The sequence below is a fragment of the Rattus rattus genome, chromosome 15 (genome assembly GCF_011064425.1).
Source record: "Rattus rattus isolate New Zealand chromosome 15, Rrattus_CSIRO_v1, whole genome shotgun sequence".
In the NCBI taxonomy this organism is placed as follows: Eukaryota; Metazoa; Chordata; class Mammalia; order Rodentia; family Muridae; genus Rattus; species Rattus rattus.
In genome coordinates, this window is record NC_046168.1 from 71096999 (window position 1) to 71166379 (window position 69381).

A 69381-nucleotide genomic window follows, 5' to 3' on the forward strand; every position below is an offset into this window, starting at 1 on the left:
GTACCCTGTGCCTGCCCTGTTCTGCACACAGCACTTTCTGAGTCAATCGTCAGCGATAGCAATCAGACCAAGTGTGACCCGTGCCCATCTCTTCTGGCCTTGGAGCACTTCCCAGCATTCCACATTACTGAACCTCTGCACTCGGCTCCCTCACATGAGCCCCCTCTGGCTTTGTTCTTTTGCTTCAGCAGGCTTGTCTTTTGAACAGCCTTACCTGTGGACGTGCCAGAAAAACCTCTTGTACCACCACCTTTCTCTCTGTGTGTACTTGGTGGGCATGGTGTCTACATCCAGAGTCCCAAAGAACCTCATTCCATTGACAAATTTCTATCTTTTCTCTGGTCCAGACCTCTAATTTGTGCCCAAACCAGGTTTCCAAGTACCTACTAGGGATGTAGCTCAGTGGGGAGTTCTTGTTTACCATTCACAAGGCTCTGGACTCCCACCCCAGCTCCCCATCCTGAGCAGCACACATAATACACAGAGGAAAACAAACACCTATTTGCCCTGTGTCCTTTCTAGCCACAGGCTAGGGCGGATTCTGCTTCTCCTCTGCCGCTGCCTTCCTCAGCCCTTCCCCAAGCCCACTTCCTGCTACCTCATCTAAAAGGTTCTGCCTACCTGTTATGCACAAACACCCCAGAGGACACACCCTGAGCTGTTCCTTGCTCACCATCTCCTTCCAGCAGGGGTCAGTGGTGGCTGTGACCAGCTCTAGGGACCTCTGTAGGTAGCCTGCCAAAGTCCTGTGCCCTGCCAGCAAGGCCTTCGCTTGTCTCTCCCCTTGGTTGTATTCTTTCCCAGGGCAGAACAAGGTTGAGACGGAGTGTCACTGTACAGGGAGCCACGGGTGTCTTGAACTTAATGTAAACCAGACTGGCCTCCAACTCAGGGCAAGCCACTGGTCTCTGACCCTGGAGTTCTAGGATTTCAGGCATAGACACCACTCAACGGCTTCAGCCATACCCTTCTGCCTCAAGATCTTCTAACAGGTGCCCCGCTGACAGGATTCTGCTAATCCAGACTCCCTCATACCTAGCCCAGGTTTCTTCATAGACATCACTTCCTCTGGGGATCCTTCTAGTTCCCCTAAGAAGAGAGAGATTCCTCCTTCCTGTGATTTTTTTTTTTTTTTTTTTACAATAATTGCTAAGGTACTCAGTTCTATTGCTAAGGAGCTTTCTAAACATTTCTGCTTATAACTCTCTGCCCCCTCATGACAACCCTCGGAGGTAGAAAATGGTAATTATCTCCACTTCTCAGATAAACCAAGGCACAGAGAATGTCTAGAACTTGCCAGGTTCACTTAACAAGAAACAAAGCCAAAATTTAAATCTAGATAGTGTGACTTCAGTGTACTTTTCAAACACCATGCCGTTCCACAGGAAAAGGTTATTCCATCCTTTGATGTATGCCACGGCTGTTCATTTAACACGCGGCCCTCTCGTTAGCCTGGGAAGCGCTGCGGGCGTACAGACCGTGTGGTCTCCAGTAGTAGGCATTCGATATAAATCGGCCTGATGTCTGAATGTAGATTAGTCTCCCGTGTCCTCACACAGCACATGCCACCTGCTCCTGTCACCTGGTCCTGTGTGCTTCTCCCTAGAATGTGAATGTCACTTTTCTTGTCCCTGTGGCCAGATATCACAAGAAGCAACTTACATTAGAAAGGTTAACTATGTCTCACAGTTCACAGGCCATGACAGAAGGAAAGATAGGCTGGCAGGAATATTGGTTACGCATCAGCAGGCCAGGAAACAGTGAAAGAAGAATGCCGGCACGCCCTACCCAGACACACCCACAGGAGTAGCTCTTAGGTAATTCTAAAGTCCAGTCACCACTAAGGATTTAATTATCATATGTGCTTATGTGGGTCCTAAACTTCAGTGGACATGTGTGTTGACCCAAATTCGTAGTGAAAGCTGTCAGCATATTCCCAACCAGTCCTTGAGGAACAGGTGCCTCAAATAGTCCCAGGCCACTCCCATTCTCTCCTGGTCACTGTCCCCCTCAATAAACACAGCAGCCTACATCGGGATTTTTTTTTTTTTTCTATATTTTGGACTTTCATCTTTCCAACTCTACAGCCTAGCAGTCCAGGGTTGTTTGGGGTTCCCTTACCAAATACCAAAGTAGTTTTCACATTCTGACTCATAGAGCACCTCCAGCCTGGCCTCTCCACAGTGCTTAAACGTCTCTGCTGTCTTTGAGGCTAATTTTAAATGTCTCTTGGGGGATAGGTGCCCTTCCTCCATGCTTCCCTGAGCTCTGTCTTCTCTCAACAAAGTGCACCAGACATCTGAACTGTAACTGCTAGGTTGTCTGCTGTGTCTCCCACCTGGGTGATTTTTGAGTCAACTGCTTGCTTTGTTTCTCTTTATATGCCCCAAGCCTAGCTAGGCGCTGTCCTAGCTCAGGTAAGGGTTTGTTTAGAGATTCAATACACCAGTGACAACTCAAGCCTTATTCGTGGGACCTAAGCACTGTGAAATAAGTAATCGGAAGCAGGGGCCAGGAATCAGGAAGTTCAAAAATGAATAAAGGCGCCACAGGCATCAAATCTTTTCAAAGTGTAAATCAGAATTTAGATGCAGGAGACCTTTTTTTCTTTTTTTTAAATCATGGCCGCCCAGAGGGCGGATCCAGATCAGGACACGCCTTCGAGCCAATGGTAGAGCTGGTTAACCTCCATGGCTCAGCCCTCTTGGACCGGATAGCCCATTCCAGCGGCAAGACTACACTTCCCAGCGCGCCGCGCGGCCCGGTGACGCGAAGCCGGAAGTGAGGGACATGAGGTTCTAGGGCGCGAGGGAAGCGGCTAGCGGGGGCGAGGGGGCGTGCACGTGAATAGCCTGGCCGGATCTCTGGCATGGCCGAGGCCAGGAAGCGGCGGGAGCTGCTTCCCTTTATTTACCATCATCTGTTGCAAGCAGGCTACGTCCGCGCGGCGCGGGAAGTTAAGGAGCAGAGCGGCCAGGTAAGCGTCAGACGGCCCAGTGCAAGATCAAGGGAGCCAGTAGCCCGCGCCCCTCCCGGGAAACCCGACCAGCGCGAGTCAGAGATGCGGGCCAGGGAGCAGGAGGAACATTAAACTCTGCTCTACTCCGTGCGACTTACAGCCACCTCCCAGGCTCAGTTTCCCCATGGGTGCAGTGGGCGGGCCGGAAACTGATCCGACTAGCGCAGCTTTGTAATTCCCGCCCGGGTTCCCGGTAGCGGCAGGTTTACGTTTCCCTAGGATCTGGCCACGTGGCTCTATGTAGTTTCCCTGGGACATCACCTGGAAGTCCAGCTGGAGCGGATTGTCACCACTGTTGTTGGGAACACCGAGACGAAGGTCCCCTTAGTTGATGATCTAGAATGCAGGGCGTGCAGGCCCTTGGCTGTCTTCGGTTATGACAAGACTCGAACCCGTGGTGCACTAACTTCAAAGTTCATTCATTTGGCAACTTTTATTTGGCGCTGAAGTGCAGATGATGAAATGGGGCTCCTCTGCCCGCCTCACAGCCTAGTAGATAGTACAAAAGAAACACGAAAGTGACTGTATAGTTAACTTTGTATTAAGCTGTAGAACAAGAGATTCGAGGTGCGGAAACGTGGGTGGAAGAACCTGGGCGGGGAATATTCAGGACTGCTTCCCTGAGGATGTAGTAGTTGATCTGAGATCTAGAGGGAGATGGGTATTTAGATGCCAGGTTGGAGTGGGACTTCCAAGTGTCCTAGCCTCCAGAAAGTCTGCTGAGCCTGAAGTTTGAAATGCTTGACTATGGAGTCTCCCAAAAAGATAGAGGCAAAGCCGATAGGCAGGAATGGCCTATGGGTTGTCTTCCCAGAAGAACTGTGGTAACTGGTGAACTGGATATTGACCTGGAGGACCCCAGGTGTGGTGGCGTCTGCCTTTAAAATCCCATCACTCCAGAGATTGAGGCAGGCAGATCTCTTGAATTCAGAGATAGCCTGGTCTACAAAGTGAGTTCAAGACCAGCCAAGGGCTGCATGGTGAGATCCTGTCTCAGAGAGAGACAGAGAGACAAAGAGAGCTTAAGCTGGAGTGGGGTGGGAGGGGTGGGGCACCCTGGTTTGACCTGTGCCTTTAATCCCGACACTCTGGAGGTCAAGGAGGGTTGGTTTCTGTGAGTTCAAGGCCAGCCTAATAAGTTCCAGGAGAGCCCAGGCTACACAGAGAACCTCTGTTTTGAAAAACAAAACAAAACAAAACAAACAAACAAACAAAAAAAACGAACTTAAAGCCCAAAGGTTGCTGGGCCCTTAAGATGCTACCTATTGCTTTTTTTTTTTTTTTTTTTTTTTTTCGGAGCTGGGGACCCGAACCCAGGGCCTTGTGCTTCCTAGGCAAGCACTCTACCGCTGAGCTAAATCCCCAACCCCTACCTATTGCTTTCTTAACCTTCCTGGAACTCCATGTCCATCCATACTCAAAGTATATAACAGGAGTTTATGGCTAGCATGTTGTGGCAGGTGCTGACCATTATGAGGCTAACAAGTGGGATTCAGAGTATCAGCCTCCAGTTATAGCTAAGATGGTCAGAGAAGCTTTAATGGGGACCATGACCTTGGAGTAGAGACTGGAAGGAAATGAGAATAGGCTGTGTGGTTGGCAAGAGAGAGAAAGTTTCAGGGGCAAGAATGGCAAAGCCCTATTAGGAGCCAGTGGCCCGACTTACTTTGTTAGGACACTCGGGTAGGGGCAGAATGAGGCTGACTGACTGGACTGTGCCCTTCAGACATGACAAGATTTCTCTGTGTAGCCTTGGCTGTCCTGGAACTCTCTATAGACTAGGCTGACCTTGAACTCAGAGATCTGCCCGCCTCCATCTCCTGGAGTAAAGGAGAAACTCTGCATTTCCCTCTCACATTTATTGTTCTGTGAAGAAGGATCCTGAAGTTTGCAGAGAGAGAAGATGAACTGTCATGGAATAGGTGCTCTCCTTGATTCGTGTTTAGGGGCTAGTACTTTCTTCCTTTGCACGTAGCTCTTTGGAGTCCATTGGAGCTGTTCGGTCTTATTCACATAGAGTGCGTCCTCAGCTTAGGCATGGATTCTACCTGTTTCCCTCTGTTTTAACTGCAACCGTAGCACCCTTTAGGCTCAGTCTCTTTCCAGACGTCCAGTGGATTCCACTGTGTCATGTGGAAGTTTTCGGGGTTTGGGCTATCTTATGTTTTAGGGTAGATTGACTAGCCAGGCCTTTGAAAACCATCCAGGGAGGTTAGGAAAGGAAAGCTCTGTCGTATGGCTTCCATCCCTGGACTGAGGTAGGGATGCTGGGTACTGCTAGTTCAGTGCCTACTTCTCAAAGGTGCTTCTTACTGATATATCATGTTGAAAAGTTTGTAGCTGTTTGTAGAGCAAACAGTTCCAGCTCTGGAAGGTCGTAAATGGTTCCTGTAAAGCTGAGTAGACCTGTAAGAGCAAGCAGCGTTTTCCGAAACACTTGTTGCAGGCCCTGATGTTGGGGAGGATTGGGCCCAGGGGGGATGCCTATTGGGCTGGGTATTTTTTGAAACTCCGTTTCTCTCTATTTCTCTACAGAAGAATTTCCTGACTCAGCCCGTCACCCTTCTGGACATCTATACACACTGGCAACAGTAAGTCTGGTGGAACGGAAGGGATGGACGAGGGATACCCTAAGGAGTCATCTTTGCATTAAGCTAGTGTGTGAATGTGTTCTAATAGCCCACTGTGAGCATACTTGTCACCTTCGTTAGGACGGTTACATCACATGTATGATTCTCTCTCTCTCTCTCTCTCTCTCTCTCTCTCTCTCTCTCTCTCTCTCATGTGTGTGTGTGTTCTCTGTGTGCGTGTGCGCGCGCGTGCACGCGGGTACAATCGCGTGCCCACGCTCACTCGCCCTTCACTCCACACTTAATACTCCTCTGCTGCCTGGGAGGCTCAGAGCACAGGGCGCCTCTTGCCCAGGTGTGTGGGTGTTACTTACTGTACTTCCTTCCTCAGCAAACTCTGTCTGAACTGTGCTACACGCTGTTTCCTGCCTCTGCCCCCTCTGTGGGTGAGGGGTACAGAGTGGACCAAAGATCTCACCCACCGAGCCAGTCTAGAGCAGCGATCACCGATCGAGTCAAACCCAGAAGCTAGCTACATGACCTTGAACAACTTTTATGACCTCCCAGAATAACATCATTTGCAAAGTGAACACTATTACCCTGTTGCAATGCGAAGCTCAAAACGGAGTGATCTATTTAATACAGTCCTAAAACTGGCCGGTGAAATCTGTCCTGGTACTATCCTCAGATACTATGTTTGATGTAACAGACAACAACCAAGAAGGGAAAAACCCTGTCCTTGTGAAATTCACATTCTGTTGGGAGGAGAGGGGTGGAGCAAACCGATACATGTAGTAAAGCCACTTCTAACAGCTTCCTGACAGGTGGCCTTCCTAGGAAGAAGGGACCTGGGCAACGCATCCCAAACCGTTGACAGCAGTGTCAAACCCAGCTAGGAAGAATGGGGCTTAATGACTTCTTGCAGGTGGGAGAGTGGGGTCAAAGTTCAACAGACGAAGCTGTCTGAAGACTTACACCTTATACACACATGCCCACGCTCCCCACTCTGTTTTCCTCCCAGACTCCGGGCCAATTCAGTAGTAGATCCTTTCTCTGGGTATGTGCCAGATCCTGGGGGGCTGTTGTGAGCTGCTGTCCTCCTCTCTGGGGGCCCGTTTGTATAGTGGACTCCTCCAGAAATCAGCCAGTGAAGATAGAGAAGGAAATGAAACTGAATGGCAGGGCAGAGAGTGCTGTGGGGGAGGGGAGTCCGCAAAGATGCTCTGCACCAAACTCAAGAGTTCAAAAAGGGAAGAACAAGGACTCAGCTGTCTTAGCTAGGGTTTCTACTGCTGTGACGAAATACCATGGCAAGAGAGCAGATTGAGGAGGAGAGGATTTACACGGCCGATCCTTCCATACTGAAGGTAGTAAGGTCAGGATCCTAGAGGCAGGAGCCAGTGCAGGGGCCATAGAGGATGCTGCTCACTGGCTTGTTCAGCCTGCTTTCTTATAGAACCCAGGGCCACCAGCCCAGGGATGGCACCGTACAAGGGGCTGGGCCCTCCCCTATCAAAAGAAAAGGATCAGCTTAAACAGCTGGATCCTGGCTGGAGAGATGGCTCAGTGATTAAGAGCACTGACTGCTCTTCCAGAGGTCCTGAGTTCAATTCCCAGCAACCACATGGTGGCTCACAACCATCTCTAACGGGATCCGATGCCTTCTTCTGGTGTGTCTGAAGACAGCTGCAATATACTCATATAAAATAAATAAATATTTAAAAAAAACAAATCAGCTGGATCTATGGAAGCACTTTCTCAACAGAGGGTCCTTTCTCTTTGATGACTCTCGCTTGTGTCAAGTTAACACACAAACTAGACAGTACACCAGCACAAGAGAAGGACACGATTCTAGGGTCAGGAGAACCTGGATGGTTCTGTGCAGCCTATGGGCTGTGGCCAGTCCCCTGATGGCTGTTGGCTGCTGCTGTTCTGTCACATCGTTGGCTGCTTGTAACCCTGAGAACAGTTAAGGTGCATTAGGAAGTGGGTGAAGATGCAGATAATTTCTGCACTGTGTTAGCACCACTGTTTAAACTCTCTGTGTACCCATTGCCTTTGAGGACCGGATTAGGCATCTTCCCAAATCTCATGGATATATCCTGTCTCCCTGTCCTGCAGGACCTCAGAGCTCGGCCTGAAGCAGAAGGCAGAGAATGATGAGACACTGCAAGCCAAGAAGTCTCGAGTGTCAGACCCTATTAGCAGCTCAGAGAGCTCGGAGGAGGAGGAAGAGGAGGCAGAAACGGAAACTGCCAAAGCCAGTAAGAACCCTTCTTGCCGGGTGCTTTGTGAGGTTGTGGCCTACCTTGGCAGTTGTGGGGTCCTAGTCTGCTCTTCAGCAGTGTCTGCCTCTGAACCATTCTTTAGTGTAAAACCAGAAAAGGTGGGGCTTCTCGGAGGGAGCTTGGAGAGTACCAAGGAGCCCTTCCTTTGTGGCGGGCATTGTGACCCCAAGCTCTGAGGAGCGAAGGGTGAATCCTACGATCCCAGAAGGCTGGGTGTAGTGGTGCACACCTTTAAGCTCAGCACAGAGACAAGCAAATCCGAGAATTCGAGGCCAATCTGGTCTACATAGTACTTTCCAGACCAGCAAGGACTACACAGTGAGACCCTGTCTCCCCTCTCCACCCCCCTTCCCCAAAAAAGGATGGCCCACACAGTCGTTCAGTTCACTTCATGAGGGCTGTTCCCACAGCTTCTGGATGCCACTGCTAGAGATGGGGGGAGACCACATGCACAAGTGTTGAGTCCATTTAGAAGGTTGACGGATCTGACTTCTGAGTGGCCATGGGGCTGCTTCCAGAGTTGCTGGTTGCTTTAGTCACTCTTCTATTGCTGTGAAGAGACACCATGAGTGAGACAACTTATATAAAAGGAAGCATTTAATTGAGGGGCTGGCTTACAGTTTCAGGGGTGTTCGTCCATGATCATCATGGCAGCAGGCAGGCAGGCATGGCACTGGAGCAGTACCCATGAGCTTACATCACTTCAGGCATTGGGCAAAGAGCTGGAGACTGGGCTTGGTTTGGGTTTTAGAAACCTCAAAGCGCACCCCAGTGACACACCATTAAGGCCACACCTCCTTGTCCTTTCTAAACAGCCCACCAACTGGGAACCAAACATTCAAATATCTTCTCTTTCTAACCACCATGCTGATCCTTCCCCTTATTCTGGCCGTACGTGGTAGGTCTGATAGCAGAGTGGCCTCCTGCAGGCTCTTCAGCCCCTTCCCTTCTCACAGCAGCAGCCGTGACGCTGCACCCAGCAATTGGCTGTCTCCAGGCCTCGCAGACACAGTGTTGCTTACACAGAAGTCAGTTTCTTGATTTTTTTTTTTTTTTTTGGAGCTGGGGACCGAACCCAGAGCCTTGCGTTTGCTAGGCAAGCGCTCTACCACTGAGCTAAATCCCCAACCCCTTCGTGTTTGGTTTTTATTGCTGCAATCAACCTACTGGATCCAGTTAGCCCTGCCTGCCAGGGTGTTGACTGGTCCTGTGTAGGTCACGGTAGCTGCATTGAGTTCATGAGCATGACCTTTTCGTGACCATAAGACAGCATTTCAACTCTTGCATTAATACCTGCTATTCTAGAATGCTCCCTGAGTCCCTCGGGGATGCAGGCATGGGAAGCATGCTGATGCAGCACAGAGTTCTTCCTCATGGTTCTGGGCTAGGCCTCAGATCCTCATACTAGCACCAAGCAGTCAGTACCTAGGACCGTAAGGTGGCGTAAACGCTGCCCATCTTAGATGAGAAGAGCCCACCCTGCTCACAGCGTTTGTGTCTTGCAGCCCCAAGACCGACACCTATCAATTCCGTAGCTGCAGCTTTGCCATCAAACATGAAACAAAAGGTGAGTTACTTCTAAGTTATTTACTACCTGTGGGAGCCATATCCAGTGGAGCACAGCCTGCTGTCAGGATACGGTCGTGAGGTTCAACTTGTGTCTCCAGGTGCCTGTCTTCATCTAGCTGGGCCCTGGGTGCCTTTTCTGTAAGACAGAAGTGGTGCTTCAAGCCACACAGCACGTGGGCAGGGCCCTTCCTCTCTCCTCCCTGTACCCACCGGTTCAATGAGAACTCTCCAGTCCCTGCTGTGCTGCTAGGCGGTCAGTGCCATCAGAAGGAAGACTTCTGTGTTTGCACTCGACACATTTTCTAGATCAGAAAGTACTTTTAAAATGTCATTTGCCAGTCATCCGTCAACACTGTTGCAGACACATAAATGATTGTGTCACCCGAACCAGGAGACGGCAATAATATGTAAGAGTAATGATGAAATAATGATAGTATCACAGTGAATTACAGCTTAATGCAAAGTGGGAATGGCTGCGGCCCAGGAGCGGTAATGCGCTCTTCATGCCTGTGTGAAAGGCATCTTCGTCTTCCTGTAGAGATGACTGTTACAGGCTGAAGCTGACCGACCGCCCTTCAGCTACGGGGGAAGGTGGGACATTCACAGAGCTCAGAAGTGGCCTTGAAGGACCCACAGGTCCAGCCTATACATTTCACATGTCCTGTCATGACAGAGAACTCATCCCTCCCATACCCTGTAGGCAAAGACCAAGACAGCCAACAAGACGGTGAACTCCGTGCTGCCCCCTGCGTCCGGAAAGACGGCGGTCCAGCTGCTGTCTGGGAAGTCACCCAAGAAGTCAGCAGAGCCCTTGGCAAGCATTGTCTTGGCCTCAGAAACTGAGGAGGAGGGCAGTGCCCAAGTCCTGGGACCCACTGCCAAGCCTGGTGAGAGACCCCCAGAGCTTGGGGCAAGGGGACAGGACTAAACACCGCAGTGCTATACTTACTCTGAGACATTTCTGAATGTGGGTTTGTCTCTGAGATAGCCAGGCCCTACAACAGCCATTTCCCCCCTTTTCTGACCTAGATCAGTTCACTTTTATGTGCATTGTTTTTTTGTTTTTGTTTTTTTGTTTGTTTGTTTGTTTGTTTTGCCTGCATGTATGTCTATGTGAGGTATCAGATCTTGGAGTTACCAGAGACAGTTGTGAGCTGCCACGTGGGTGCTAGGAATTGAACTTAGGTCCTCTGGAAGAGTGCTCTTAACCACCAAGCCATCTCTCCAACCCTCTATATGGGTTTTTCAGAGGATGGCGTTTTCTGGCTTCTCTCTCTGGTGGGTTACAGGGACCACTGTGGTCACTTGGAAACTAAATGAAATGGCACAGGTCTCTCTCCCTTATGTAAACAAAATAGGCCTTTGCCCAGCCTGTCCCCCATTCCCCAACTTGATAGCAAATAGTGACTTGATTAACCATCGGGTGCTTCTAGCCTTTCCAAGACTTCAGGGAGGTCTGCAAAAGTGGATAGTGAGGGTCCCCACTCCAGCTGGGGGACTTTGAGTCAGGGCAGATACCTAACCCTGTACAGGTGAGAAGCAAGTGCTCCCTAAGTTTGACTAGCAACCAGCATGGAGGCTCTGGAAAGGGAGGTGAGTATGGAAAGGTTCCTCAGTCCCCTGTGTCCACCCTCAGGAACGGTGTCAGCGGGCCAAGCCAGCAGTTCCAGCGAGGATACCTCCAGCTCAAGCGATGAGACAGATGTGGAGGTAATTGTCACCCATCCCCCAGCGTTGCTCTCTTGCAGCTCTGATCCTCCCATGCCTTGCTAGTGTTCAGATCCCAGTGGCCAGTTACCAGCCCAGCAGCTGTGTCGACAGCTGGAGGGTTACAGGCAAGGCTAGGTAGTTGAGGAACGAGGACCACAGTACTGCTCAGGATATGCTGGGCGTGAGGTCCAAGGCTGGGAAAGAACCCTGAATAGGAGTAACTGTGATGTGTGGTCAGGCGTAATGCTGTCTAAAGGATTCTGTGCCCAATGGTCAATGTGGGTTTGGGGCTAGAATTCGATGGGGACCCTTGGTTTGCAGCTTTGTCTCTTTGATCTTGAGAATACAGAGTGAGCCACGTAGGCAGCATGCCTGTCTTCATGGGGACCTTGGATATTTAACTGCAGTGGGGAAGGAAAACAGAAAGCCATACAGGTCAGCCTGACACCTGGTGAGCAGGTGTGGGAGGAGGGAGCTTGTGTTTCTTTCTTTTTTTTTTTTTTTTTTTTTTTTCTTTTTTTGGGAGCTGGGGACTGAACTCAGGGCCTTGAGCTTGCTAGGCAAGCGCTCTACCACTGAGCTAAATCCCCAACCCTTGTGTTTCTTTCTAAAGCAATTTCTTGCACAATGTACAAGACGAGGTTAGTCCTCGCAGGGCCTCAATCCTCTGTCTGAACTGGCAGGTCAGTGTTAGGTGTGAAGGTTATTGTAGGTCACTGAGGGGTCGTCACGGGGTTATAAGCACTGAAGTGAGGTGCCCTGGCTTGGATTTCAAAAAGATTGCTGCTGTGGCCTGGACTGGAGGAAGATTTAGAGTAAAATTGGCGAGGCCCACTGGCAGACTGTCAGGTAACAGCGACGATGTGCTGGTGGCAGGAACCAGTATGTCCCATATGTATGACACACGTTATTTGTCTTAATAGCCAGCCTGTACCCCAATACAAAGAAAGACACAAGCTTATAAAAATAAAAGACACAAGGGTGCTTATATTCCAGTTGCTGGATCTTGGGCATGAACTTTGCAAATTACAGTGTTGTATCACAATTTCCAAAGGTTGGACACTTCAGAGGGAGGGCTAGCAGGAGCCAGGGATAGACTGCCTGTGGTGCTGCCCCACCAGACCCAGTGGCCCTGTGTAACCCGAGCCATCTCTTTTATTCAAGGCTTGGCTACAGCTGTTCCTCACCTTCCCTCTCTGTGGGTCCTAAGTATAATGAGGCTCTAGGGATTCTTCTGGATCCCTTTACTCCAGGCTGTGCTCCTGCAAATCCAGCACCTAAGTATACAGCACCAGAAACCGGAAACCAGTGCAGAGCTGCTCCAGCAAACAGGAGGGCGGTGCCATAGGCTCGCGTGGGGCCTGAGGTACAGCAGTGAAACTGGTGCCAACTGGCCTACTGGCTACCTCAGGCCTGTCGGGATTTTGGAACACTAAGGAAATCCCAGGAAGAAGTTCAAACCGGTGCAGATGCCAGCCAGTCTCCTCTCTGAGGACAGTACCTCAGTCAGATGCGTTTTAATTTTTTTTTTAAAGATTTATTCATTTATTATATTTAAGTACACTGTAGCTGTCTTCAGATACACCAGAAGAGGGCATTGGATCCCATTACAGATGGTTGTGAGCCACCATGTGGTTGCTGGGAATTTAACTCAGGACCTCTGGAAGAGCAGTCAGGTGCTCTTAACCGCTGAGCCGTCTCTCCAGCCCAGATGCGTTTTAATTTAAGTGGCCCCTCGGGATGGACCCTCTTGTAAAGCTATCAGTGAGTAGGCAGGCATGGTGGCTGAGTTCTGCCCCAGAGGTAGTTAGGGGTCCCCTAAGCCTTTGTGCTGCCCTTAAATGATCTGTGTCTTCTTAGGAAAGGGTGTAAGGTTCTGTCTGCCTCTGGGAAATGGAAAGGAATATGCTTTTAAGAAGGGGCTCGTATTACTTTTCTGTTGCTAAGAATGGCCCCCATAGGCTCATATATCTAAATGCTTGGTCACTGGGGAGTAGACCTGTTTGAAAGGATTATAACGGTTCGGAGGTGTGGCCTTATTGGAGAAACCATGTCACCCCTGCAGTTGGGCTTTGAGGTCTCAAAAGTTCCCTAAGTCCTTGTCAAACCTAGTCTCTGTCTAGCCGTGGGTCAGGTTGCAGTTCCAGGCTCCTCCAGTACCGTGTCTTTCTCTTAAATGACCACCTTGGTTGTGGTGTCTCTTCATAGCAGTAGAGCAGTGACTAAGACACCGAAGCAAGTTTCTTTAAAAAAAAAAAAAAAAAAGGGTTTAATCGAACTTACGGTTTCAAAACCGTAGAGCAAAGGCCTAACAGCGGGAACAGCTCGGAACTCAAACCCCAATTCACAAGCTGGGGGCTTAAGTCTGTAAGCCTAGCCCAGTGACACACCTCCTCCAGCAAGGTTCCAGTTGGGAACCAAGTATTCAAACTGGAGCCTATGGGGCCATTCTCATTTAAATTGCCACGGAGCTTGACTGTAATTGGGTTTCTGTTCCCTGCTTCTAGGTGAAACCCTCAGCAAAACCACCACAGGCCAAAGCTCCAGTAACTCCTGCCAAGGATCCTCCAGCAAGAACAGCCTCAGGCCCTACCAAGCTAGGGAACGTGACACCCGCATCAGCAAGGGCCGCAGCCACTAAAGCGGCAGAGTCTGAGAGCAGTGAGGAGGACTCAGAGAGTGAGGACGAGGCCCCTGCTGGCCTGCCTAGCCAGGTGAGCCACTGCCTGTGGCCCCTGATTGGGCCCAAAGCCACTGTGTCATAGAGTACTCCTGCTGAAGAGGACCCATTCTAGAGTTTATGGGGAGGGAGAAGAGTGGGGACAAGTTGAAAAACAGCAGCAACTGGCCAGGGGTCTTTGGTCCCTATGGAAACCGTCCACTGGGCCCTCACTGCAGCCAGAATGGCTGATGCCTTTGGGGGGATCAGGGGTTGTCTGATGACTGTGTTACTAGCCTTGGTTTCCGTAGGAGGCCACTGTACCAATGTCCTCTAACTCATGTACTTCCTGCCTTGGCATCCCAAATTCAGGGGTTACAGGCATGTGCTATCATGCCGTCTCAAGTTTTCTGTCGCTTCATAAAAGAGAGAATTCAAATGGTTGCTTACAAGTCCATGACCATCATGACTGAGAACATGGGCGGCAGTCAGGCATGGGGCTAGAGCAGTAGCTAAAAGCCTAAAACTGGTCCACAAGTAGAGAGAAAGCTAACTTGAAAGCCAGTAGTGCACCTTCTCTAACAAAGCCAAGTCTTCTAATCCTTCCAAATGCTTCCATCAACGGAAGGGGGAAGGGAGACACACCAAGTATTCAGATACTCCATGTACACCAGTGAGTCCTGGGAACCTTTAAGGGTTCTGTCTTCAGCTTTTCTAGCCAAACCAGACCCTGAGCGGCAACCAATAGAGAGAATCTATTTTGTTCCTCTTTTGGGGCCTTTCCCATGGAGTGTGATTCAGATAGCAATCTCATGGTCCTGCACGCATGCCGCCGGGGCAAGCAGGAAGGACTAGGAAGTCTTTAGAGTTGGAACAAGAAGGAATAAGTGAAGGGAGTCCGTATTCATGACGGGGTGGGGGGTGTGATACGGTATAACATGGCGATTAAAATGTTAAATACGAGTTGTTTGACAACACAAAGAGGCCAAGGAAGGACCCAGAGATGTGACCTCAGACCTGAGGTTGAAGGGTGCAGAGAACATAGTTGGGTGCTGAAGCTCTGAGGCTAGTTACAGGGTGGGCAGACCCAGCCTACTTGGGGCTGCACTGTGAGTGTTGGTTCGTGTCTGAAGAGAGGAGCTGAATGCAGCTTGTGTGCAGTAACTCCACACAGGGGTCTTAAAAGGGCCAAAGCCATTTATTTTCTAGGAAATTGAGGGCCAAGTGGACAAGACCTGTGGCCACCCTATCAAACACAGGAGGCAGTGGTGAGCCTTTGACTGAGAACAGTGAGGGGAGTGGATAAAAAGGAGGGGACTGGATCTAGAACAGTAGTTCTCAACCTCCATAAAATCATCTCATTGCTACTTCATAACTGTAATTTTGCTACTGCTATGAATCAAAATGTAAATATCTGATATGCAGGACATCTGATGTGTGACCCCAAAAAGGGTCATGACCCACAGGATGGTAGCTGCTGATCTAGGAGTCCTGTTTGTTTAGCACAGAAAACCGTGGGAAGTTTGAGGTTTCTTCCATGTTTGGAAGAACTTTACATACCCCTTCTCTGCCCTGAGCTTTGCCGGCTACTTAATGAGCTGGCCAGACTCAGGCCAGTGTCTGTACCCTCAGAGCAGACTTTTCCAGCTAAGGATTTAACCATTTATGTGCTAGGACTGTCCAGGGCAGGATAAAAGTCACTATACTGGGTGTCACTGGGTGCTGAGGAGGTCTTCGGTGCTCTGGTACTGGAAGGGTAAGGAACTGATTAGTGCCAAGGAACCAGAGGGTCCAGGGTAGCTAGGGCACCAATGAAGAAAAAGGAAATTGGTATCTGCAGAACCTCTGGGCTTTTTCCTGTTGGCATCCTCAGAGGACTGGAGAAGGAACTATTCTTTTCCCTTCACCAGGTAACAACCCCTGGAAAAGGTCTTCCTGTCAGAGCTGCCTCAGTTTCTGCCAAGGGGATGTCTAGGAAAGGGCCCATCTCAGCAACCCCAGAGAAGACTGGGCCCATAACCACCCAAGCCAAGACAGGAAGGCCAGAGAAGGATATGGAAACCAGCAGTGAGGACGATTCTGACAGTGAGGATGAGATGCCAGTCACTGTGACCACTCCTCAGGTGAACCTGGGGGATGGAACATCATAGCCTAGACCTGAAGGCTACTAACCTGTCTCCTTAGCTGGTCCCAGCCCCTGTCCCTTCTCAGCTGGTCCCAGCCCCTGTCCCTTCTCCTCAGCTGGTCCCAGCCCCTGTCCCTTCTCCTTGGCTGGTCCCAGCCCCTGTCCCTTCTCAGCTGGTCCCAGCCCCTGTCCCTTCTTACTGATAAGGCTCCCTGCTTCTATCAGGTCTCTGCACACATCTGCCTTCTGATTCACTCCTCAATTCTCAAACCAGGCAAGGCCTTCCGGGAAGAGCCCTCAGGTCAGAGGTACCTCTGCCCCTGCCAAGGAGTCATCCCAGAAAGGGGCTCCTGCAGTCACCCCTGGGAAGACAAGACCTGTGGCAGCCCAGGCCCAGGCAGGGAAGCCAGAGACCAGGAGCAGTGAGGAGTCAGAGAGCGACAGTGGAGAGACACCAGCAGCTGGGACTCTAACTACAAGTCCTGCCAAGGTGAGGCCAGGGATGCCAGGTGCTCTGCCTAGAAAGGCTTCATTCTTCAAAACCACAGCGTCTTCCCCTGAGCTTACCCTCTGTCACTCACAGGTGAAACCTTTGGGGAAAAGCCCCCAGGTCAGACCTGCCTCCACTGCAAACCTGGGGTCATCTAGAAAAGGAGCCAACCCACCCTGCCCTGGGAAGGCGGGGTCAGCAGCTCTCAAGGTCCAAACGGGAAAGGAAGAAGAGGACTCAGAGAGCAGCAGCGAGGAGTCGGACAGTGACGGGGCTGTGAACGCAGCCAAGGTAAGTCCTTGCAAAGGTCTCTCACCCTCAGTTTTGTCATCCAGGTCTCTAGTTGCTGCCTGTCTCCTACCTGAGGCTCCCACTGATCTCATTCCAGGCAAAGCCCCCAGGGAGAAAAGCCACCCCAGCACTCCCTCGGAAGACGGGGCCTGTGGCTACCCAGGTCAAGACTGACAAGGGCAAAGACCACGCAGAGAGCAGCGAGGAGTCAACGGACAGCGAGGAGGAGGCAGCACCAGCAGCTTCTGCTGCTCAGGTGGGAACCAGGGAAGAAAGGCAGCCTGACTTGCCCTGACCTGCCCCAGTCGGAAACCCCTCCTCTCAGAATTGTATGGGTTCTGGTTGGTAGAGAGGCCAGGAGGCACTGCTTCTCAGAACAAATGAGTCCAGGAGTCTCCTCCAACCTTCATCTGTGCTTTCTCCACAGGCTAAACCAGCTCCGATAAAGCAGATGAAAGCGTCCCCTAGGAAAGGCACGGCTGCATCCACCATAGGGGCAAGCACCTCATCCCCTCGTAAGGCAGGAACAAAGACCTCTTCAGCCAGCCTATCATCCCTGGCCCTGCCCAAGGGCACCCAGAAGCCAGATGTGGACTCCTCTAGCGAGTGGGAGTCAGAAGGGGCTGCTCCTGGCACCACCGGGGTACAGGTAAGGGCTGCATTTGCCCAGATGGGCTCCTAGCCCCCAGAGAGCTTTTCAGGCCCTCGAGAAGCCCTTTCTTCCTCTTGTCATTCTAGGGAAAGTCTGGGGGAAAGGGCCTCCAAGGGAGAGCTGCCTCGGGACAAGGGGTGGCCCCACTGCACGCTCAGAAGACAGGGCCTTCAGGTGCCCAGGTCAAAGCCACAGCTCAGGAAGACTCAGAGAGCAGCGAAGAGGAATCCAGCAGTGAGGAAGAAGATGAGACCCCAGCACAGGTGAGGTAGGGAGGAACCAGCCTGAACCACGACTGAGGATGAACTCGCCTGAGGCTGCCCTTGGTCCTGAGAGCACAGAATCCTGGGGCTCAGACTCAACGAGTTCTCAAGTTCCCCTGCTCTGTTTCCTGAGCCCCCGGTTCTAGGTTCCCACACGTCTGGGTATACCCCACACACTGCCCACTGCCACTCTAGGCAGAAGTCTATGGCATTGGCCTTCAGGACGGTGCCACCTGGAGCAGTTGTGCAGTACACAGCATTGCAGCAGGATAGGTGTGCTGTTTTGGGGTGTGCAGTGAGGCTAGCCAAGCGTGGTACCTCAGATATTTTAAGAGGAATGTCGTATCGATGAGGAACTGAAAGTCATCTGGTGAGGTAGAGGGGAGATATTTCAGGCAAAGAAACAGTCTGTACAAAAGCCAAGAAAGTTGGCTTGGGTAGCACCACAAGCAGGATTAAGTAACAGAGGCCAAGAGCCAGGTTACCAGTGCTATTCCTGAGGCCTTGGCTACACTCCAGTCTTGTCAGAAATCCACCCTTGTGGGGATGAGTAGTGGTTAGGCCGCTGGTGGCAGAATTGAGAGGCACGCCACCTGGCCCCCGAGAGCAGGAAATGAAAAGGAGCCTGTCACTGCGCTGTGGGGACCGTCCTTTAGTCCTAACTGCCGTGCACATGAGAGGAACTGGGAGATGAAGCTACCTTGAAACTGACAGTGACAATGTCTGGATGAGCCAGGGCCTGAAATGTCACTGGACGCCTTTCTGGTTCACACTGGCGGGATTGCCCCAGTCTATTGAGTGTCCGTCTTACCCCGGCTGAGGCCATGGCGCGGTGGTATAGTGTTTGCCTACCATGCGCAAGGCCCTGGCTTCTATCTAAGCTGGGCGCCCTGACAGGCATTTTGGGGGTTGGGGAGGAGGGGGAGATTAAGCAGAAAAAAACATCCTGAAACAATCTTTCGATCTTGTTCTGTTAACCCGGTCAGTTCCTAGTTCGTGGATTGAGATGGATGTTTGGGCTCCAGCCCCCTCAGCATCCCAGGGAAAAGAAAGGCACAAGTTTACGGTTTTCTGTGGTATTCGACTCCCATCCTGTAGAGCAGCATTAATGACGTGGAGCCTAGCTGGAAGGGAGCCTCAGACTCAGTTGTGTTTGGGTAGGGATCATACGTAAGCTTCACAGTGCCGAGTGTGTGCTACTGCCCGTTAGAGCACTTAAACAGTCTGTCTAACCTTTGCAGAAATCTCGTAGGTGCGCTGTATTTTTACACTCCTTTTATACACATGGCAGTGGGGTCCGGTAAGATAAGTGGCTCCTTCGTTTTGTTTTGTTTTTGGAATCAGGTCTCGCTCCGCAGCTCTGGCTGTCTTGGAACTTGCTCTGTAGACCAGGCTGTCCTTAGGCTCGGTGATAGGCCCACCTCTGCCTCCCGAGTGCCGGGTAGAGAAAGACATGCGCCACCACACCTGGCATAAGTGACTTCTTAAGCTCACATTGCTGTTAGTTGGAAGGAGGAGCCAGCACCAGCTCAGTGCCTGCAGCATTAGTGTTCTTTGATTATTGCTCTGTTGCCCTTTGACCTTCCTAACTCCTTCCTTTCCTTCCAGGTCGCGGCCTTGGGGAGACTTCCTCCAGCCAAAGCCAATCCACCTCCCACTAAGACACCTCTGGCGTCTGCATCTGGAAAAGCAGCCGCAGTAGTTCCTCCACCCAAGGCAAGTGGGACCAGACACCACAAAACAAGTTAGAATAAAGTCTAAAAAGGGAGTCCCTGGGTGATCCAGCATAGACCCACTCCGTCGCACTCTCTGTGAAGTTACAGTAGCCACACACTAGTAGGTTGACTACTTCCCTTTCCTCTTCCAATTCTGTTGCCGCCTCTCAATTCAGGGAAAACCACCTGCGAGTACTGTTCAGAACAGCACCATCTCTGCCAGGGGCCAGCGGGCTGTGCCGGCCACGGGAAAAGCAGGGGCCCCAGCAACCCAAGCACAGAAGGGGCCCATGGCTGGCACAGGGGAGGACTCAGAGAGCAGCAGTGAAGAAGAGTCTGACAGTGAAGAAGAGACTCCAGCCCAGGTACCCGAGTGGACCCAGGGTTACAGCACCGGGTGTTTCAGCCCAGACCTATGGCTTCGCATGACTCTCCCCTTGCTGTTTTTCCAGGTCAAGCCTGTGGGGAAGACCTCTCAGGTCAGAGCTGCCTCGGCCCCTGTCAAGGAGTCCCCTAACAAAGGAGCTTATTCAGGAACCTCCAGGAAGACAGGGCCTCCAGCTACCCAAGCCCAGACAGGGAAGACAGAGGACTCAGAGAGCAGTAGTGAGGAATCTGACAGTGACAGAGAGATACCACCAGCCATCACCCCAGCCCAGGTGAGATCTGCCAGGCCTGAGAGCCACCATCACCAACCCTTTACTCATAAAACAGATCTTGCCCTGATGGGAAGAAAGAACAGGTAGAAGTCCTAACTCCGGGATCCTTGCTTCCGGGTGCCCCCATGTCCCTGGATAAAATGTGCCATAAGTCCCAAGCCAAGGACATCCTAGTATAGGACGTGCTAGATACACTACGGCTCCCAGGGTCTTGACAGCACTGGCACAGCAGTCCCATGCAAGCTGGGCCAGGTTCTGCTGAGGTATCTGAAGCCATCCTGCAAAGGTACCCCTATCAGAGCCACAAGGAAACCTGGGCTATGGTGTAAGTCTCTGTCTAAGGAGGGCCTGTCGAGCTCAGTGAAGCCTGGGCAGAGGAATGGAAAAGAAAGAGAAGCTCTCTTACCCAAACCATTGCCCAGTTCTCGTTCTGGTTGCAGAGAGCAGTGGGACTGGCTCTATTCAGGGTGGCAGATTCTAGTCTGAGCTCAGGCAGCCTGGTAGAATTGACGTGTGATGGCCTCTGACGTTGCACCTTAGGGAGGTGACAGCAAGATAAAAAAAAAAAAAAATAGTCCTTGTCAGTTTCAGCCAACCATGACCTTATAGAAATGGAGGAACTGTCCCATACAAGTTGAGATATTATAGCTTCTCTTGAGAAACCAGGTCCTACTTGTGAGTGAGCACAGGCCACCCATGCTGGGAGACATAGAGCCCTCCCTGGGCCTCCCCTGAGTTGGCATCACCACCAGCTCTTCCTCACTGATTGACAAGTTCCGTGGCTTTGGACCACCTGGCCTGTGAAAAGGCTTATGCAGAAGGCCACACTGTCCTTGGAGAACCAGCCCAAGAAGTGCCACTTGAAGCCACATTTCCCCCTTACCTGGGAGGCCCTGTCATGTGCTTATTCAAGTCTTGTCCCCTCCAAAGGATGGTATCTCCCAATCTACCAGAAGCAAACTCTCAGGTCTGGCACCCCCAGAGAAGAGCACAGAAGAGTCCTCAGAGAGCAGTGATGAGGATCTGCCATCTGGCCAGGTAGGCTCCCCTGGCTGGGCCAGGCTGGTGCTCTTTGCTAAGAGCATCTTCCCCTCAGGGACGGTCTCACCACGTGCAGGCAGCACCTCACAGCTCTTACCTGTCTTCTGAAACAGTCCTGGTGCGGTGGGGCACAGGCTTCACATCCCCAGCTGGAGCTGGGGATCCATGCTGGCCAGGATCCGTTTAGGACTCAGATGTTTTGTGTAAAATAGAGTTGGTCATGGTCCCTGGTCCTCTGCCTGAGCACTGTTAGGAGGGCACATTGTCCTGGCTGCCTGCTTGGCAGGCCAAGGATTGAGGAACCCAGAGCACTGCTGCCCAAGCCTCGTTGGTCCCCATGGACTGTTGGGGACCTAGATCCTCCCTTGCGACCTTTGTTGGAATCTGGGCCTCACCCCAGGTCAGGCCTGAGAAACTTGAGATGCCTTCTCATTGATTGTTGGTCCCTGCTCCTGCCTGGCCTTGTTCTCAAGGGTGAGGTCCAGGATACCTTCTCTGGCATCCGGCCTAACACAGCGACCAAGATGATACAAGCTCCCTGTGAACCCAGGCCCTTGTAGAGACAGCACCGCCCTCTTTCTGAGAAAGCAGGGTATTTTCATTTGAAGGAGAGGAGCCTGTACCTCTGAGAGCTCAGGAAACTTTTAAATGCTGACAGTCTGCACCTCCTCCTACCCAGCTGTCCCTGTAGCCCACTTCCTGGATGGGTTTTTGCCCTCTGGCTCTGCTGTCTTTCTGAGGCATCTCCCTCACTTCTAATGGACAGACTCTGCTGGGAGGGAAGGCTGCCTAGTGGGCTCGCACAATTAAAGTGAGCATTATCCTAAAAGTGAACTGTTAAAGTGGTCCTTTAGTCTTGAAGATCTAGAATCTTATTTTGGAAAAACAATGCCGGTAGTTATCCAGGTTCCCAGAAGGAATTCAGGGAAATGGGCGCAGCGCAGGGCACTCTCCTTTCCCTTTGGGAGAGTCCTGGCCTACTCACGATTGCATCATTATTGGGCGTTTATGGAGCACTTCTCTATTGGCACCTGGGGGTGCTCCTTCCTTGGATCCCTGATCTGGTTGGTTGTTTTTAATTAGCCTGTCAGTGGGAGAAAGGGCCACAGTTGCCCAGCCCTAGGCCAGCTCTGATCCCTGGTTCCATCCTGAAGCTCAGCCATGTCGTGTGGAGTGTAGGCCTCCAGCTGAGGCTGGCTGGGACATGGGGTGGGTACAAGTTAGAGAGAAATGGGTATGTGAGGTCATACAGACATGAATAGCATGGCTGATCCGTTCTGCGATATCGCCATGTAGCATACCACCTCATGCACCATGGGCCCTGTCGCTATTGAGTCAGAATGGGGAACCTGTAAAAATCTAAATTTTAGTATTTAGTCAAACCTTACATGGTTAAGTCTAAAAGAAACTCCTGCCTGGTCCCCAGAGAGCTCCCTTCCAGTCCCGTGTCTTAAACCAGTGTGCTGGCCTTCCTGGATGAGGTGCTTCTCTGAGAGCATCAAGCTCGGCTCCAAGTGAGACTGGGGTTTATAAACCTCAACTCTCCTGGCTGCATCCCCAGAAAGTGTCATTTCTAAATCCCCTGGGGAAGGATCAGCCCAGGGTCTGTGAACCAGCCCCCAGGTAATAATCCTCTTTCTCCTCCATGCGTGTGCATTTTTCTGGGGTGGGTCCCAGTGCTGAGGACACCCCCTCTACTGCATTGCACCTCTAGCTCCACAAGGCTGCTTTGAGAGAAGCTCTTGGTGACTGTCCCCTCAGCCGGCACAGCGCCACCTTCTCACTGTGCCCCAGACTAACTGGAATAAGAGCACAGCAGATAGGAGTCCAGCTAAGACAGAAGGCAGTGGGCACCGCCCAAAACGTCCCAAATCTGCCTCTGTAGCATCATTCCTGCAAGTGGGTAGGGTATCCCCATACCCTAATCTCTGCTCTTAGCACCCACAGGGAAGTGAGGCGAGATGCTCAGGTGGCTGTGGCAGCATTTTCTCTTCCACTGCTTTGCCTCTCCGATCGAAGCACGGCCCACACGTGCTGGGCTTTGTGCTGTCCCCAGGTGATCACACCCTGGTGGGGTTAGTAGCCCTTGCAGCGGCTGGGCGGCTAGGCATGGCCACATGCAGCACTGACCATAGAGCAGGGAACAGAGGTGCTACAGACCTGAACACTGCCCCTGTGCCCAGCCCAACCTCATCAGCCAGGCCGCTGCCTCCTCCGTGCCTGCCCTCCCTGCATCGGGATGGGGTGGTGTGGGCAGGTGGGGCTGGAGGAGGCTGCACAGAGCTGCTTTTAACATTCTAAGACGCTATTGTTTGCCTCAGTGGGTTTGCTGCCTCTCTTGGTCCCCAGCAATCTGTTCTTCTGTCTTCTCACATATATATAGATCCCCTCCCTCCACCGCAAGCCTTCTCCCACTTTCCATCCTTCTCCTTCTCATCACGTGGGAAGGAAGGCTCTGGAAGCGGCAGATCAGAGCAGCCGCGGGGGAGGCTGTTTGGCAGGGTAGGGAGGGCCTGAGCGCAGCCACACTTGGTGGGTACCATAGTGCTAAGCTTGTTGCTTTCTCCCTGTCTCACAGCCCCCGGGGTGCTGGGAGCCTGGTGAGGCACAGCAGGCAGGCAGGGTAGTGGGTCTAACCCTCGCCACCTTCTCACTGTGCCCCAGACTAACTGGAATAAGAGCACAGCAGATAGGAGTCCAGCTAAGACAGAAGGCAGTGGGCACCGCCCAAAACGTCCCAAATCTGCCTCTGTAGCATCATTCCTGCAAGTGGGTAGGGTATCCCCATACCCTAATCTCTGCTCCTGCTGTTAGCCAGGGCACAAAACAGCCTTCAACCAGCTCTTCTGGCATTGGGAGAGTAGAAAGTGGAATTCCAGTTCCCTAACTACTGTCTCTGTGCCTTCATCAGCTGGGACTTTGAAGGGAAATAGATCAGGAGTCCCCTGGTGTGTGGTGACATATTTGGGAATCTGGTTCGCTGCCAAACTGGCCTTCCCAGTACTAGGATGTGCCACTGCTTCTGTGTCTCGGTGAGAATGTAAAGCAGACCCACAGGTGAAGTAATGAATCAGGGCGTGTTAGAACATGTCTGTAATCCCTGCACTCCGGAGACACGGTAAGAATACTGAGAGTCAGAGGCCAACAGGAGACGTTGTCTCCGGATTTAAAAAAAAAAAAAGTAAAACTGAGCCCTACACATTATCCCAACCCTCGGCCATCCCAGGCCTGAGCAGGGAAGAGTCTTCCTGGTCCTTGTAAGCATAACCACAAGACGATATTACAGCTAGAAAGTTGACTGACTAGCAGGCCTTGTGCCTGTTTCTCCAAAGTATCTTATCTGATGAGTGACTTTTTTTATACTTGTCCTGTTTAAGAGTGAATCTAAATAAGGTTAGGGCGTGGTGATGTGTTCCTTTAATTATAGCACGGGAGGCAGAGGCAGGTAGATGTCTTCATTCAAGGACAGACTAGTCTTTATAGCAAAACCTGTCTCGAAGCAAATAAGGCCCACATATACTGTATTTACCATCTTGAGCCCTTAAATCTGTCGGCCCTTGGCTTCCTGCCCCACCCACCCAATTACCCCAGGCAGTTTGTGTACTAAAGAAACTACTTCCAGATAACTGGGGACTGCATGCATCTCAGGGAGGTTGCTATCTGCGTCTCTGGGGGTAGGGACAATAAGACTCCGGGGAAATCATATAGACAGGCTGCTACAGGAAATGCTTTTTAGAATTCCCCACTTAGCAGGTGGCCATCTAATGTCACCTGGAGAAAGAGGCTAAATTGGACATTCCAGTTCTCGCCTTGCTTCCTATGTGGCCGTGTGGCCCAGGAAGTCCTCTTTTCCTCTCTGGACGTAAGGCTTTCCCATTAGGCCAGTGCAGGGGATAGATGCAGCTTACCTTGGGGTCACGGTGAAGGTCAGCTGGGCTCCTCTGGGCTCTGAAGTGCCGTTATGGGGTGGGAGTGGTCTGGGAAGTCCCTGCTCCTTGAAGTTTGCTGTATAAAACCCTCCCTTACCCATTTCCCCTCCCTTTCCCCTGACCAAGCCTTTAATCATAGGGCTCGGTGTTTCTGTTTCTGTTTTTCAAGGCCATTAAATCCCCTCCAATTTCTGTCAACCCTAATCGTGGTCCAGCTGCCCCAATTCCAACCCCAGAACAACACCAGGCTGTGAACACAAGGAAGGCCCAGGCCTCAGGCAGCACTGCCCAGAGCTCCTCCTCCGAGAGTGAGGATGAGGACATGATTCCTGCCACACAACCCCCCACCCATGGTGAGTGTTGCTGCAGGTGCTGTTCAGCTAGGAGGGGGCCCCTGCCACGCATGCCCTCCCCGTTGAGACCAGAAGGGACCAGACACTAACCAGGCGGCCTAGCAGAGAGGCATTGGTGAGAAGGACTAGGGGCTCAGCCTTAGGCCCTGCATTGTTACCCTGAGGAGAGTAGCTCATCTGCCTTGATTTTGAAGGATTTATATTCAAGGCCTCTGTGTGCCGGCTCCAAGTTTGAAAGCTGGAGCATTGTGGTGGCTGGGAGCTCCAGCGACCAGGCTAGTCTAAAACAGAGCTGTGCTATAGCCAACTGGTGGGGTGCACTATTAGTCTGGCAGGGAGCTTCCATCCCCTTAGCATAGAAAAAGAAGATGGGTAACATTTATACTTGTTCTCGTCCCAGAACCTAAGGTGAACGAGTGTATTTGTATGTGGCAAGGCCCTCTGGTAGCGTAAATATCTTCGGTTATATATTAGGACGCTGACATTTCTGTGTTAAGTATGGCCAGCAGGATTCCTACTGTTTATTTGGCTAGTGCATAGTGGGGGCATGAGATCACGTTGGGCTGTGATAAACATCTCCCTCAGCACCCAGCAGCTCTCCCACTGAGTCCTGACTGTAAGCAGTCTCACTGTGGCCCAGCATGTTCCTTAGGAGTAGTAGCCCGCCCAAGAGGAAGAAGCTGAGGATAAGGCTTGGAGTCACTGCCACAGCAGCCATTTGAAGGCCATGAGCCTTATCAAATGACATGGTGACAGCTGCTGCCTGGAAGGTTTGGGGAAGCCAGCCCTCTTATGCTTCATTCCTAAGCTCAGCACAGGGCTACGGGAAGGGGAGTCTGGTAATTCCTTGCTGGGGAATCATTGGACTTCTGTATCCCAACGTGCCCCCTCTCCTACATTTCAGCCATCAGAACCAATGTGACTACGCCCACAGCCCTCTCACAAACAGCCGTCCAACCCAGCAAGAGTGAGCAGTCTAGTCGGATGCCAAAAGGCAAGAAACCAAAGACAGCGTCCGCTCAGGTACTGTCGGGTAAGACAGGGCTGTGGTAGGGACACTCTCTGCTGCCTTGCTGTGTGCCATCAGGTTGCATGCCAGTCAGTGGTTGCTCCCAGCCCCCTGGCACTGTCGTGAAGGCCTGGAGCCAAGCTCCCAAATCCCCATGGTGCTGGCCGGAAGAGCAGGCTGGTAGTCCAAAGGCAGGTGGAATCCCCGTCTTCCCAGCCTGGCGGACTGTGGGTTAGTTCTCGTCCTCCTGGCTTTGAAATGCTGAAACTGTGGCTGTGAGTTGCTTGCCTCTCAGCATTGGAATGGAAGTGACCCTACCATTTCCTCCTAGCCACCACGTTTCAGTGCATTATTAATATCTAGTGTAAGACTAGTGGACAGTGTTTAAATAAATCCCACCTGGGTTGGTCCCGGCCAGAACCTGGGCCCTCCAACTCCAAGTTCATTGCTCTGTAGGCCTAATGGGGTTTGTTAATGTGAGGGAAGAGTCCAATGCTCACCCAACACCCTGAGGGGCAGGAGAACGCTGTGCTGAAGCCCCTCCCAGCTTTGGGAGGCTGCCGTGCCTCCCTGTTCCTGGGTGCTTCACAAACTAGCCTGAAAAGAGCTTCGGGCCGCTGACTGTGTGACCCGGTGGGCAGTGAGAAGGTGCTGAGCATCTGCCCTGCTGGGCACTGAGGCTGCAGCAGGTAGAAGACCCTCAGGGAGCTCCTAAGCCAGCAGAGATACAGCATTAAACAGGGGAAAGCAACAAAAATTAGCTGTCACCAACTGCTGGGTGTCGCAAAGGGAACAGAATAGAACAGAGAATAATAGGTGACCTGCTTTAGAAAAAGGGAACAGGGAAGCTTCTCTGAGAACGTGAGCAGAGCCTGCCCTGCAGGAAGGGAACCCAGAGCTTCTAGAACCATAGGTGATCCACGTAGGGCAGGTAAGATGAAGTAGCAAGGGGGTCAGGCCATACCTGGACTGCTTTGTGTCTGTAGCTATGGGAGGCTTAGCAAAGGCTCATCTATTGTCTATGTGCTCTTCCTGACTGCTAGTGGGATGAGAAGGCCGGCTGCCCTGAGGGGACTGCCTGGCTAGGGACCTGTCTCAGAGGAGACACATCCCAGAGGAGGCAGGCGATGGCCACTGGAGTTGGAGCTCCACTGCCTCCAGAGAACAAAGCAATAGCTCATCACCTGGTACCCATCTTTCCATCTGTGATTGCTCCTCAGTCCTCCACCTCGGCCTCAGGGCCCCTCTTGCTTGAGCCTCCCTGCCCCTTTACTCATGCCAGCTGGCATTTCTGGCTCCGAATGGCACGGGTGCTGTTCTGAGAATCTGTGGGTCTCAGAGCATCCTCGTACTATCCGTGGGTAAGAGAGACTCTGCGTCTCTCCCACTGATGCCGAAAGCTCTTTCTTAAAAAGCCAGTAAGCATGGGGACACGGGGGGTGAAGTTAGCTTAGGAGAGTGGGTAGCTCAGGTGCAAAGCACTTGCTGTGCAAGCATGAGGACCTGAGTTCATTCTCCCGTAACCACAGGGAAAGCCAGGCCCAGTGGCAGGAGTTTATAATCCCAGTACTGGGGCGCATTAACCAGCCAGCCTCGCCTAATTGGTGAGGCCCGGTCACATTAAAAGACAGAAGGCTTCCCGACAACTCCTGAATTTTACTCACAGCTTCAACATGAGCCTGCGTGCTGGCCTGCTGACATATGTGTGTGAGTCCCATCAGCCTTTAGGTGCTTGTGTTTGAGGACCTGTGTGGACCATATTCACCCCACTCTCCTTCCACATTTTGTGGCTGGGTTCTTTCTGCCCAACTCAGTGAAAGGCTAGCATGGTTGTGTGTCCAGCCACAAGCCCTTACTTTACCTCCCTGGGCCTCAGTGGGCTGGTACGTGATGAGGAACTGTGGTTGTAGAACACAATGGGAGAAGTCGTGGGAAGCCATGCGGTGCTTCTCACGTGGAGCCTGGCCTGTCTCGTCCCTCTCACTGTAACTTCGCTTGTACTCTTTCTTTACCAAACTAGATCAGCAGTGCCGTGGAAGCACTCCCCGTGACGCCTCCCCAGAGCACGCCTGCCCAGTCCAAAACCACCCACAAGCTGGGGGAGCCCAAACTTGCTGAGAAGCAGCAGCTTACCCCAGGCTACCCCAAAGCCCCCGGGAGCTCAGAGGACAGCAGTGACACCTCTTCAGAGAGCGAGGAGGATGCCAAGAGACCCCGGATGTCCAAGTCGTCCCAAAGGCTGGGTGAGGACTCCCGAGGAGAGGGCAAGGGATGAGACAGCCTGGTAGAACTGTAGGCTCTGGGCTTGTTTATCCCCTGGTGTGACCACGACATCACGACTTCAAAGACCCGACTGCTGTGTGACAGCTGGCAGCTTCTTAGTATCAAGCTCCCGTTCTTGAAGGCCCCAAGTCCGAGGACTATACAGGGGAAAGCAGAGAAGCGGGAACCTCAGGAACCAGAAGGGGAAGTTATGCCATTCCCGTGTGTCAGGCCAGTGCTTCAGATAGCATGGGTGAACAACAGGAGGCTTCGTGCAGGAGGATGAGGAACATAGAGAGACCCAGGCCTCCAAGGCTTCCTGGGGGACTCTGCCGAGCCTGATTAACCGGGCAGCCAGGGACTCAACACTCAACAGGAAACCTCTGCTTCCACACTAGATCCAGACGCTTCCCAGAAGGAAACTGTGGTAGAGGAGACCCCTACAGAATCCAGCGACGACGAGATGGTGGCCCCCTCACAGGTAACACTTGCCTGAGTGAGGGCTGGAGCTTGGAGCTGCAGCTTTAGGCTTGAGCCACCCCTTGGGTGGAATGTCTAGACTCCCATTGCCAGGGGCCTGGGTAAGGTCCTGCCAGTGGGTTTCCCCTAATCAATCGGATAGAGCCTTGCCCCGTGCTCTGGGGCCCAGGGGAGAGATCCAGATGGATTCTAAGTCATGCCCAGAGAAGGCTACTTCTTAGTCTCTCTTAAGGCTCTTAAGCCTCTGTACAGGACAGGCTAGTGACTTCCTCCTCTGTGGGAAGTGGGCGTGTGGGGGCCAGGTGCATGGGGAGGTCTGTCGGCTCGTGTGCCAAGCGCCTTTGCCCGCTGAGCCATCTTACCAGCCCAAGGTGTTAGTGATTTTCCATGATGGTAATAGTCCATTGGCAATGCAAAAGTCCCCTTTAATGCACCTTAGTGTGCGTTACTCATGTAGTTTGGGAGGCCCACACCGATTTTCCCTGTGGGCTCAGTGTGCCCCTCATATGCTTGACTGGGTCACCGACTGATTTCCCTTGAGCAGGCCTTGCCCCTGGAGTATGGCTAGGGGCGCACTGCGTCTTTCACACTGGACTTCTTCAGTCTCTCCTCTCAGGTTATGTGACTCCCGGCTTAACTGTGGCCAATTCCCAGCCTTCAAAAGCTACTCCTAGGCCAGACGCCAACCCCTTGGTTTCCTCTGCTCCAGCCACCAAAGATAACCCAGATGGCAAGCAGAAATCAAAATCCCAAGACTCCACTGCAGACACCACACTCCCTAAAACCGGTGAGTAGGGGACAGCAGGACATGGAGAGGCAAGGCTGGTCCCTGCTAGCCATCGGCAGCAACAGTGCCACCAACATTTGTCTGTGTCCCATCAGAGTCTCTCACGTTGGAGCCTGTGGGGTCCTCTGAGAGCTGGCGGTACCTCAAATGAGGCTGGCGCCCAGGCCTAGGTGGCCAGCTCTAGGCAGCCTGGGAGCAGGTATACCCACCCATTTGGAGTTACTTCTCTGGGCTTGTGGAGGAGGCCTTGGCCTCTATTTGTCTGTACTGACTTCTCAGTACTGGGTATAGGGACTCAGAATGACTCAGACTAAGCCAGCAGCCTTGTTTAGAGGATTCAGTACATAGAAGAGACCCTAGAGGGGCTGGGGATTTAGCTCAGCGGTAGAGCGCTTACCTAGGAAGCGCAAGGCCCTGGGTTCGGTCCCCAGCTCCGAAAAAAAGAACCAAAAAAAAAAAAAAAGAAGAGACCCTAGATGATGCACTGGCCTCCAGGGGCTGCTCTGACTCGCTCTGCAGCCTTGGCAAGCTCCTGACCACCTAGGCCCCTTTGTCTTAACCACACAAGGCAAGAGTAATGCCACTGTGCACGGTCAAAAGCATAACATAAAGAAAATTGTCACATGACATTTGGAGGGACCCAGGGGAGGGGACTGTCAAGTGCCCACACCCCTGCCTTACATAACACCCCATCCCACTCCCCACCCCACTCTGTCAGTTTCTCCTCCAGGCAAACACTGCTAGGGTTTAACCCCTGAGCCCAACATGTAAGCCTTCTGTGGCCTGGGAGGCTAGAAGGGGTGCCAGGCCAAAGCTCTGGGCCGGTGACTTCAGCGTCCCGGTGCTGGGTCAGGGGCGGAGTTGTTGCTCACTTTCTTCCCCAGTGTTCTTGTCTATGTGAGAGGCGGGTGCAAGCGACAAGGAGACGTTTTCGAGGGGGCTGTGGAAGGTTTTTTTTTACACATGTAGTCAGCACACAATTATCAAAGGCAAGCAGAGGCGTAGAAAATTCTAAACAAAGGCTGCACCAGAAGCCACTCTGGCAGGCAGTAAACCTGCTTAGTCAGCCACCGCATGCATACACAGCACACTCAGAGGTCCCCCAATCTGCCTCTTGCCCCAGCCTTGATGGACTAAGGTCCCACTGTGTCCACAGACGGGAGCTGAGCATTGGTCTATAGGACCTTCTCGCGTATTAGAATCACATAGTTCACCATTGCGTGTCTAGCTTCTTGCTTTACAGTGAGAAACAGCTTGGCTGGTCAAAACCCTACACTAAATTGATAAAGGCAGTCCTAGAACAAGAGTCACTCGTGTCCCACCTGGTGTGTGTGTGTGTGTGTGTGTGTGTGTGTGTGTGTGTGTGTGTGTGTGTGTGTGTGTGTGTGTGTGTGTATGGTCTCATTAGCAGACTTCAGGCCCTCTCTTTAGCACTCTGGGGTCTCTGTTGATCCGCAGATGGAACTTGGGTAGGGTTTTTGCCTAAAGCTAGGCATAGGAGGTAGATGGAGCAGAGTGACCTGAACCTCAGTTTCCGCTTATGCAGTTGTAAAGTGGACACACACACACACACACACACACACACACACACACACACCCTGCCCCCAGTTCTCATATATTGTGCAAGTTTGTCCCTCAGCTTTCCAGACCTGTGACCACTAAGACCTGTGATCCACAGGTAGGAAAGAGGCCTCCTCAGGCTCCACACCTCAGAAGCCCAAGAAGCCCAAGAAGAGCACCTTGAGCTCACCAGCCCCGGCACAGACACTGCCGAACAGCATCACCCAGCGCCTCCTGGAGCAGCCCTGGCCCCTGAGTGAGGCGCAGGTGCAGGCCTCTGTGATGAAGGTCCTGACAGAACTGCTGGAGCAGGAAAGGCAGAAGGCCGCCGAGGCCGTCAAGGAGAGTGGGAGGAAGGGCCGGAAGCGGAAGCTATCAGGGGACCAGGTAGAAGCTGGGGCCCCAAAGAACAAGAAGAAGAAGCAGCAGCTTGCGGCTGGGGCAAGTGCTGGTTCCCCAGAAAAGGCCTCCAGGACTTCCAAGGCAAAATCAAAGCTGAACAAAGGGAGTGCTGGTGGCAAGGGGAAGGGGTCTCCTGTCCCCCAAGGAGCCAAGGAGAAGCCCGAAGGCAAGCTGGGGATAAAGCTTGAGAGTGGAGAGCAGAGTGACCCGAAGAGCAAGAAGGAAAAGAAGAAATCCAGTAAGAGTAAGTGACTGCTTCCGGTGCATGCGCTGTGGCCGTCTCTATCTTATTCCTTCCACAAGGGACAAGCGCCCAGGAAGTGCTTTGTCCAGAGTGGCAGGCATCCGGTGGCAAAGCAAACTATAGAGCTGGCCCTGCTCCCACAGCTCCTCACAGTGCCCAGCACTTAGCCTCAGGCTTTTGGAAAACAAACTCAACCCCAACTCCACAAGATGAGGAACAGGGAGCTCTCTGCTCCGGCCTGTCAGTAGCAGAGTCCACGGCCAGTCCCAGGGGTGTGCACTGTCCCGTGTACTTATCCAGAGCCCATCTTTACTCTAGGATTCAGTTCTTCAGTGAAAACAGCCATTTGTTACCCTTCCTGCCGGAACCTGCACCTAGTGGGGCTTCCGAGTTGCCCTGGCAGAGTTCTGGTTCCATTTTCTAAGTGGAAAACAGGCTCTGAGAAGGAAAGGCCGCCAGTGCTGGGCGGTCCCCTCTTCAGTCTTGGCTTGAGACAGGGCCTCCCTGTGTAGCCTTGACCAGCCTGGAACTTAGAATGTAGAACAGGCTGTCCTCGAACTTACAGAAATCCACCTGCCTCTGCCTCTCGGGTGCTGAGATTAAAAGGGCACACCACCATGCTATATATAGATATGTAGCTCAGTGGTAGAGAACTTGCATAGCTAGTATTGAGGCCAGTCTGTGTAGTCCACAGACAGGAAGAATGGAGCTGGGCACGTGGACGGTATCCTGGCCCCATCAGGGCCTACTTCCCTGTGGTGTAGGAGCTGGGAGCTGTCTTGGGCCTCCTGACAGCTGGCCCATCAGTGTCAAAATCTATTGCTCAGGAGGCTCACTTTCTTCCCTCAGAAAAAAAAGACAAGGAAAAAAAGGAAAAGAAAAAAGGAAAAAAGACCTCAGCCAAGGACTCTGCCTCACCGGTCCAGAAGAAGAAAAAGAAGAAGGTAGATTGCGTACCGGAGGGGTCTGGGTCAGGAATTTAAACTCTTCCCCTTCCAACACCAGGTCCACGCCACCTCTCCAGTCCCAGGTCCTAACGGACCGTGTGAGGAAGAGCAGGGGACGGGTGGTGGGGGAGACCTCTGCAGGCAGCTTTCAGGTGAGAAAGTGCCTGACCTCCATGTCCTGGTCAGTGGGGAGCCCACTGAAGAAACAACTGTCTGCTTCATGGGATCAGAGACTGTTTAGCCAGGGCTGGTAGCAGCAGGTCTAGATCCTTACACTTACAGGGGTGTGGATCCTTAGAGAGCCCATGAGGTACCACCCCTGCCTCCAGGGAGCCCTGTCCTTGGCCTGTGGGACAGCGGTGGTAAGGGGAACCCACAGAACTGATAGCTTATTGTCCTTCTCTCCCCACAGAAGAAGACAGCCGAGCCTGCTGTGTGAGGGCCAGGCAGCGCACAGAACAGGTACTTGACTGCGTCCAACCTTTCTGGGCAGCTGGGTAGGCCCAGTAGGAGGGAGTTGGAGAGAGACTCCCTTCCTCGGGTCTGGGACTGTAGATACCGCAGCAACATGCAAAGGGTCCACCCTGAACGAGTCTGCTGGCTAAGGAGCTGGTGCCCCTCCCTTTTTGTTTTGTTCCCTTTTGTGTAGAAAAATGTCAGGAAAGCTGACCAAAGCCTGGTTTGTTTTCTTCTCCTAGAGTCTTGGCAGAGCGTGACCATCCCCAGGCCTCTGACCTCTGGCCACTGTGAGTTGGGACTGGACTTTTTAATTTGCCCTTCCTCGGCAGAAGGTGATGGCTGGCGTTGCTGCTAGCCAAGCCAGTGAGCCTGCAGGGAAGCCGCAGTTCCAGGAGGAAGTGAGACAAGAACACACCCCCTCTGAGTACTACATGAGATGTGTACAGTATATATATTTTTTTAAGTGACTTGCCTCTCCCCGTTCAAATCAACATGCGCAGAGGCCTCGGGACCTCCCTCCACATTATTCTGCAGACTCAGCAAGGTCCTGTGTGTGGTTCATCCCATACCCTGGATCCCTGACTTATCCTGAGGCCTTGTTGATCAGTTTTTCCAACTGTTTTGTTTTTTTAAAAAAGAACTCAAAATAAAAGACTTTAAATATAAAGGTTTTCATTCCCCGTGCATCTGGGACTTGGACTGTTACTGACCACTTAGGACAGACAATATAGTGACCCTGGACCCACACAGGCCAGCACTCAGGGTTCCTTCCTGACTGCATGCCAAGGCCCTAGGTCCTATGAGTAGGACAGTTTGCTCAGTGAAGCTTCCCAGGGAGGGAGCTGATACAGCGAGAGCTCCCTGAAGGAGATGGCCTCTAAGCAGTAAGAGGAACTGAAGGTGGGTCGGGCACCCGGTGGATGGCACAGGTGAGCAGGGGGCCTTTGGAAACTAGGAGTTACGATGTGGGGTGGCGAACAGTGGTGGTTGGCATGGGAAGCGGGGAAGTCTTCTATCCGGGGGACACAGCAAGTCGCCCTCTATCCGGGGGACAGTTTTGGGCTGGAGATGGCGAGAAGTGAGCAGAGCTGAACTGTGTGTTGGGATAATTCACCTCAACAAGACAGTACAGAGGAGTGGGCTGGATGTCTTGGGGACCCTGTGCTCAGAGCCTTAGGACACACCACACCCAGCACGGACCCATTTACAAGCATGGATCAAAGTGTGGGGTGCAGGTCTAGATCAGAATACAGAGAGCATCTCCTTGGCTCTGCTGACTCACCGAAGTCTTTTAAACTTAAAAATGGAACGACGTCCTTAAGGCTCATTTCGGAGTCCTGGGTGGTAAGGGATCTGCTCCCTTTTCCAGTGACAATGGGCTGGGGCCGAGTAGCCTCGGGGCCTGCACCCAGCTGGTGGCAGCCCCCACTTGTGTCCATTCCTGACACCAGGCCCCTGTGTCCACTGCCATCTGTCATCACACTTACACGTCCTTAGTCCAGAAATGGAATTGGGGACATGAGGAATAGAGGGTGGGATGTGATGAGATGTGCTTTTAAAACTGAGCAAGAATGTTTCTTTCTGAATGTTAAGCAGACACCAAGTGCGTCTGAGGCCCAGCTTCCCAGGCCCCTCAGGCCTGTGTACCTACATGACTGGATTTAAGGTTGGCCTTGGCCTTAGTTGGATCCCAAATGAAGAGACAGAAGCAAGAATCTTCTACCTTCTACCTTTTATTGTCACGTGAACCATGGTCCTACAGGCTGCTGACAAGCTTGGCTGAGCAGGGATCCCAGGGGGGTCGGCAGGACATGAGGAAGGGTTGCTGGGAGGGCTTGGCTTCTTCCTTGAGAAGACAGCAAATGTATCCAGCCTAGATTAAGGGTAGGGCGTCCCCTATCCCTGTCAGTGGGCCTAGATCTCAGAGCCCCACATTAAAGACTGCTAATGGGTCAGAAATGGGGGTCCCTTAGCTGGGGGTAGGCAGCAAGGCCCTCCCTCCAGTGTTCTCATTCTGTTCCGGTTTCATTTGTTGTGTCCAGGGACGGTGAAGCAGATACCAGTCTCAAGCCCCAGGGTTCAGGAAGACGGGAAATGGGGTGTGATGTTAGGGGGTGTAAGAAGGGCTGAGGAGCAGGGGAGCTGCCGCCGTGCAGAGCTGGCTTCTGTCTTCACAAGAACACTGGGAAGAGAAACACAAGTTGATACATCTGGGTTATCAGTTTGTTGTCCCCGCCTCCTCCCAACATCTTAGACCTGTAGAGCAGTCAAGCCCTCCATTGTCCCCCTGCTGGGCTCAGGTACTCTGCTTCCAGTCACCAGCCCATTCTGTTAAAACCACCCCGGTGATAGTGACGAGTAGCCCAGTGTCACACTGCACCACCGGAGTGTGCGCGTGGGTGACCCCCCCTGTGGGCCCGCTTACTTTGGCCCATATCCTGCTTGGTCACTCCCAGGCCAGAAGATGGGTCTTCCATGTCCAGTGGCTCTGCAAAGGAAGCATTAGGTTCATCTGATATCCTTACCCTGACACACACACACACACACACACACCATTGCCATTGTACCTAAAGGCCTCTTTCCCATTCAGGTATGGCCTTGAGCTTGGCAAAGGAGGAGCAGGGTACAGTGAGATGGGTGGGTCTGTGGGACTCCAGTGTAGGACTGCGTGCGGAGAACTCGAGGAGACAGAAGGACACACAGGAGTGCCCGTGTGGAGAAAGGGGCAGATGCATGCGTGCGTGACTGACAGTGGATGTTCCCAGGGCACAACCAACCCATGTCCTGACCCCATGTATACTGGGAGGGACCTTTGGACCCTCAGCCTTCCTAGAGCTTCCTAGTCCTTTAGGTTACTGACATAGTGGCCCCTGCTTACCACTGCAGTTATGGCGCCCGCGGCTCTTGGTGTGAGGGACCTCAGTGCCGTTGGGGAACACACACCAGCAGTAGCCAGTGCTCCCATGGCACTGGAGTGGCATATAGTTACCGTTCTCATCACACTTGGGACGGAACGCACCCGGGTGGACATCAGGGATGTGGCTGACTTCTTCCTGGCACTTGGTCAATACTGAAGGCATGATGAAGACAGTGAGTGAGTGGGCTCTGGGCCAGGATCTCAGCAGAGCAGAGACCCACACATCACTGCCATGGGCTTAACGCCTATCCAAGTTGCTTTCCTTATTCTGCCCATAGCATAGATGAGAAAACTGAGGCCCAAGTCTGAAACTTGTTAGATCCAAAAAGAGGAAAAGCAGAGCTATAGGCGTCTTTTGTCCCAGTGTGTAATTATTCTAGCACCTGGGTTTTGTTACCGCTTACAATTGCACCTGTGATTCTGGTTTTGGAAGGACAGTAATGGGGCCACTTCTGAGAATCTGACCTTTACTGGGATAACCCAAGTAGAAACGGGGGCTGCCATTTGTTGGAGACGCTAGAGAGGGAATTCAAACATTAGTTAGAAATTGAGATCGCATATAAGGTGTGTCTATATATTGGAGAAACTGAGGTCTAGGGCAATATGGACCTCTGCCTTCCATTTGTGGGACACAGAAGCCTGGTGGGACAGGCTTGTCCCACACTGAACAGCAACTTTGAGACAGCACCAAGGTAAAGCCAAGGTATTCCCCAGTGCTTGATGTCTCAAGCCTCCTAAATGCTGGCCTTGCTGGTGAGATGAGAGGCGCCCAGGGCTCTGTCTGGACACGAACTGACACCGTGGCCCTCTGCCTCCTCGTGTTTATGTACTGATGGGGGCATTCCTGCCTGGTCCGTTTTGAGTTGGTTTTTGCTCCAAGACAGAGACTAGAGGCCTCTGTACTCTGGACATGTGTGTGAAAGAACAGACCCACAGACAGGATATAAGGGTTTCCAAACCCTGAAGGAACAGGCAAGAAAAGACAAGAGGCAAGAAAAAGACAAGGAACAGGCAAGAAAAGCGTGAGCTGAGAGAATGGGACACTGCAACAGGCAGGCTGAAGTTCCCATCCTGGTACCTTTAGGTGGAGTCTGGGTAGGCTGCTTCTCCTCCAGGGAGTTTTTGCTCATTTCAAACAACAGCCACTGTTTCATCCAGCTCTCGAAGACCTAAGGAGAAGAGAGGTGGATGGTCAGGGTCAGGAGTCAACAGCCTACCCTTCCGGGCTCTACCCTGATTGCAAACTTGGAGGAGTCCAGCTGCAGCCTCGGTGCCTCTTAAAGACCCCCGGGGTATCATGAATGTTAGAAGGCCCTCTGTAGCTTCCGAGAACAGCTCCTCTGGCCCACCCTCTGCTTCGTTCTAGTCCTGAGGCTACTGTGGGAAGAGGCGATTCCAGCAGAGGCTGTTTACCTTCCAGTCCAGACCATTCATAGAGTTCTTAAGGTGCTTCAGATTCTCCGGGAAGCTCCCCTTCAGCTGTGGGTAGTTCACGGGTCCAGACTTCTGCAGAGTGGCAGGGCAAGGGAGGTTACAAAGAACACAGGATAGGTAAGGGGAAATGTGCACCCCATGTTCCCAGGCCTTCATTCTGAGGCATGGATTTTACCCACACCAAGCCCGGACCCTGGCCTCAGTGTTGGAGAATAGGGGTGAGGGGCACCCAGCTATGGAGCTCCTGTCAGGGTCAGGAGCTGAAGCAGCACCTCCAGCTTTTTCCCTGTGACTGTGTCCTCTGCTGTCCTCACACGGTCAGCTGCCCTTCCCCTTATCACCTGGTCACTCGTCTATTAAAATTGTTCCCTGTTATAGACCAAGAACCACGCACAGTCCTGGCCCAGAGCAGGCATGCGCAGTATTAATTTGGGAAGGAGAACGTGGTATCATGGCTGAGTCACATCCAAGACTTGGACCTTAATTTTAACTCCTCAGAAGTGAGGCGGCTGGAACCTGGCCTAGTAATGCACACCTTTAATCCTAGCACTGGGAGGCAGAGGCAGGCAAATTGAGAGTTCAAGGCCAACCTGCTCCACAGCCAGTTCCAGGACTACACAGACTCTTATCTCAAAGGCGGTAGCAGCTGGACTATATGCAGTGTGAAGGACCACCTTGTATTCCTTGGGCTGAGCATGTGTTGAGTTTACAGGGAGGCTAGCATGTGAGTGAGGGGCGGGGTCCCATGTGAACCAGGAGGCTGCCTGCTGGCCCTGATACTCACCGTAAGCAGGTGCATCACATGGTCCTGGGTCATGTTGCCGTACTTGGTAACATTCTTCACGGGCTGTGGTAAAGGAACGGGGTTACCGGGACTCCAGGGACTGGCAGCTAGAGTCTAGTAAGTGTCGGGTCCTTGCACTCACCAGCTCAGATCTGCCACCTCCTGACAGGGCAGCGCCACCCCTCCTCACGCCCTTCCGGCCTCCATGTCCTCTTGCTTGCATATGTTATATGTTTATGTATATACATATATATGTTTAATAAAACTGTTCAGTCTGCATCATACTACCTTGTGTATTTCTAGGGCTGAGCATTTGGCACTGTCCAATTGATGTGCTCTTCCCTGGATAGCGTACCATTAGGTAATTTTATGAGTAACAGCGTTATTGTTACCAAAGGCTTGGAGGAGGTGAGGGTCTATAGGACGCTAAGGAAGGTGAAGCACTTTGCAAGCTGTGGGATTTGCCCTCTCCCAACCAGGGTAGCCCCTAAGAGCTCTGGCCTCCATCACCTTTGGTAAGTCTCTCTGAGGTGTTCCTCCCCAGCAGTTAGGACCTGGATTCCTTTACACTGTTCCTTTGGCCCCTTCCCTTTAGCCCCTGCCCTTGGCCCACACCAGATATTATTTCCTTCCTGCCGCCTTCCTTACCGCTTGGAGCATGTTATCCATGGACAGTGGGCGCATCAGCAAGGGAGTAGCCATGCGCATCGGGCTCACAGGTTTGGCAGCTGTGGGGCAAAGAGGACAGCATGAATCCAGGTCCCAGGGAGTAGGGCACCCAGGGGTTAAGCTCTGAAACCCGGGGGGAGGGGAGGAGAGGTTGGGGGTATCGGGAGGGACTAAATAGAGAAATGAGGTCTGTGACAGCGAAGTGGTCAGGGCAGGTGGAGCACGCACATTTCGGAAGCTTCATGCGAAGGTTCTCCAGTTGCAGGTTCTGGGAGGTGACGGTCAGCTTGTCCAGGCGGCCCTGCTGCTGGTACAGGAAGTAAGCAGTGGTGGCCTGCCCAGCCAAGAGCAGAGCCACCAGGACAGAGACACTGGTGTACAGGACTCCACGATTGCAATTGCTGTGGGGAGGGAGTAAGAGCTTGAATCAGAGTCGGAGGCTGACTGGAAGCGGGGACGTATGCCCACTCAGACTTAAGCCCTCCCAATACCCTGGCTATAGAGGTGCATGTGAGGACATCCGCTCCTGTTGACCCCAATGTATTTCCCAGGAAGAAATCAGATCCAGGGCCCAAGCTCAAGGGGAAGAATGAGCCAAATTCCTTGCCTCCTCTGGGTTTTGGTGTCCCATCTGTGTATCGAGTTCCCTCTGTTAGCAGTCTGTCTAAGTTCCACCCCCACAATTACCTGGCATCAGCCAGGTATGCCTGACATTATAAAAGGGGCTGCTTGCCCCCTCCTTACTCTCTTGCTCCTCTCTTTTTTTTTTTTTTTTTTTTTTTTTTTTCTTTTTTCTGGGGACTCCCCCCTTTGGCTTCCTAGGCAAGCGCTCTACCGCTCCCCAGCTCTGCCCTCTTGCTCTTCTTCCCCCCCCACCCTCTCTGCCCCTACTACTCCCCTCCCATGTCCTGAATAAACTCTATTCTATATCATTATGTGACTGGACCCTCAGGGGGAAGGGATGTCTCAGCATGGGGGCCCACCAAGGCACCCCCTTCCCCCACACCTCCATAAAAAATACCCCCCCCCTTTATCCTTTTACAAACACAAACATTGGTGCTGAAACCCAGGATATATCCTCTCTTTATCTTTTTATAAACACATCACCCTCTACTCTGGAGATCTGAGGAGCAGATCCCCCCTGGGAGGCAGGGAGGGGAATTTGATTTTGTTTGTTTTCCTTGGCAGAAAAAGCTAGGTGAGTGTACTGTGTGGGAGGAAGACGGGTTTCCATCCAGATACGCTGTCCCTGATCCCTGCAGTGATGTCAGTCAGGTTTAAAGAGAAAAGGGAAGTGTGCTGGGGACGCCGCATGCCTGAAAAGGAGAAGTGGCGCCTGGAGCAGCAACAGGCGTACACACACACACATACACACACACACACACACACACACACACACACACACACACACACACACACACACACATGTTCCAGAGTCCCTCTGTCCCACAGTCTCTGGAAATCAGAACAGATCTTCACCACTCTCCCAGTTCTGTCTCACATGAGTAACCCTCAAGCCAACAATGCTAAGATTTGGCTCTCCCCCAACGTGTGTGTGTGTGTGTGTGTGTGTGTGTGCGCGTGCACGCGCGGTGTGTGAGCTTACATGTGCATGTGCATCTCCACACGTGTGTGGAGACCAGATGTCCATCTTATTTTTGAGGCCGGGTCTCTCACTGAACGTAGAGCTCAAAGATTCTGCGACACTGCCTCACGGGCAAACCCCCAGGGTCCTCTTGTCCCCATTTCCTCAACACTAGGATCACAGTTGTCCCCCCCACAATAGGTGATGGAGATTCAAACTGTGGGGGGTCACGCTTCTGTAGCCAGCACTTTACTAACTAAGGCACCCCCGACCCCGGCACAGTTTTCTTTTTTAAAACAAGATCTGCCTGTGGCCATAGAAGCATCTTGTAGTGATGAATTCAACAGCAACATAGATGCCTAGGCCTCTTGCTCCTGGGTGGCCAGGCTTTCAGACTTCAGTGAGTCCTTACAGTTTGGGGGCTCTGAGTAATGTTTGGGGGTGCATGCACACGTTGCGGTATGGAACATAAGGATCCTAACTGGGGACCCTGGGAGTTCCTATCCAGTCTTCCCCCCATTTACCCCTTGGGTGGGAGGAACTGTCAGTGCTGTTGTGGAACACATCCCCTTTAAGATTCTAGTGTTTTCGTGAATGGAGTTAGGCACACCTGTACGGCAGCTTAACAGAGGGAGTTGGTCTCCTGTCTTTCCACTGCCATATATTTACAACACAGCAAGAAACGCATCGTTAGATGCCAGCACCTTGATCTTGGAATTCTCAGCCTTCGTAACTATGGGAAATAAATTTCTAGATTTTTTTAAATTATTTATTTAAATGGCCCAGTCTGTGGCTTTCTATTATAGTAACACAGACTCAGACTAAGACCAACTCCACTTGAAATCCTCATGATGAGCATGATGTGTTTGCATCTTGCCTATTCCAGCAACCAGGAAGTGTAATTTAGGACACTCCAGAAAACCTGTCTGCCTGGTAACTTATGATGTCACAGACATGGCTAATTTTCATTGGCTCTATGCTTGCCAACCCTCTGTATCTCCTAAGTCAAGGGCTGGAGAAAGAAGATCAGACAGAAGGGAGAATAAGTTCAATTTCTTGACCTTCTGAAGGAAGATGGAACCTGGGCTCAAGGTTGTCAGATTTATCTACTTTGGTGACTCATGGGACTCCTGAACCCCTCTACCACCCCATACTCGGATCTAGTCCCAGCTCTACCTGCTGCCACATGAGCTTGGGGAAGACAGGTCCTCCCCTTTCAAGCTTCATTCTTTCGGAAGGCCAGTGGGCACAGGTTTGTATCGAAGATGAGAGCTGTAACTAGCGCCCTGGCTTGTCTAGCTCTGGGCTCATGAGCAAGTCAACACTTCTGCGTGCGAAACAGGTTAGAGCTTGGAACGAGAGGTTGTTAAATAACGAAGGAGATGAAACTCTTGGCGCCTGCCACACCTAACACACATTTTCTCTATCGCTAATACTGCTCTCAGGAGGCCACTGTCAATAACAGGGCTGCCCTACTGGAGGCTAGATGTCAAGTGTAGCATCATCTCTCCTTCCTCTTTTATTAAATTTATTGTTATTTTGTTTTTCTGAGATGGTCTCATGTAGGTGAGTCTGGCCTTGAACCCCTGATCCTCCCGCCTTCACCTCCCAAATGCTGGATTATAGGCATCCATAATTACACCCAGCCTCTTACTGCCTCTAGATTGGCTGAGTCTTGGTTCTGATTGAGTGCCAACTCTTGCCACCTCCTGGTTTTACTTCCTCTTTTGGACTTCCTCCTTGTGTTATTAAAAAAAAAAAAAGTAATTGGCCAAAGTTAGAAACCAATCAGAGCTATCAGGAAGCATGACACATATGTTGCCAGGCAGAAGTGTTCACAAAAGTGCCCCAAATCAAACCTGTAGGGAATGGCCTGAGAGCTTAAGGCCTGGTCAGTTTTAGAAGCAGTAACTGAAGTAAAGTGGAGATTCTCATGGATTTGACGAGGAGGCATCGTCTCTGAACACAGCCCTGACTGAGGGGCCTGAGATCAGAGGGCTCCCACCTCCTCGCTCCACAAATGAGACCTATACAGGACCCAGACAGGACTCAGACTGGTCCTGGTTCAAATGCTATATCCAAAACTCACCAGCTGAGATAACCTAGAAGTCACTTACCAGAAATTCCTTATGTGTCATAATGCCAAACATGGTGACACACATCTTTCATCTCAACACTCACGAGGCAGAGGTAAGCAAGTTTCTGCTAGTTCAAGGCCAGTCCAGTGGCCAACTGTGAGTTCCAACCCAGTTACATATTAAAACCAGTCTTTTTTTTTTTTTTTAAAAAAAAAGGCAGAGGCAGGAGGAGATAATAAAATGTCCAACTCCTAGCTACAGTAACTCTAAGGATTAAGATAGAGTCTATAGTTTTCTTATCATTACCCTGATGATCAACATTGTCTGAGGACCGGTGGAAAGGACCCAATAGACGGACTATTCTCATTGCCATTGCTGTTAAGCAGTGGGACCCAGAAAGAGGCTGTGGTTTTATTGTGGTCACCCATGGCAGCAGTAAAAGTTGCCTTAGAATTCTCCCCATCACTCTAATAATCCACATCTGATTACCTTCTTTACAGAACGCCATTCCTGGGCAATCTCCCAGAGTCTCTTTCAAACCCCTTTCTGCCTGGAAACTGCTGACGTCACATCTGGTTTTAGTTCCCCATAGACAAGCAAAAAGGCAGCTTGGGGTTTGGGGGAGCAGGACAAGAGGGAAGGGGAATTCTAACCCTGCTTGTTTTTTGGGAGGGGGGGTTGGGAGCATAAGGCTGAGGTCATTTAGGGGCTGGGAGAGGAGCCAGGAGATACCTGGATGATTGTAGCTCTCTTTCCCTACACACACAGAAAGGTTCATCCTGTCTCAGGTGTGAACTCAGGTATGGCTCTGCTCATCTGGGCTCATACACGTCTTCTAGCGATAAAAAGAAGACTATAAGTAATTACTTCTACTCCCCTCAGAAGTGGTTTCTGAGACCATTGGCATTGGAAAAATTAGCATTTTCCAAATTAGAGACCAGGAAAGCAAACAGACTTATTGAGGAAAAGGGAGACCAAATCCAAGGGAGGAACACTACGGTCTTAAATCTTCTGACTTAAAGTCATGGCCTGGCTTCCGAGGACCTGTGAAGCCCCTTACATCGTGAAACTCTGGGGAGTGAATCCAGGGTTCTCTTAACACAAGTCCTGAACGAGGCCCTGGGTTTACAGAGGGGAAGTCAATGCACTCCGCAGGTTGTATAGAGGACGGGGGTGGGGGAGGACAGACGCAGGGGTGTCCAAGATTACTCAGAGCCAAGTGTGGTAAAGCATGCCTTTGATCCCAGCTCTTGGGAGGCAGAAGCTGGCAGTTCAAGGCCAGCCTAGTCTACATAGTGAGTTTCATTATATAGAATTCCAGGGCTGTATAGATAAACCCTGTCTCAAAAGAAAAAAAAAAAATGCACTCAGAAAGTCAGCACTCGAGGCCACTCAAGGTAACCTTCCTGCAACTCAGCTCTGTGTCCCTTCCCAGGCCTGCATTCTGTGCCCTCCAGAGTTAAAGGCTCTCTGCTAGATCTCACACATACCTTTCTGGGGCTCTAGCACGCTGGCCCAGGATGGGCAGCTGCTCATGGTTAGAGATGAGGTCGCGCTGGTCATCCATGACTCTAACCTCTAGCTTTTCCCCCAAGTGCTGCTGCTGCTGCTGCTGCTGCTGCTGCTGCTGCTGCTGCTGCTGCTGCTGCGGCTGCTGCTGCGGCTGCTGCTGCTGTGTATCTGGGACCCTTGAGCCCCGGGATCACCTCTTGAAGCTGATACTGGGAGGAATCTGATTCGTCCACAGCAGGTCACTCCGCCCACGTTGCTAATGTGGAAGTGAAAGCCACAAGTCTGGAAATACCCCACTCACTCAAAGCTGCCCTCCCTGAGCAGGATGAAGGGGGAGTTCCCCAAACAGGTAGAAAGGTCTGCATGATCCTATTGGCTGGCCAGGGCCCTCATCACTTGTTTCTAGGCAGACCTCTGGATTCATAAGGCTCCCTGGATGTTTCTAGAAACAGGCGATTTCCCAGGCAGGAAATCATTTTGAAGCGGAAAGTGCCTTTGTCTACCCCTTCCCTCCCCCTGCTGCTCCTTATCCATGCATAAATGAAGGAAGAAGGGGGCCTAGATAAGTCCCCCTCTCTCTGGTCTGCATGGCATCTCCAAGTTGGAGATGCAGGTTAGACTTGGTGTCCTCTCTGCTCCTATCTACACAGTGTCCATGTGTGAAGGCTCTCGTGCTGACCCCGCCATCACTGTCTAAGCCGTGCTGGTGGGACACTGTGATCAAACCATAACTGGTCATGTTTTACATGATCTTTACAGTGTCTCAGAGGAGCGTGCCTTCTCCTGTGTTTCAAGAGGAGACTGTGATGTGGGCCCAGGCGAATACACGCAAACAGGGATGGATGGAGCCCAGATTCTTAGCCATTCTCTTCTACTTCCCAGGGCTCAGACTGTGTAGTGTCAGTGTGACAGAGGCAGGAAATAGAGGCTGGAAAAGGGAGCCGTGGAGATTTAACTGTACTGACAAGGTTTCATCACCCACATCTGTGCCTACACTGTGACCCAGCAAGAAAGATCTTCAGTCTCTGCTCTTGGTCTCTGACAAAAGAACCACTAAGGCCTTGGGATCTAGAGTGGCAAGGGCATTTTGTTGTTGTTTTAGAGAGGGTTTCATGTAGCCCAGGCTGGCCTCAAACTCACTAAGTAGCTAAGGATGGCTTTGAACTTCTGATCTTCCCCCCTCCACCTCCTGAGTGCACCATTACACCAAGTTTATGCAATGCTGGGGACTGTGAAGTAGAATAAGGTAGAAAAGGCCAATTATTATTGTTATTATTATTATATATTAATTTATTGACTTATTTGGTGATTTATTTAAAGTGCTGCTTATACTTCCTATTTGTCCCCTAACAACCTGCTGACTGCCAAGTTCACTTCTGTAAAATCTTGCTTGCTTGCTTGCTTGCCCACCCCACCTTGTGATTCAAAAGCATGAACTAAGACCCAGGTGGTGGTGCTTTAATCCCAGGAGAATCCACGTAGTTCAAGGCCAGCCTGGTCTACAGTACAAGTTTCAGGACAGCCAGGACTACACAGAGAAACCCTGTCTTTGTGTAACCAAAAGAGCATAAAATGAGAGAACACAAACTGGACCTACTATCAAAAGCTTTGAGGAGCTGTCCTGGCTTCGGTCCATGATGACATCATCTCTTTTCTACTGGTGACATCATCTCTTTTCTACTGGTGACATCATCTCTCTTCTACTGGTGACATCATCTCTCCTCTACTGGTAACATCATCTCTCTTCCACTCTCATTGGTGTCAGAGTGCTTATTTCACAAAGATCCCTACAACAAACCCAGGGCTTCTTTCATGATGTGATAGACAAATACTTTATCAACTGATCTACATCCCCCAGCCCAGAGGATATTTTTATATGTTAATTAGGGTGGAGGTTTGCTGCCAGAATGACCAACCATTTGACAAGAGGATAAGGACTTGAACTTTTTTGGGGAAAGAGATGAAGATGAATCATAATCACATTAGCAAATAACTTAATCATATTTTCATATGCAGAACGTTTATAAAAACCCCAGTGGACACGGTCTCAGGCAACACTAAACAGAAGTTCCTGTGCCAGGGGACTATTTCACACTCCTCAGGTCATTTACTTCTTACCTCTGCATCTGGCTCTTTTAGGATAAGGTGGTAAATAGAGTGTTTCCCTGAGTGCCCATTTTACCCTCTGAGATGGTTTGAATAAGAATGGCCTGTGCCCAGAGACTCATATATTTGAAAGCTTAGTCACCAGAGAGTGGAACTGTTTGAGAAGGATTAGGAGGTGTGACTTTGTTGGGAGTAGGTGTTCACTGGTTGTGGGCTTTGAAGTTTCAAAGGTCCACCTCAGGTCCATTCTCTCTGTCTCTCTGTCTGTCTCTCTGTCTCTCTCTGCCTGCTGTCTTCAGAATAAGATGTAAAGCTCTCAGCATCTGCTCCAGCACCATCACTGTCTGCTTCCTGCCATGATGATCATAGACCAACCCTCTAAAACTGTAAGCAAGCCCACAATTAAATGCTCTCCTTGTAAGAGTTTTCTTGATTGTGATGTTTCTTCCACAGCAATTGAACAGTAGTCAAGACACAGTTTGAGCCGAGCAGTGATGGCTTGTGCCTTTAATCGCAGCACTCGGGAGGCTAACCTGGTCGATAGAGTGAGTTCTAGGATACAGGGGTACACAAATAAACCCTGTCTTAAAACAACAACAGCGAGGACAACAACAGACGCAGTTTGAATCTAAATTGTTTCCCTTAGGCATTTGTTTGGGTCCCTAGCTTGTGACACTACCCTGAAGGCTGTGGAACCTTTAGAAATTGGAGTCTGTCTGGCAGTAGTAGGACACTAGGGGGTGGGCCCCTAATTGTGCCTGCTCTCTCTGCTTCCGAATCCAGTGTCAGTAAGCACTGCCTCCCAATTTCACTGCCATGGCTGAGCCACTGTGTCTCAGTGTCTTTGACCATCAGCCAAAATAAATCTTCCCTTACACAAATAGTTTCTGTTGGTTGTCTAGTCACAGTGACCCAAAAGCGACTAATTCAGCCCTCCCTCCTATAAAGCAGCCTGACCCCTGACACAGAAAGGCACAAGCCCATCCTGACTCTAAGTATCCATCTTCCCCTGTGGCAGAATACCAGAGGTTAGGCCTTCTTCCTCCAGGGCACTGACAGAAGGAAGCTTCTTTGGAGATCATGACCATCACAGGAGAAAACATTTAAAGAATCTGGAACTGTTCTCCAGTTAAGACAACCCAGCCGGATAACCCTAAGCAGGCCCTCACTGACCAAGCCAAGTCCTACTCATGGGCCACACCTTCCACTTCAGAAAGCCAAAGTTCACAAGGCATCTAAAGGAATACGCACTACCATTAAAGAGAGCGAGCAAAAACAGTCAAGTTGAGAAAGCACAAGGAAGAAACAAACTCGCTAACCTTCTAGTGCTGTAAAGTGTTGTGGTTTGTCCTGGAATTATCTGTATTTTGATGCTAATTCCACTGCCCCAGGGATGGTTGCCTAGTCCAGTACTCAGGACTCAGGTGACTTCACCAGAACCTTCTCCCCATTTAATTTGTAAAATACAAGTGAGGGGCAGGTACAGGATAGAAGGAGGCCTGTCATTGGATGAGAAGGAAGGATGGGTGGGAGAGAAGTTTAAAGGAAGAGGAGGAGGAGACTGGAACGGAAAGAGGGGAGACAGGGGCCACAGAGGAGGTAGTCATGGCGGAGAGAAAATGGAAGCTGACGGTAAAGATTCCACTCTGTGTATTTACAGGTTGTTATTAATGTTCTTTTTTTTTTGACATTTATCAATAAGATTATCTTTCTTTTTATTAATTTTTTTATTAACTTAAGTATTTCTTATTTACATTTCGAGTGTTATTCCCTTTCCCGGTTTCCGGGCAAACATAACCCTAATCCCTCCCCCTCCCATTCTTGATGGGTGTTCCCCTCCCCGTCCTCCCCCCCTTGACGCCCTCCCCCCAACAATCTAGTTCACTGGGGGTTCAGTCTTAGCAGGACCCAGGGCTTCCCCTTCCACTGGTGCTCTTACTAGGATATTCATTGCTACCTATGAGGTCAGAGTCCAGGGTCAGTCCATGTATAGTCTTTAGGTAGTGGCTTAGTCCCTGGAGCTCTGGTTGCTTGGCATTATTGTACATATGGGGTCTCGAGCCCCTTCAAGCTCTTCCAGTCCTTTCTCTGATTCCTTCAACGGGGGTCCTGTTCTCAGTTCAGTGGTTTTACTGCTGGCATTCGCCTCTGTATTTGCTGTATTCTGGCTGTGTCTCTCAGGAGAGATCTACATCTGGCTCCTGTTGGCCTGCACTTCTTTGCTTCATCCATCTTGTCTAATTGGGTGGCTGTATATGTTTGGGCCACATGTGGGGCAGGCTCTGAATGGGTGTTCCTTCTGCCTCTGTTCTAAACTTTGCCTCTCTATTCCCTGCCAAGGGTATTCTTGTTCGCCTTTTAAAGAAGGAGTTATTAATGTTCTTAAGGGGTGGATGTGTACTAGGCTTTGTATGTTTAGGTGGGCAATTATATCTTATCAATTGGGTCAAAGGTTATTGTGTGGTTTTTCCTGTGGAGAATTGAGTTTGGGAGAGTGTGTGGTGGCAGAGGGCTGCCACGGAGTTGGAATGTGTGTTTCTGGCATGGAAATCTGCCTTGGGAACTAGGTAGAGAGATTGCTGCCAGGCTCAGAGAGAGGCCTTCGGCAGTGTGATATGGGATGGAGCAGAGCGGGTGAGAGGCTTTGCTGACTGAGATTAAGATATCCAGCAGATATCTTGGGGTGCTGAGGTGCTGGACCTAGTGGGGGATAAAAGATTTTTTTTCATTTTTTATATTTTTCACAACAACAGTAAAGGATGGAGCTGTGTCTAGGGTCACTAGAGGGTGCAAACAAGCGTGACTGTGTTGAAGAATTAAGAAGAACTCTTGAAAAATTAAAAATAGAAGCGAGGCGTGGTGGCACACACCTTTAGTCCCAGAACTCCAGAGACAGAGGCAGGCAGATCTCTGAAGTTGAGGCCATTCTGGTCTACAGAGAAAGTTTCAGGGCAGCTAAAGCTGCACAGGTACACAGAGACACCCTGCCTTTAAAAAAAAAAAAAAAAAAAGGATGTGGATGTGGGTGGCAAGATGGCTCAGTGGTTAAGAGCACTTGCTGCTTTCCCAGAAAACCTAGCTTCAAATTCCCTGCACCTACATAATGGCTCACAAGTCACAAGTACTTGTAACCACAACTCTGTAATTCCAGTCCCTGGGGATTTGACACCCTCTGTGGCACCTTCTTCTGGTCTCTGGAGCACCACGCATGTGCATGATTCATAGACAGACATGCAGACAAAACATCCTTTTTTCTTTCTTTTTTTTTTTTCTCGGAGCTGGGGACCGAACCCAGGGCCTTGCACTTGCTAGGCAAGTGCTCTACCACTGAGCTAAATCCCCAACCCCCAGACAAAACATCCTTATACATAAAGGAAATGAATAAAGCTTTTTTGAAAGGCATGCATTAATCAATAATCATGATGGATTTTCCCCCCCCAATTTCCAAGAAAGTGGTTGAGGAAAAAATATCAGAAGGAGGGGTTGGGGATTTAGCTCAGTGGTAGAGTGCTTGCCTAGCAAGCGCAAGGCACTGGGTTCGGTCCCCAGCTCCAAAAAAGAGAAAAGAAAAAAAAATCAGAAGGAAAATATTAAGAAAATAACTTAATTACCAATCTAGAAAGGCCAACAGTCATATGCCAGAGTTCTAAAAACAGAGAACAGAGAAAATAGAGGGGAATAAATTACCAGTGACCTAAGTCAACACAATTCCCAGAAGTCAAGAACTTAAATTTCCAAACTGAGAGGACCCAGCAAGTACCAAGAACAAAATAAAAAAAAATTAATGATTTTATAGCTGGGTGGTCATAGCACACGCCTTTGATCTTAACACTCCAGAGGCAGAAGCAGGCAGATCTCTGAGTTTGAGGCCAGCCTGGTCTACAGAAAAAGTTTCAGGACAGCGAGGGCTACACAGGAGAAACCCTGTCTTGAAAAAAACAATTTCACACAAAGGCATGAAGCTTCAGAAAAATAAAGACTAAGAATATTCTGCGAGTTTCCCGAAAGATAAAATAAAGCATACACAAAGATTTGACATCGAAATGCCTATTTAACTCTGGAAACACAGTTAATGGAATAAGGACTTCAAAATCCTATGGGAAAAATAATTTCCATTCTAAAATCTTCATGGAGAGACATCATCACAGAGTGTATGTGAGCTTCCCAATACTGTGGCAAGTGCCTGATGAAAGTAAGTTCAGAAAGTGGTGACAGGTCTGGAGAGACAGCTCAGTGGTTAAGAGTACTGGCTGCTCTTCCAAAGGACCTAGGTTCAAAATTCCCAGCACCCACAGCTCCCAGCTGTAATTCCGGTTTTAGGGGTCCAGACTCCTCATTCAGACATATGCACAGGCAAACAGCAACTCCCATAAAGAGTTAGTGATTAATCTTGTCACTTTGATGGGACTTAGAGTCACCATGGAATCCCAGCACTCAGAAGGCAGAGGCAGGTGAATCTGAGTTCAAGGCCAGCCTGGTCTACGGAGTGAGTTCCAGGACAGGCAGGGGTAGACAGAGAAACCCTGTTGGGAGTGCAGGAGGACAAAAACAAAGAAACAAAAAGCTATCCAGAAAAGGCCTGTCTACAGTGTTAAAAAAAAAAAAATCAGGAGAAGACAGTATCTGAAAGTTATTCACACACACAGAAGCGAATTACTGAAAACAGGTGCTGAAGTCTGGAGATTTTATGAAAAGGACCGAGAGGGTCTGTTGTTCTCACAGAAAACCTTAGCCTTATAGAAATATTTTATCCTTTTCCTTTGTTTGGTTTTCTGTTTTTTGAAACAGGTTCCTCTGTGTGGTGTTGGCAGTCCTGGAACTCACTATGGAGACTAGTCTGGCCTCGGATTTACAGAGCTCCCCCTGCCTCTGCCTCCCAAGTGCTGGGATTAAAGGTGTGGTCCACCACTACGCAATTAAACTAGGTAAACTTTGATACAAAGTAAAACCAAATTTAAAACGAAGACAAAATGTATCAAAGTCAATAGAGTCTGAGGCATCGTGGTAAAATGCAGCACAAATTCTTCTTCCTGGGAAGGAACTTTGACCCCCTTTCCATGAGTCTTTCAGGAGGTTGGGTCCCAGCACCCAGGGTGGGCTGGACAATAATCCTCCCCAAGACTTCTAACAGGACCAGAGGTCACAGCACCCCAGACATCAAACACATTGCAGAGCAAGGTATCCCTGCTTCAGGACTCCTGCCTACATAGGAGGGAGGCAATTACCAGGGGCAGGAAGGGTTGACTATCACGCCCTCATGGGGAGGTAAAGTCCAATCCAGTTCTCCAATGTTGTAGGAAAGCGTCTGACTCAAAAAGGGGAAAGGAATTGACTCCTGTCACACAGCAGGATCCATAGAGCAGGAACTGGCCCCCACAGTGTGTCGGTGGGAAGCACAAAGGCGCTCTGTCAGAGTCCGCGAGTCACAGCCAGAACTGGGCTGGTCAAGAGAAAATGCAGCACTCTGCAGCATCTATTTTCCCCACAGACCCCCAAATGCTCAAGCTCCTGGGTCTCATCAAAAGGACTGTGGACCAACTTGAAGGACCACCTGCCAGCCACATACAGAACCATGCCATTACCCCAGAAGAATAATTTGCCTGCTTCTGTGGACAGAGTTAAGGCTCCATCCAGTTGACTGGGGAAAATCTTTATGGAGACAAGGCAGGAGAGGAAAAGGCAGACTGTGAGGATCTACTGGAGCTCAGCTACCTCAGTGTTTGTCCGCATTTCACCCCAGTGCCCCATGACTAGCCAACATGCTGGCACATGCCTGTAATTCCAGAATTCAGGAGATAGAAGCAGAAGGGGCGGAAGTTCAAAATCACCAGGTGTGGGAGCGCAAGCCTTTAAATCCTGGTACTGGAGAGGCAAAGGCAGGTGGATCTCTGAGTTCAAGGCCAGCCTGGTCTACAGAGGGAATTCCAAGACAGCCAGGGCCACACAGAGAAACCTACCTCAAAGAAACCAAAAACACAGAAGAAGAGGAAAAGGAAGAGGACAAGATTAAAGCCATCTTCAGCTAAACAACAATTTGTAAAGATTTATTTATTTAATGTATATGAGTGCAGTGTATCTCTCTTCAGACACCAGAAGAGGACATCGAATCCCGTTACAGATGATTGTGAGCCACCATGTGGTTGCTGGGAATTGAACTCAGGACCTCTGGAAGAGCAGTCAGTGCTCTTAACCACTGAGCCATCTCTCCAGCCCCAAATAACAACTTTTAAATTTTAATTCTTTTAAGCAAGGTCTTCCTACATGGTCCTGGATGACCTGGAACTCTGTGTAGACCACACTAGCCATAGACTCATAGAAAGCTGCCTGTCTCTCTCCTCAGCGCTGAGATTAAAGGTGTGTTACTATGCCCTTGTCATAGTTATACTGATATGTGAGATGGCACTCTGACTCAGCATAGGCAGAAGATGTGTGTTTTAATCCTCAGAGAAACTCTCAGTAGCCGTGAGGTTTTGTTTTGGCGTGAAACAGCCTCAGCTCCATCATTTTATAGATACAGGGTTTGGAGCAGGATAGTCAACCCCTCTGTGCCTTGGTTTCCCTCCCTGTAAAGAAGTCACGCTAAGACCTGTCTCACTGGGCTGCTGCACAGGTTAAACACACACGTGTCTGACGTGGAGAAAGCATGACCTAAGACTTAGTCTGCTCAGCGATGCAATTTTCTTCTGGCAGATTTGTTCAGTCTGACGGCGAAACCTGACATAATCATTGGCACCGCTCAATGGAGTGAGAGGGGACCTTCCTCTTCCTCTCTGAGCCTTCCAAGAGTCTGGTCCTGTGCTCTTCTCTCACCCATACATTAGTTTGAATGTCTTCCTGAGATGCCCGCCTTCCCCAAGTGCGTCTGGGCACTTGGGCTCCTGGAAGTATGGCTTCCCTCCAGTTTACTTGGGTGGGTTCATCAGCTGGCGTGTCCTACGACCCCCTCCACACACACACACACACGCTCTGTTCTCCTCCTTGCCCTAAGTCTCTGATGACTACCCCAGATCTCAAGCAGATCTTATATCTCCCAAGGGGGTGACTGTAAAGGCCTTAACAGAGCCCAATGCACCTTTGACCCTGACAAGGGATCTGAAAAGGTGCAATTAAAACCAACTCTTTTTATTTCTTTTTGTGCGTACCACATGTATGTGGACCAAGGAGGGCCAGAAGAGGGTGTTAATCCCTGAAGCTAAAGTTAACAGGTGGTTGTGAGACGTTCACGAGTCCTGAGACCCAAACCTAGCTTCTCCATAAAAGCAGCAAGCTCTCTTAGCTGAACCATCTCTCCAGCCCCTGATCGATGTTGTGTTGGGGGAGGGAACCTGCCTGGGCTCCTAGTGCTGTCCTCTGGTCAAGGCAAAATGGCAGAACCAAAAAAGCAAGTTGGGGAGAAAAGGGTTTGTTTGTCTTTTTTTTTTTTTTTTTTAAGATTTATTTATTTTTATTTATGAGTACACTGCAACTGTCTTCAGACGCACCAGAAGAGGGCATCGGATCCCATTACAGATGGTTGTGAGCCACCATGTGGGAATTGAACTCAGGACCTCTGGAAGAGCAGTCAGTGCTCATAACCTCTGAGCCATCTCTCTAGCCCTTGAGCTATCTCTCCAGCCCATTTGTTTGTCTTAATACTTCCATATTGCTGTTCTTTATTGAAGAAGTTAGGACAGAAATTCAAACAGGGCACGATCCTAGAGCCAGGAGCTGATGAAGCGGCCATGGAGGGCTTGCTGCTTACTGGCTTTTTTTCTTTCGTTTTGTTTTTTTGGTTTAGCCTTTCTTATAGAACCCAGGGCCACCACCCCAGGGAATGGCACACACACCTCCCAACACGCCAACACACAGAATGGGCCATGCCCTTTCCAGTTGATTACTAATTGAGGAAATGATTTACAGCTGGATCTCTTTTTTTTTTTTTTTTTTTTCCGGGGCTGGGGACCGAACCCAGGACCTTGCGCTTCCTAGGTAAGCGCTCTACCACTGAGCCAAATCCCCAACCCCCCACAGCTGGATCTCATGGAGGCATTTCCTCAGCGAGGCTCCTTTCTCTCTGATGACTCTAGCCTGTGTCAAATTGACACGAAACCAGTCAGTACACCCTATATCTGATATATCTGCCCCAGATAAGGGAACGTCCCTTTGGTCATTTGTTTTTTCAATAACTGTTTATTGAATATCTACTTTGTGCCTAACACCGACCCAGGTGCTTAGGATATACAGGGACATGGTGTCCCTATCCATACAGAGGCGGGAAAGCAATCAAACCAAATTATGTGTTGCATAGAGGTAAGTGTTGGTGCGGAAAGAATGCTGGAGAGGCGGGGGCTGGAGAGATGGCTCAGTGGTTAAGAGCACCGACTGCTCTTCCTGAGGTCCTGAGTTCAAATCCCAGCAACCACATGGTGGCTCACAACCATCTGTAATGAGATCTGATGCCCTCTTCTGGTGTGTCTGAAGACAGCTACAGTGTACTCACATACATAAAATAAATAAAATCTTTAAAAAAAAAAAAAAAAAGAATGGTGGAGAGGCAAGGTTGGGACAGGTTGCTGTGTTCACGGGGAGTAAATAGGCCTGGCTGACAAAGGTCAGATTCAAGCTCAGGCTTGAAGGAGGTAAGGCGGTTAACACAGCCTACCTGCGGAAAGCAAGCTCCAGGTGGATGTTGCAGCCAGAGCAAAGGCTACATGTGATGCTGTGGTGCATTTGGAAGGAGAGCCAGGAGGCAGCGTGGCTGTACCAACCGTCCACGTTTCTTTGGCTTTACTCTGCAAGCAGCTGGGGGAAGCCTTGCGTGTGGAGAACGTTTATCAGATGTGTACTTTAGAAGGCTACCCGTGTCTGTTGCATTGAGAGTCTGAGCTAGCTGAAGGGCCTCATGGGACATCAGTGATGATCGACAGGGAGACTGACTAGGGAGGATCTGTAGTAAAGGGCCTCTAGGTGGTCACGCTTTTACTGGGAGAGAGAGCCATCTATTTTCACCCGGCTGGGGGTGGGGCTGGGGGTGGGGCTGGGGTGGGGCTCGGGGTGGGGGCTGGGCTGCTGAGTCTAGTAGCTGTTAGGATTTCTCCATAGCTGTATACTTTTTTTTTTTTTTTTCTTTTTTTTTTTTTTTTTCGGAGCTGGGGACCGAACCCAGGGCCTTGCGCTTGCTAGGCAAGCGCCCTAACACTGAGCTAAATCCCCAACCCAGCTGTATACGTTATATAAGCAATTTACAACCTGGGGCTCCCCAACTTTTCTCCAGTGGGAGGTGCCATCTGGCAGAGAGGAAGGAAGAGGACATGATCCTCCTGAATCTTTCCTCTGGGATTCATTCATTCAACCGGTGAAGCAGCAGTTCTATGCCAGCACTGACGTGGACCAGAAGCAGGGTCAGAAGGCCCCAGAGGCCCCAGAGGCCCCAGAGGCACAGGCATCCGGGTGGGGTAATAACTGAGTCTGTCCAGAAGTCAGGTACTAGCCATGGCTCAGGGTCCAGGGGCCTGGAAATCAGAAATTTGTCTGTGGCTCCTCAAAGCTAGGGAGACTTCAGGAGGCCTTGGCAAGAGGCTCCCATTTGGAGTGAGGAAGGGTGAGAGAGTCTAAGGTCAAATGGACTGACAAGAGACCGAAAGCGGGCTCTGCACTCCACTGAGTCTTCTTGCTTGGGTGATAGAGAAAGTGATGTTTATGCCAGCAGAAAGTCCTTGTCATATTTGAGGAACAGAAAGCAGCACCGTGTGTTTGAGTGAAGCAAGCTGCCCAGGGGGAAATGGCGGGGAGAGATTTGGATATCACCAATCCAAATCTTGAGCCATGAGTCCCTGCTAGATTATTTCAAAAAACAATAGAAGATAGAGGGCGGTGCTGGACATGAAGATCCTGGGTCTGCTTCATATGTGAAGAAGATGTATGTGACATATATGTGACATGTATGTGACATATATGTGACATATAGGTCCAAGGAGGGCTAGAGGGGGATCCAGGGACCAGAGAGATGGTGCTGGATTCAGGTGGAGATGGAGAGATCTGGGGGAGGGGTGTATGAGGGGAGGGTAAGGGAGGAGTGGGGAGGATGGGAATCCATGATGATGGTATTCTCTGTGATAGGGAGGTCTGGGACAAGGGCAATGGATGGGACCCGGAGTTCCATCGAGCTTCTGACAGCTTACCGACAGCTGTGTGCGCTCTTGGAATATGGAACAGACAACAGAAGGTAGCTACCACGATGAAGCTTGAGAAGAATGAGCAGATCCCTCTGTACTGTCCTCTGCATGATGTCCTCCGCATGCCATCCCTTCAGATGGCCTCTGAAGCCTGGAGACTGGAAAAGTAGACCTGAGCAGTGATGAGGGAGGGGAGAGGGTACACTAAGGAGTCCTCACACAAGCCCGAAAGAGGGAATGGCCACCTATGTCAAATACTGCCCAGAGGCCAGGCAAGTGCAGGAAATGCCTATTAGACTTGGCCACTTGGTGACAATGATGAGGGCGGGTCTGAGAATTGGGGTGAGGGATGCAAGGGGCAGGAGCGATGGTAAGGAACTCAGGTGTGTGATGTGCTTGTCTGTTTGGAATACACCAATGGACTGGTTGGTGGCTGAAAGAGGAAGCTCACAGGTAGATCAAAAGCCCAGCTGGAAGGCACAGGAAGAGCTCTAGTTGGGCCACCGGAGTATCTTCCTCAGCAGCCAAACAAGATGTCTGCCACCCTCTACATTCCTGCTCCTAGGACTCAACACATCTCCATGCCTCATTCCCCACTCTGCCCAGAGGGTTGGAGGCAGAACTGAGGGTTCATGAAGGCTAGCTCTGGCTGTCCTTCCATTCCGGGGAGCTCATGCCAGCTCCTTGGTGGCTCGTAAATGACTCCCGTGTGTTCTCTTGCTTTCCCGTCACCACAGCCCTGTGGCTGTCAGTGGTATCGTGCTAAGTGCAGGAAGCAGAGAAGCAGGCTTCCAAGGCCAGGCCCGTCTGCTGGGCTCACTGTGGGACCCACCGCGCACACTGTCTTGCATAGGACCCCTTATTCTCTCCAAGCAGTCTTCCTTAGATGGTTTTTCCCATCCACTTATTTTGTGTGTACAGATGCTTTGCTTGTACATGTATGTAAGCACCACATATGTGCCAAGTGCCCAGGGCACCTAGGAGAGGGTTTCAGATCTCCTGGAAGTGGAGTTACAGATGCTGGCCAACTGCCCTCTGGGTTCTGGGATTTGAACCCAGGTCCTCTGGGAGATCAGCCAGCTCCTGGCTACCGACCATCTATCTAGGCAGCCTTCTCTGGGGCTCATCTAGAGTTGGGGAGATGCTTGGGAGGGAGACGGAAGCAATCAGGCCCACAAGTCTCTGAAATGCCCATGATACCCCCTCTCATATTCCAGGAGACAGAGTGCCCCACAGGGACTTCTGAAGAAGACAGTAGAGACAGAGGCTGCCACAGAGCTTGTCTCTGTGGGTTCTGATTAAAATTGCCTTCATGCTTGCAAGACAACTTTACACACCGAGCTTTCTCCCAGGCCCTAAGCTGTTATTTATCGTACGAGCATGATTTCCCTAAGATCAGGATTTCAACCTTACAGAGTCTCTGGTTGTCTGCCAGGCAAGCTCAACATTGCCAGATACACAAGGGGGAGAAGGGTAGCTTCAAGGCCTCCTTCCTGCCCTCACAAGCCTGCCTGTCTGTTCCCAGCCCCTGCAGTCTCTGCTTGGAATCTCTGCCAGCAGGCCCCATTGACTGCATACCCTAAGCACCTACTGTCAGGGTGAGACCCTGGTAGGATGATAATAAATAAGAAATTCAAAACTCAGCTTCATGTGGCAGGACATGCCTTCAGCTGCACTTGGGGAGCAGACGCAGGCAGATGACTGAGTCAGAAGCCAACCGGGTCTAAACAGAAGCCATCAGGACTGTAATAGAGAGACCCCCTCCTCCATCTCAAACACAAAGACATACACACAATTTAAACTCAATATATTATATTAGCTGCATAATGATATAAAATATACTTTTTTAATTTATTTATATGAGTACACTCACTGTCTTCAGACACACCAGAAGAGCATCAGATCCCATTACAGATGGCTGTGAGCCACCATGTGGTTGCTGGGATTTGAACTCAGGACCTCTGGAAGAGCAGTCAGTGCTCTTAACCGCTGAGCCATCTCTCCAGCCCCAAAAATATACTTTTAAAATTAATGTCATTTTGTACTTTGTTTAGGATTTAAAATGGTTTTATTTCATGTATGTATACGTGTGTATGTGCGTATGGATAGACAGATATATGTATTTTGTATGTGTGCCTGTGTGTGGTGTATGGATGTCAGAGTGCACTTGTGGAGGTCAGAGGTCAGCTTGCAGGAGTTGGTTCTTTCTTTCCACCATGTGGTCCCCAGGGGTTGAACTCAGGTTATGGTCATGAGCTAGACCCGAGGCCTGTATTTAGACCTTCGTAAGACAGGGTGTGGCCGTGACTGTATGTACTATGTAGCTGAGATTGGTCTCAGTTTCTGTCCTCCTGCCTCTGCTTACTGAGCTGAGATTACAGGCACACACCTTTTTACTTTTTTTTTTTTTTTTTTTTTTTTTTTTTTCAGAATTTTGAGTTTTTTTTTGTTGTTTGGGTTTGTTTTTTTTTCTAAGATTTACTTATTTTATGTGAGTGAGTACACTATCAATGTCTTCAGACACACCAGAAGAGGGCATCAGATCCCATTAGAGATGGTTGTGAGCCACCATGTGGTTGCTGGGATTTGAACTCAGGGCCTCTGGAAGAGCAGTCAGTGCTCTTAACCACCAAGTCACCTATCTAGCCCTTGAGTGGTTTTTAAATTTTTATTTTATTACACATGTGAGTGTAAGATGCCCATGGGCTGAGATGGAGAGATCAGATGGTAACTTTTACATTTAACATTTACATTTAACTTTTAACTTTTGGGAGTCCTTTTCTTCTGCTGTGTGCTCTGGGGATCAAACTCAGGTTGTCAGATGTGAGGCAAGAGCTTCTTGTCACTAAGGCATGTTGCTACCCCTGTGTTATGTTTCTTTTGGTGCTAATCGTGGTGAGTTTTTCTATTTTTTGGTAGGAAAGAAGAAAACCTTGAATTTCACTGGCTTCATCCGTGTCTTGTAGCTTTTATTTTAAAAAGAAAAAATTTTTAAAGATTGATTTCATTTTATATGTATCACTGTTTTGCCTACATGTGTGTCTGTGCACCATATGAGAACCTGGTGCTGTCAGAGGTCAGGAGAGAGGGTTAGATCCTGAATGGCGATGAACTACCCCGTGTAGGTGCTGAGAATCAAACCCAGGTCCTGAGCCATCTCCTCATCAACCCCCTTTTGAAAAGATTTTATTATATATTATGTGTATGAGTGGTTTGGTCTGTATGTGTGGAAGTCAGAAGAGGACCTTGAATTCCCTGGAACGGGAGTTATGGACAGGTATGAATTGCCATCCTGGTGCTAGGAACAGCAAATACTCTTAACTACTGTAGCAGCATCTCTCTTTTTGGTTGTAGCTCAACCAAAAGGGCTCTTTGGATATTACGCAGCGCCAACCTCCTCTCCGAAAAGACTGAAAAGAAACTGAGGCCCAGAGAAATGGCTGTGCACCACAGAACCTGCACCTCAGGGCTGAGCAGCGCCGGAGACTGTTTCCTATCAGAATGGTGCTGCCACCTGGTGGCCATCTGCAGAAAACAGACACGTGCGTATAGCAACTGGAAATCTTCCTTCAGACTTAGAACTTCACTCCCTTTACCTCTCAAACCCCTCAGATGCTGGGTCACCAAAAGTCTACCTCTTCCATGAACTCCGTGGCAGATTTTCCTCACTGAGCTCCAGCCTGCTAGAGATGAACTGGTATGACCCAGGACTGTGGACATAGAGGTTTGAATTCTGGCTGAGCCCATTTCTTTTTTTTTTTTTTTTTTTTTTTTTTTTTTTTTTTATTAACTTGAGTATTTCTTATGTACATTTCGAGTGTTATCCCCTTTCCCGGTTTCCGTGCAGACATCCCCTTCCCTCCCCCCCTTCCTTATGGGTGTTCCCCCCCACCCTCCCCCCATTGCCGCCCTCCCCGACAGTCTAGTTCACTGGGGTTCAGTCTTAGTAGGACCCAGGAGCCCATTTCTACTGCTCATTTTTTTTTTTTTGTTATTTGTTTGGGGGTTTCGTTTTGTTTTGTTTTTGTTTTTTTTTTTTTCGAGACAAGGTTTCTCTGTATAGTCTTAACTGTCCTGGAACTTGCTTTGTAGACCAGGCTGGCCTCCATCTTCCAAGTGCTGGGATTAATGTTTCACGCCACTACTGCCTTGGAAAACCCAAGAAAGGAAGAAAGAGAGAGAGAGAGAGAGAGAGAGAGAGAGAGAGAGAAGGAGAGAGAATGAAAGGAAGAAAAGGAAGGAGGGAAGGAAGGAAAGAAGGAAGGAAGGAAGGAAGGAAGGAAGGACGGAAGGAAGGAAGGAAGAAAAGAAAGGAAGGTACATCTAAGCCTTTCCCCCAGAGTTCTGAAGGCAGAAGCCATGGCTGAGGTCCAGGGATCAGGATTGCAGATGTGCTCACGTACAAGAAACACGTATAGCAGGTGAACTTAAGCACTGTACACAGGCAAGATAATGGCTAAATGGCTTAGGAATGAGGTCATGGGGAAGGGGTATTAATGACAGCCTGGTGTGTGACGGTCAAGGAGATGCCTGCTAAAATGACAAGTTCAGAAGAGATCTGAAAGTAAAGTGTGTGTGTGTGTGTATGTGTGTGCGCGTGTGTGTGTGTGCACGTGCACAGACACAAGCATTTAGAGGGCATCAGGTGCCCTGTTCTGTCGCTCTCCCTCTTATTCTCCTGAAACAGGCTCTCTCCATGAACCTAGAGCTGGGCTGGTGGTCAGCAAATCCCAGTGATTCTGTCTCTGCCCTACTCAGTGCTGCGATTGTAGGTGTTCATGGCCATGACCAGCTTGCGTGGGTGCTGGGGGTTTGAACTTAGGTCTTCACGCTTGTGCAATAAGCACTTCATCCATCTCCCCAGTCCAACAGTGATAATATGAGCTTTATCTAGTTGCTTGGAAAGACTGAGAGCTGCAGTCTTTATGTTTTGGCATCCGGAGAAGGGACGTAGTGATCAAACCAGTGCTATATAATGGAGTTATACCCCAACCTGCAGGCTTTTGGGTTAGTCACAGATCCAGTTCAAAATTGAGATTCTTGTCGGGCATAGTGGCATGCTTCTCTACTCCCAGTACTCCAGAGACAGAGGTAGATGGACCTCTGAGTTTGAGGCCAGTCTGATTTATATCATGAAGTTCAGGCCAGCCAGGTCTACAGAATGACACCTTGTCTCAAAACAAACAAACAAACAAAACAAACAAAAAAAACCACCAAAGGGGGAAGAATGGGAGGGAAAGATGGAGGGAGGGAAGGGAAGGAGGAGGGGAAGGGAAGAGGAAAGGAGAGAGGGAGGGAGGGGGGAAGGACCTATTTACAATAGAGGATAAAAGATTGTCTCTGCCCCACCACTATTTCCCATATCACTAGCCTTTGGTGACCTGGACTACCCTTGTATCGCTGCAATGAGAGTGACGTCATTATCTCACGAAGTGATTTTCTTCCAAGAGCATCGATGTTCAAGTCTATTCCTCTATAAACTCCCATCTATGACAGGCTTCTACCACCTTAAGACCATATGCATTTCTTCAAGGCTACCTGTTTCCATCCCACATTCATCCTGTGTAGAAAGACAGACAGCTTTGATAGTGTTTCTCTGGATTACAGGGGGCTTTATGCACCAGGGAATGGGGGTTGCATGAAAGTCAGGAGCAGTCAGCAAGCCATGCAGAAAGGAAGCCTATTCCAATTCTGTTGCAATCTTCTGCTATCTTATTTCCAATTAAGCTATTCTTCTTTTGGCTAGCTCTAATATCTACCATTCAATTCATCCACTGTGTGTTTGATTTTTTGTGTCTATATTTAATTTCAATCATGCATTTGTTCTGAGACTTTCTTTTGTTTTTTCAAATATACTTCGATTTTTCTTTTTCTCTTTTCTTCCTCTCCTCCTTCTCCCTTCTCCTCTTCCTCTCCTCTTCTTCATTCTCCTCCTCCTTCTTCTCCTCCTTAAGACAGGGTGTCACTGTGAAGCCAGAGCTGTTGTGGAACTCACAGAAATCTGCCTGTCTCTGCCTTCCAAGTCCTGAGATTAAAGGCACGCGCCAACCTGACTGGCTTGGATGTCTTTTTTCTTTGATTTCTTCAAAGTGCTTGAAGGTTTCCTTTACTTCTCTGGAATAATGAAATGCATAGGTTTTTTTTTTCTTTGTTTCCTTTCATTTTACTGGATATCTAGGGAAGCCCTTCAAAGTACTGACTTGGCTGAGAACAAAGGAGAGAGCCCCTTCCTCTACTCTCCATGGCTTACCAATCTCTGTCAGACAAGCCCCTGCTTTGTACAGACTAGGTGGAAAGCTATAGTGGCAAACTCAGTCTATCCCTCCTTCCAGAAACAACACAGCAGTGGGGAATGGGCTATTGCAATAAATAAGTGGCCAGTGGGCCACTCAGAAACAAAAGGCAATATGGGAATTCAAGGGAGGAGTACCCTGAGGAGCCTCTAGACCAGAGATTCTTAACTTTCATAAGGCTGTGACCCTTTAATATAGTTTCTCATGGGGTTGGGGATTTAACTCAGTGGTAGAGCGCTTGCCTAGCAAGCGCAAGGCCCTGGGTTCGGTCGGTCCCCAGCTCTGAAAAAAATAAAAAAATATATATAGTTTCTCACGATGTGGTGACCCACAACCTTAAAATTATTAGTGTTGCTGCTTCATGACTGTAATTGTTTTATGGCTACGAATTGCAATGTACATATCTGATATGGCCAGATATTTGATATGAGACCCTTGCGAAAAAGTCATTTGATTATCAACAGGGTCTTGACCCATGGGTTGAGAACCACTGCTCTGAATGCTAACTTTGTGGGGCAAAAAAATATATTCTAATAGGTGAGTCGGAGGGAGTTGAAGCCCAAAGAGCAAGAACTACCTGATGAATGTAGGAGTGGAAATTCAGAAACTAAGAGGAGCTGGGCTTGGCTTGGGTAGAGGAAGAGAGCATGTGGTATGGCCATGCTAGACCAAAGGCTGGGGAGACTCCCTGAAGAGAGAGATTCTATCCTGGAGAAAAGCCAAAGGGTATGACTAAGTAGAGCAAAACAGCTTCTTTTGCTGAGCTGGGAGGCAAACACTGGGCCTGTCGTATTAAACCCTCCACTGAGCGCCCCAGCCCCTCAGTTTCGTTTCCACCGGCTACAGAAAAAAATAGGGTGACTAATTAGGAGAGAGACCATTCCATAGAACCCAGTGAGCAGGTAGCCAGAAGCAGGACAATGCTGGGCAGTGGCCATCTCCAGAGGGATGATAGGGTTGCCAGTTTCAAGCTGAGCTTCTGAGGTTGGGTTCCCATGCTCTATAGAGGTCAGGTCTGTATCCTCTCATCTGCCTCAGAAGCCCAAAGACTGCTAGGGTCCAAGCTGACCACAGCTTAGCTGTCCTTGAAAAACAAAACAAAACCCAAAAAACCAAAAGTACCAATCCAAAAGCCAATCAACCCCAAAAGAACACTCAGTGACCCGGCTGACCGCATCCCCGGTTGCCAGGGAACAGGACAAGTTGCAATGTTCCATCACAGGAAGTAAGGGAACGCTCCAGGAACCGCCAGCGTGTTTCCACCAGGATCCCAGCCAGCTGTCCTTTATACGCTTGGCACAAGAACCGAACAGGCTTAAGAATAGCAGCAGCTTGTCTGGTGCTAAACACTTCATCCTGTGATCCCTTCCGAGGCGCAGCATCCCAGCAGTTGTCGCTAAAAAGGCTGAGTTGAAGTTCTTAGTCCCAACATCGCAGACCGAGGCTGTGGAATGGCTGCCTCTTGACTGCGTGCCACATACACCTAGAAACCGGACCGACAGCATGAGACCACGTCCCTTCAGTCATTTCATTTGGTAGTAAGTTAAAGATATAACTTGGGTGTTCTCATCTACGACACTCCATCTGCCACTGCTGTGATATTTTTTTCAAAAGAAATGACACGGGTACATGTCCTCAATCTCCTCCGGTCTTGTCTTTGATGTTCAATAGGACGAATAGAACTATGATGCTCATGAGTGTCTAACTCAGTTCCAGGTTTCTCTTGTCTAGGTTGAGGCTCTGAGTCCTCTGGAAAAATTCTGTGGTGAGGTGCTCCTTAGGTCAGACTGGAGGACCCATCCATGCACCACGTGATGATTTCCCTGGTGCTCTGGGCTTCCTCAGCTACTTCTAATTCCCCTTTGCATGTTCTATTCACTGGGAAGTGAGTCACCCTCCATAGCCTACTATTAGAGAGAAAGAAGTTCTTTCCAGTGAACTGATCTTAAATTGCTTTCAATTCTTTAATTAAGGAAGATTTGTGTCCACCCCCAACCCGCACTTTTGAAAACTAAGTTCAGCATGGATTTAGTTTATGACCCGGGTTTAGCCACACACTATTTTTTCTAATGTGCTATTGCATTTATGTGTGTATGTGTGGGGGTGCACGTGTTCCATAGTACCCTTCTGGAGGTCAGGGGACAATTTGTGGAAGCTGGGCTCTCTTTCCTCCATGCAAGTCCCAGGGACTGAATTCAAGTCAGCAGGACACCAGTGCCTTTCCTTGCTTGACCCACACCAGAATTTTTAAACATTTAACTATTCATTTAAATGAACCACTCATAAATAAAATAAAATAATCTTTACTTTAAAAAAATTATTAATGTATAGGAGTACACTGTAGCTGCCCCCAGACACACCAGAAGAGGGCATCGGATCCCATTACAGGTGATTGTGAGCCACCATGTGGTTGCTGGGAATTGAACTCAGGACCTCTGGATGAGCTCAGTGCTGAGCCATCTCTCCAGCCCTACTCATTTATTGTTATGTTCATGTATGTGCCTACTTACACATCCATGTACTACTGTCCATGGAGACCAGGAGAGGAGTCCTTGACACTGTGAGCTGCCATGTGGATGCTAGGTATTGACCCCGGGTCCTTTGCAAGAGCAAGTGCTCTTAACTGCTGAGTCGTTTCTTCCGTGCCCCCAAGGCTCCCCAATTTTAAAGGTTTTATTTTGTGTGTGCCTGCATGCACGTGTATATGAGAACAGCAGACTCTAGCCAAGCTAGAGAGAAAAGCAGAAAGGTTTCTGAGTCTCCCACACCCTATGAATACTGCGAATTTTGTGAATTTTGGTTCTCCACACACGTTCCTAACCCGAGCCAGCTCTTTATCCCGTTTAATTTTCTCAACTTTTGTTTTGAAATTTATGTGTTTTGACTGAATTTATGTCTGCACTCCATGTGTGTTCAGTGAGTGCCCTTGGAGGCCAGAGAGGCATCAGATCCCTGAAACTGAAGTTGCAGACAGTTGAGAGCCACCATGGCAGGGCTGGAATTGAACTTGGGTCTTCTGAAAGAGCAGCCAGTGCTCTTAACCACTGAGCCATCTCCCTGGCCTCCATTTAGGTAAAGTGTGTAGTAGTTTATGCATCCAGAAAATTCTGTATTATCCAACAAAGGAATGGGGTGTGTGCATGTGCCACAATATGGATGAATCTTAGAATACTATGTCACCTGGATAGGACACTCCAGTAATCCCAGCACTGAGGAGCCAAGCAGGAAAACACAGACCAGCCTGGGCTACATGGGGAACCCTGTCCCTTTCAATCAAAACAAAGTGCAACTCAGGAATCAAATATTTGGCAATGGGCTTGAAAGAACTCAGCAGTTAAGGCCCTAGCACCCAGGTCAGGTGGCGCTTACAACCCCCTGTAGCTTCAGCTCCAGGATAGCAACCTCCTTCAATACACACAGCAGATGGTCATATGTGTGTGCGCGTGCACGCGCACAGACACACACACACACACACACACACACACACACACACACACACACACACACACACACAAAACCAAAACGCCTTTGCCAGTGAAACAGGGTCTCAGTGTATGGACCCAATACAGAGTTCTGCCTGCCCTTGCCTCCCAGAGTTCTGGGGTTAAAGACATGCTCCCACTGCCTTTTTTTGAGGCAGGTTTCAAATTGTAACTCAAGATAGCCCCAATTGCATGGCAACCCTAACTTTACTAGGATTACAGGTGAACCACCAAGAGCGACAACTTTGCCAAATTACTTTTCCTACCGGATTTCTTAGCTGTATTATAGGAGAGTGGCACCTAAAAGGCTTAAGACTGATCTTTAAGACTCAGCACATGGAGTTGGTGGGGGGTTGGGAGAGATGACTCAGTGGTTGAGCACTGGCTGCTCTTCCAAAGGGCCTGAGTTCAATTCCCAGCACTTACATGGCAACTCAGAACTGTGTCTACTTTCAGTTCCAGGGGATTCAACACCCTCACAGAGACATACGTGCAAGCAAAGCACCAATGCACATTAACTCAGTGAATGAGCGTGCATGGCGGCACACGCCTTTAATCCCAGAACTAAGGAGGCAGAGGGAGGCAGTGGATCTATGTTGAGTTCCAGGCTAGCCAGAGATACACAGTGAGACCGTCTCAAATAGAAAAGCAAACCCTTCCAGAACGCTCAGTTCCATCTGATAACACTGTGTCCTTGGAGCTGGAAGCAAGCTTCTGGAAAGCAAGAACCGTTATCTGTTTTACTGCTGATGAAAATAGGACTTGGTATTTGTGGGGTGACTGGTTCTTAGGTACTTTATGTACCAATGTGGAACAACCTCAGAGAACTGCTAAGGAAAGCAACAGAAGTACAAGCTACCCATCTCGCACAGCCGGTGTGGGGGGAAGGAACACACCCACACAGGTTTATATATGGCTCAGGTCTGGAAGGCTCCTCCAGCTCAGGCTGTACTTGGATCAAGTTGCCCCTGCTCTGGCCCTTTAAGAACAAAACAGGAAGCTTGGTGGTGGAATGTGCCTTTAATTTCTACCTATTGGTGGAGGCAGAGACAGGCTGATCTCTGTGGGCCAGCCTGATCTACACAACTTACTCCAGAGTTAAAACTAAACAGTTAAGACCCATTTGAAAACCCACAAGGGGCTAGAGAGATGGCTCAGCGGTTAAGAGCACTGACTACTCTTCCAGAGGTCCCGAGTTCAAGTCCCAGCAACCACGTTGGCTCACAACCACCTGTAACAAATTCTGGTATATCTCAAGACAGCTACAATGTAATCATATACATTAAATATTTAAAAAAATACAACCAAACTGGTTAATTTATACCTGTAACCCCAACACTACACTCATTGAGGCCAGCCTGAACTACAGTGAAACCAGCCAAGAGAAATTGGTTCATGTGTAGATCATCCAAACAGCCCCACCTCTCTGGTATCTTACAGTCCAATGTCACCCTGGCCTAGAGGTCCCTATGTAGACCGGGTTGGCTCCCAACTTGTGGTCTAGCCCTGCCTGCTGGGGTTTGAGTGTCCCCCAATGCCTGGGTTATGAACAGTAAGTTTGGAGACTGGCTGGCAAATGCCATAGAGCTACTGTACTGCCTCAGCATCTTATGTTCCCAGTTTCCCTTTCCTAGAAAACCAGTTTCTAGAACCTAGGCTTGCCCAACCTACACCAGAAGCTGAGACAACCCTACTGTGTCCTATAGTAGTCTTCTAATCCTCTCAAACAATATACTATTTGCCTTGTTGTGTACCTCAGTGACAAACGACAATACAAGAATTGCAGGGCATGGTGGCAGAATTTTAATCTCAGCACTTGAAAGGTGATCTCCTTATTGTGAGACCAGCCTCACCTACACTGTTTAAGGACAGCCAGGGCTATGTAGAAACCCTGTCTCAAATACAAACACCAGGGCTGGAGAGACGACTCAGTGGTTAAGAGCAATGACTGCTCTTACAGTGATCCTAAGTTCAAATCCCAGCAACCACATAGTGGTTAATAATAATAAATTAAAAAATATATTTATTTATATACACACACACTAGGGGCTGGAGAAATGGCTCGGTGGTTAATACTGGCAGCTCTTCCAGAGGACTCTGGTTCAATTCTCAACATCCATGGTAGCTCACAACTGTAACTCCAGTTCCAGGGAATCTGATACCTTCACATAGGACAGACACACAGGTCCTATCAGGTTTTATATATCAACGTGCAGAAAAATAAATTATTAAAACAAACAAGCATCAGAACCAAAATAGCTTACAAAGCAATTTATTAACAGAAAATAACTTGAGAAGTCCTGTTCACAGACGGCGACCACGACGACCACCCTTCCTTCGAGTGCTGTCAGAGGGGATGGGGGTGACATCCTCTGTGAGAAGGGGAAAAAAAAAAAAAAAAAAAAGTCATTGCCTGTAGCCACAAGTCTAACTAGCAGTAGACTATTCTTTCCCAAATGCATTTCCAATGGTTAGCAATTCCTCATTCCAACTCCCTTTTGGAAGGGGCCACAGGCCCTGAGAAGGTGCACAATCAGAGATGAAGGAAACCAAGTTCCTAAGTCAGAGCTACTGCCTCTAGTAGAAAGTGACCCTACACTGATCAGCTTGGCTGTTTGCTCTTTTCACCAGGTGTCAGGAGCAACACTGTTACAAAGGGTCAGCAGGGAAGAGATGTGAGGGCAATCAAGGGAGTCATGGGGTAAGAGGCAGAAATGTTTTCCCAACATAGATGGGGAAAAGTTGTACCATTTAGAGATGAACTCTCTCCCATAATGCCTTTTACAGGCTCCTTAACAAAAGCCAACCAAAGCTGACCCATTTGGCATGTGGCATGGTTTGGAAGGGGTCACTGCTTCAAAGCAGCCCCAAGTGTTAACCAGAG

The 69381-nt window shown here is 49.9% G+C and overlaps 3 protein-coding genes across 3 annotated transcripts in view; 1 reads left to right on the forward strand and 2 right to left on the reverse strand.

Annotated features, from left to right (window-relative positions):
• The first annotated feature begins 2780 nt into the window (after window positions 1-2780).
• Tcof1 (treacle ribosome biogenesis factor 1) lies at window positions 2781-34150 on the forward strand. Its single transcript, XM_032885720.1, has 26 exons — window positions 2781-2977; window positions 5555-5610; window positions 7711-7853; window positions 9383-9444; window positions 10147-10333; window positions 11083-11156; window positions 13664-13870; window positions 15726-15938; window positions 16215-16430; window positions 16524-16721; window positions 16819-16977; window positions 17149-17370; window positions 17460-17636; window positions 19245-19352; window positions 19528-19716; window positions 19804-20010; window positions 20941-21048; window positions 25150-25333; window positions 26238-26356; window positions 28363-28585; window positions 29003-29085; window positions 29688-29871; window positions 31550-32077; window positions 32927-33021; window positions 33437-33486; window positions 33723-34150. Exons 1-25 carry the CDS (start codon window positions 2870-2872, stop codon window positions 33461-33463), a joined length of 4077 nt encoding a protein of 1358 aa, XP_032741611.1. The 5' UTR covers window positions 2781-2869; the 3' UTR covers window positions 33464-33486; window positions 33723-34150.
• Window positions 34151-35200: 1050 nt separating this feature from the next.
• Window positions 35201-44586, reverse strand: Cd74 (CD74 molecule). Its single transcript, XM_032885760.1, has 9 exons — window positions 44441-44586; window positions 39516-39688; window positions 39267-39346; window positions 38619-38681; window positions 37814-37906; window positions 37479-37569; window positions 36362-36553; window positions 35909-35971; window positions 35201-35665 (listed from the first exon to the last, which is right to left on the reverse strand). Exons 1-9 carry the CDS (start codon window positions 44515-44517, stop codon window positions 35655-35657), a joined length of 843 nt encoding a protein of 280 aa, XP_032741651.1. The 5' UTR covers window positions 44518-44586; the 3' UTR covers window positions 35201-35654.
• Window positions 44587-68753: 24167 nt separating this feature from the next.
• The window catches only part of Rps14 (ribosomal protein S14), a 4857-nt gene continuing 4229 nt past the window's right edge, over window positions 68754-69381 (reverse strand). Inside the window, exon 5 of the mRNA XM_032885747.1 lies at window positions 68754-68869. Within this exon, the coding sequence (XP_032741638.1) occupies window positions 68802-68869 (68 nt within the window). The 3' untranslated portion in view covers window positions 68754-68801. The remainder of the gene's footprint in view (window positions 68870-69381) is intronic.

Excerpts from the sequence above, each read along its gene's own strand:
- Tcof1 (XM_032885720.1), top strand. The coding sequence starts at position 2,870 with ATGGCCGAGGCCAGGAAGCGGCGGGAGCTGCTTCCCTTTATTTACCAT. Across the intron at positions 2,978-5,554 it reads TTAAGGAGCAGAGCGGCCAG|AAGAATTTCCTGACTCAGCC; the intron begins GTAAGCGTCAGA and ends ATTTCTCTACAG. Across the intron at positions 10,334-11,082 it reads GGGACCCACTGCCAAGCCTG|GAACGGTGTCAGCGGGCCAA; the intron begins GTGAGAGACCCC and ends GTCCACCCTCAG.
- Cd74 (XM_032885760.1), bottom strand. The coding sequence starts at position 44,517 with ATGGATGACCAGCGCGACCTCATCTCTAACCATGAGCAGCTGCCCATC. Across the intron at positions 39,689-44,440 it reads CGTGCTAGAGCCCCAGAAAG|CAATTGCAATCGTGGAGTCC; the intron begins GTATGTGTGAGA and ends CCCTCCCCACAG. Across the intron at positions 37,570-37,813 it reads TGAATGGTCTGGACTGGAAG|GTCTTCGAGAGCTGGATGAA; the intron begins GTAAACAGCCTC and ends TCTTCTCCTTAG.